The sequence below is a fragment of the Apteryx mantelli genome, chromosome 2 (assembly GCF_036417845.1).
Source record: "Apteryx mantelli isolate bAptMan1 chromosome 2, bAptMan1.hap1, whole genome shotgun sequence".
NCBI lineage: Eukaryota > Metazoa > Chordata > Aves > Apterygiformes > Apterygidae > Apteryx > Apteryx mantelli.
The window spans coordinates 53726303-53783575 of record NC_089979.1 but is presented as its reverse complement, the minus strand read 5'-3'; the positions used below and the strand labels follow the sequence as shown (position 1 = coordinate 53783575).

General features: G+C 37.2%; 1 protein-coding gene across 5 annotated transcripts; it reads left to right on the top strand.

Annotated features, from left to right (window-relative positions):
• Window positions 1–457: 457 nt before the first annotated feature.
• LPIN2 (lipin 2) lies at window positions 458–49096 on the top strand. Of its 5 annotated transcripts, none has more exons than XR_001292604.2 (21): window positions 9964–10229; window positions 16517–16717; window positions 19293–19388; window positions 23177–23475; window positions 26387–26494; window positions 31793–31916; window positions 32566–32887; window positions 33128–33227; window positions 34499–34686; window positions 35946–36039; window positions 36401–36470; window positions 36584–36673; window positions 37444–37526; window positions 38684–38828; window positions 39678–39826; window positions 40308–40394; window positions 42241–42393; window positions 43348–43462; window positions 44184–44287; window positions 44612–44855; window positions 45728–49096. XR_001292604.2 is itself a non-coding variant. In XM_067290680.1 (20 exons), exons 2-20 carry the CDS (start codon window positions 16526–16528, stop codon window positions 44754–44756), a joined length of 2664 nt encoding a protein of 887 aa, XP_067146781.1. In that variant the 5' UTR covers window positions 458–526; window positions 16517–16525; the 3' UTR covers window positions 44757–49096. The 5 variants fall into 5 exon arrangements, 3 of the variants coding, with proteins under 3 accessions (XP_067146781.1, XP_013798319.1, XP_067146782.1); XR_001292603.2 differs by having other exon boundaries at window positions 44972–49096; XM_067290680.1 differs by lacking the exon at window positions 9964–10229 and adding an exon at window positions 458–526 and having other exon boundaries at window positions 44612–49096.
• Window positions 49097–57273: the final 8177 nt, after the last annotated feature.

Sequence of the window (57273 nt, the reverse complement as noted above, 5' to 3'; positions counted from 1 at the left end):
CCCCCCCGGGCACAACTCGGAATGCGGCGGCGGCTGCTGCTTCTGCTGCTGCTGCGGGCCCCTCGGGGCGAGCGCTGCCGCCGCCGCGGAACGCAAGGCAGCCGCTCCCGCCCAACGGCCGCGCACGCGCGCCGCCGCCCCGCCCCGACCACGCGCGCCCGCCCCACCCCTTCCAGCGATCACGTGGCGCGGGGGGGGGCGGGAGCGAGGCCACTCGGCGGAGCTCGGCGCGCGCCCACGCCCGCCGCCCCGGCCCCGCCGCCGGCCGCAGCGCGCTCGCGGGCCGGCGTGCACGCGCCGCTGCGCGTGCGAGCGAGCTGCACCAACCATCGCCGCTTGGCGCAGTTCGCATCCACCCGGGCGCTGCTTCCCCTTCTCCTCCTTCCCCGTCCTCTCCCCAGTCCTCCCCCCCGCCCTTTTCTTTTCCCTGTCTCCATCCATCCATCCACCCACCCATCCATCCACCCATCCATCCATCCATCCATCCTCCCTCTCCTGGCGCCGGCCCTGCCTGGCCTCGCTCGAGGTAAGCGAGAAGGGCCGCTGCCGCCGAGTCGGCTTGGGGAGGGGGCGCGCGCGGCGGGTGTGTGTGTAGGTGCGAAGCGGGGGGCAGTGAGCAAGCCCGTGGGGCTGCCCCCAGTCCTTCCCCCCCCCCCCCGGCCGGGTGTGGGGCTGGCTCCGCTCCCTCGCTCCGCGCCAGCCCCACAGGGGGCTCCGGTGGTGGGCGCCCGCGCGCGCCCCGAGCAACGGCCGCTGCGCCCCCGCCCTTAACGGCCGCTCGGAAGCGGGTGGCCGTGCAGCGCCGGCGGTTGTGGTGGCTCTGCCGCCCTCGGCCCTGCGCTCCCCGCAGCCCCGGCCGGGCGCGGAGGCGGCCGCCGGGCACGTAGGAGCTGGGCTGCCCTCGGCACTTGCCGCTGTGCGCGTTTGGAGGGAAGGGGGAAGTCGTCCTCCCTTCTCCGCGCTGCCGGAGGCGTTAGACGGGTCTGGCACAGCGGGGAGGACTCTGCCCGCCCTGCTGGCGGGGGCCGGGTGACCTCTGGAAGCGCCTTCCAGCCCTGTGGTGACATGAGGGCAGTGTACCGTTTTGAAGCGTCAATTTTATTGGCTCTGCTTAATGTTGCAACTCTCAATTTTAAAAGCCGTGATACATGCCTCGCTGCCCTGGCTCCTTCCATTTCACGGATATGAATTTCTTAGGTTGCTTCTGTTAACTTGCTTAGCTGCAGGGCATTCCTGGGTTTGCGCTTGTTTTGTCTGTTTATCCGTCCTAGGAGAGGGAGTATGAAGTGTTAATCACGCGAAGTACACTGTCTGCGTTCTTTGTGTGTGCATTTGAGTTTTTGCCAAGTGCCCGTCTAAGTTATTTTGTGTGAACTGCATTTTTCCTCTCGTTAAGTGGTTACTGAATGCATGTTGGAGACATCAATGGTTTGTAACAGAGCTAGGCAATATGCTGTTTAAATGTGCATTTTCATCCAGCAAAATGATGCGATAAATTTACCTGTGCTTTGCCTGCACTTAATGTTTTCTCACAGATGCAGTTGGGCTAGTTGTACAAAAGGTGATCTACACACTGTCTGACTCTTGCAAACAAAAATTCATTGCTCTTATGAAAATGCATTTATTAGCCATATCCCGTAACAGGTACTATTTTAGGATCCATTCTGAGGGGAAGAAGATAAAAGATAATTCTACAGAACTCAGTAATTTTTTAAGACATAACAGTGTTTCTCAGGACAGTTTTGAATACTGTATTTTTAATGTTTACAAAATACACTGGAAGAGATAAAATGTGTTGTTTTACACATTTTAAGAATGTACAGGTGCTCATTAGTCAAAATGAAAAATCAGAAGCCCCCATATGCTTTCACTTTGTATTACACAAAGTGTGGGCATGGCAATCAGTCATGTTACTCTGTATATATGCATACATAATCATAGTTTATATGTACACTAGGAAGAACATACATGAATGTAAACAATTACCCCACTTCCTACAAAAAAAAAAATCAAGGAAGAGGAACTCTTTTGGGTGGAGTGAAGGAATGATCTTTGAGGTGCTCTTTAAAAATGTATTACTACTAGACAGTAGAATATTAGAACTGGTAAGCTGTTTCTAAATGATCATGATCACTCAGGATGTCAGGGAGTTTGAGTAAAATGCTACATTATCTGTTATTCTTCACTGAACGGTGCTGAAAGGCTGTGGTAAGCAATTGCAGTATAAATTATTAAGCTTATAGCATAGATTTTTGGTTAAATGTATTAAAATATGTTTTTTACTGGCCCCCAAAACATTGGTGTATGAACTTGGGTCTTTCTTATTTATAGTACTTAATGTTTCAGATTGTTGCAAAGTTAAGTTCTTTGTTTTCATAAACTAGAACAAAGTACATTTGAAACATTCTAGTATCACAGTGTAGAGAACTTTTTGTCCTCTCTTTCTACCTCCAGCATTTTTTTTTCATTCCTGTGAAGTCATGATCAAGTATGGTGATCTATAAACTGCACTTATTGCACTTGACATCCCATTATTTATCTTAAGAGCCAGAGACACCAAACAGTGGCCCTTCTTTGTATTACATGATTTTTGACTCTGTCTCTACCCCAGAGAACTTGCAATCTAATTAGATCAGATCAAGTTGCTGGTAGTGGAAGTAAGTATTTTGTTCAAAGCCACACAGGGAACATCTGTTAAAGCTAGAAATTAAATTAGTTGAATTTCTTCCTCTTTTCCTGAAAGATGCTTGCATGGTTAATACTTCAGATTGGAATTTTCTTCTTTTTTCCATCTTCTTTTTTTTAAGTGCAGGATCACAACATGTGGGGAAAATGGAGAGAACAGCTCTTGAAGGTCTCTGTCTGTGATCACAGAATATCTGTGCTGAGTTAGAACATTTATATTCCCCCCCCTTTTTTTTTGTTAAAAAAGCTTTGGCTTATAAACAATGATTAAAAGTTATTTTTATATATCATGAATTGCAAATACATTATACATAACAGTCTGAAAGGCATAATAGGACAGCTTCTGGTGTCTCATTTAGTATTGCGTAGTAAGGGCATCTACATTGAAAAGCTGTTGAATTTATACAAAATAGTGGGTGATACGTTTATGATCAGATGCTAGTCTAAACCATATGTGTTAGATGTGTTCATACAGTATTGGGCAAATTCTCAGAATGTATTCATTCTCAAAATGTATTCATACTCAAAAGTACTGCATGTAACATGCTGTATCCCAAAGATTCTTACATCTGGCGGTGCTAGTCAGGAGTACTTACTCTATGAACCTTTGATCTGATTTAAGCTGTATTTTAAGATTCTACAACAGTACAAAGATCACCTCCGTAAATATCTCAGTTGAGTAGGTATACAGAGAATTGAAAAAATGTAACTAGAATTATCCACTTCAAGCATAGTAACAATGTATCTGCCATTGCAAAGATTGTTTCATTTAAAAATGAGAGGATAGCTAGGCAAAATAAAAACTCATCTTGGTTGTTACAAACATTCTTGTACTTAGTAACATTAGTGCTTACATTTCTGTTTGTGCATCCAGGCTGTTTTGATCTGAAACTGTCATGTTAAGTCAGAATATCTCAGTATTTGAGGACTGAGCTCAAGTACCCCTTTTTTGTGGGGGGGGATGGGGGGAGAATGAATGTTTCTTTAAAAAAAAATCTTAAAGGGAAGCACAGAAATTTAATGTTTTCTTGTGCTTGTACTTCAAGGGAATTTTGAAGTAAACGTCAAGCTTCTCCTTCCTGGTAAAATATTTTATTGTTATCAGTTTTTCAGCTTTGCAGTAATGTCAGTTGACAACCTGCAGTAACCACCAGAAGTTGTCTGGAGTCATTCAGTGCTTTCCCCAAAACTAAGGGAGACTTCCTTATTGCTGTCATCTGTACTGAGTGAAGGGATAAGAATTTTAACCAAAAAATTAGTCCCTTTCTTTATCCAAAATTCTTAAGTTCAAGACCAGAGATTTAAAATATTGTAAGTAATATGGTGCACTGGAGACTTTTCTATTATTAGTCTGTGTGGCTAAAGTCAGCACATGCTAAGCCAATCTTAGGCTGTGTCTTTAGACTTACTAGTCTTTTCAGACTGCATAACTGTTCTCAGGAAACGTACTTGTTCTGGGTTGATGGTTATCAAAGGCCTTTTGAAGGAAATATGTAAAGGACTCTTTGCAAGGTTCTTGCAAAGAAACTTTTCAAATAATGAATCATAGCTGGGATTCCATTATAAATGAAATAAATTCTCTCTCACTTGACTAATGATAGAATTTAGTTTGATATGAGAACTGAAGCATAGTGATCTTTAAAAAATATCTTGGTGGTGACTTCGTGCCTTTCGTTCCCCAGATAAAAAGTGCGCATGTTAGCAGAAATAAGGAATCTGTGAGGCTGCTTTTGACAGGTTTGTGGTGTCCCATATAGATGGTGCAGACATGCTACCATATGCTAAGGGTGAGCAGGCATATCTTTCAGCAGACATGACTTTGCATTCATTAAAACTTGATCAGTAATATAAATAGCTTTTGTTTTGTGAATGAGTGAGCATACGCTACTTTGCTCAGCTATATCTAATCTTCCTCATTCCAATATCTCAATGTTATCAATACCTTTGTGGGGGAATTCTGGATGCCTAGCATTTTTACTTAATTTTCTAATAAAATAGCAGTCTTATATGCAGATTAAATTCATGGATTTTTTTCTATTTGGTACATGTGCAGCAATTCAAATAACAATGATGAGAGTCTACCAAATAAAGAAGGTTTCTTGTTTATATACACTATATTAAAATTAAGGATGTAGAACTTTTAGGGTATGCCTTATATCTGTTTCTCAGAATAAATATATTTCTGGGGAGTTTCTTGTCAACTTGAAGATATGTCCTAGTCTCATATCTTATCTTATATTCAGGTATCCATACTGAAGGTAATCACATTATTCACTGCTAAGAATTCAGGATTTTTTTCATGCTTAAATATGCATGGATGCTTGTTTGTTTGTTTTTAAATGCTGGAAGGTTGGAAGAAAGGATAAATTGACCTGAGGTCCATGGCAAGAAACTTTAGTCTTATGGAAAATGCGCATAGGTAAGGGATTGCCATTAGGGAGGTGTTTAGTGCTTTTTAGAAATATACAAGTAAAGCTTCATCTGCTTCTTCCAGCTCGTGTAAAAATGAGACAGATGGAATTTATATTTGGAAAATTTGGTTTCTGTTATATGTTTCTGGAAGGAAGTTCAACCAAGGATGATGTAGCTGTAGAAGAGTCTGTGCTGCTGGAAATAAATATCTGTCAAAGTATGGTGGAAGACTTCTGAGGGATATGCACATGCAGGTTCTGAAGGCGTTCAGTCTTGAGGTAGCCAGTTACTTCTTCTCAGTAACTTGAAGGACGTTAAGGTTTACATCTGTGTAAGAACTTTGTGTGTGCATGTAAATTAAGGGTTTTTTTGATTGAACAGATCAATTCATCAATAAACTCATTGTTTTGACTCTTACTAAAGTATTGTTTGTTCTCACTGCAGTTCCTTTATAGACAAAAAAAAAAAAGTAACTTAAAAAGACTGAAGAAAATACTCATGTTAAAACAAGCAAGGGTGCGCTAATACTGAAATCAGAGGATTCAGAGTAGATCATACAGATGTATCTGGTGAGACATTACAAAAGTGACAAGCCCAAGTAAACTGTGTATTTTCTTTTCTTGCTATTATATTTTTTTTTCTTAGTGATATAAAAATTTTCAGTTGAACTGAAGAATAGTCTTAGCTGAATGCCTCTTGATTTTATTTGATGGGAGATCATGCAGGGATTGAATTTACCATCTTGCTGTGCAGATGGAAAACTAGACATCTGATTTTATTCTGTTTTAATCACACCAGTTCAGAGGGCAGTGCATTGCTTTTGTATCAGCAGTGTTTCTCCAATATCTGTTAACTGCTTGGATTCTTGTACCATGCTATAGTTACTTGTGATAGGGTTTTTTCTTTATTTTTATATATATTTTTTGAACATCTGATAATGATAATGGAAGCAGGTAACACTGCCTATTCATTTTGTTCACCATTTTTGAGTAGAACTTGATTTTTAGTAGCATGTAACTTTGATAAAATGGAAAATTTCATCACACATAATTATATATTGGGCATCTTCAGCTTTATGTGGAGAATTTTAGCAAATATATTCGGGGTTTTTTTATAAGAGGTGAAACTCGATGATATGTTTTCTATGTACTAGAGGAAAAACTCTAGCTGTTTTCTCTTAGAAAAGTCCTGGTATTCCCCTCCATAGGGATCTGAGACAGATGGTCTTTATTCAGGATATCTTCTGTTATTCATATGTAAATTTATTTGAATACAGCAAAGTGATTAGCCTTTGAAATAGGCTTAGAAGTCCGTGATCGGTATGGATAGACCTTTGCAGCTAACTGTAACAAAGATGCTGTACTGAATGTGTTTTACCCCCGGATGGACAGACCAGAGGTTCGTTTCCAGTTTCAGTAGGCAGGTGCTTCAGGCCAGGGCTAGCATCAAGAACTTGGATACAGGAATTTATTTATTTTCATGCACTAGTCACATTTGTCTCTAGGGTGCAAACAAAGTGGTAAAGTGCCCGATTCTTCTTTGTATATTTTGAAAATCAGACTGTGACTGAAAACAAGTGTGATGGAATTTAGGGTTCAGAATTGGGGCTTGGGGAGAAAAGTCCTTTTCCAGTGAAAGCATGAGGTGTGGGACTGAACTGTGGTGCTTAAGAGTCAGTTGATGTGGAAAGGAAAAGGGTTTTGGGGTAGGATGGAGTGAAGAAGACAAATGGGATATAGAGCCTGTCAAAATGAACTAGGATCTTCTGAGCAAGGAAGCCTGGCATTGAGGGGTAAAATGAGACAAGGAGCCAAGGGTAAAGAGGAGACAGGCTGTTGTCATCAAGCTTGAGGAATAAGTACAATGGAAGGGATGGTATGTGTGCTCGTTCCCCTGTCTATAATGAATCTTGGTGTCCTGAGATTCTCACTTGCTCCTTTTGCTAGCAGAAATCAGGTATTTGCTGAATGTCTCTGATCTGTGTGGAGAATAAAAGTCTGTGCCAGTTGTCTGTTTTAACTCACATGATAGGGGTCATTGCGGTGCACCCAAAGATTCCAGGCCTCTTGAAGATGTAGGCAGTATCGAAATAATTATCTTCTCTGAGAAAACTCCTAGGCTTCAAAGGGGGGAAAATCCCCACTTTGCTAAAACATTCATTTAGTGAAAAGTTGGATGAAGGATGTCCCATGCTTGTTTATGTATTATGATTTGTTAATTACAGAATGGTAGATTTATCTCATTCATAGCAAATTTACCTCAATCTGTGAGTGAACTGTGATTGTGTACTGATAGAAGCTGATGTCTATAGGATTCCTGCTTCCTTCCTACCAGAACTTAGAAGGACATACAGAGATGAAAGCTGGGCAAAGAAGTCCTGTAGCTGTGTTTTAGCCACGCTTCTTCTGCAGTTCCTATACAGTACAATCAAATCACTTAAATGAAATTTTCACAGGCAATCAGATTTTTTTTTTTTCTTTTTTGGTAGTGATCAACTAGGGTATGTAAATCTGATTTGCAGCTACAAATAAATCCTATGGAAGCAATGTTTTGAATATATCAAGAGGTAAAGAATGCAAGGAAACTCTCTAAGGTCAAGTTTTAACTGTGCTAAAATAAAATATGTATTTTTAATTCTTAGTCTCTTGGCTAGAGTTCTCCATTGTGTGGGTGAAAAAAATAGTACCGCATTTCTCTGGGATGCTGTAAAAAGAAATGAATGCACTCCAGTATATTATGAAGGTTACCATAGAAAAATACCATTTAAAAATGAAACTATACTTTGTATCAGGGTTTTTGATTAATGTGCAATGAGATAAGATGTGTAGCCCCACACAGAGCAGTGAAGAGACTATAGGACATTGACTGATCTCTGTCAGCAGTATTCCCTTCCATGAGGCTAATGAAGAAACTCATATGTGCTTTCTGGGGCTAAACCACAGTAAATTCCGCTCACACCAAAGAGCTGGACCAAGGCTGCATGGAAGACGTTACTTCTAATACTTCCTAAATTTGGGGTATTTGCTTTTGAAAACTGAAGCTAATTTTCCTGTGTAACTTGTAAGTAAATAACATAGTACTTAAAAACAAACTTACTCAGAGGGGGATTACATTTTATTTAGCTTATTAATGTTGAGAAATAAAAGCCAAGGAGGCTTATTTAGTGTGCAAAACTTACTACCTGTCTAAATCTTATCTTACTGCTGGTGCTGAGAAATTAATGCTGTTACTGCAATTTTGCCTGTGTTCCAGAAAGACTGTCTTCAAAAACATTTTTATAAACTGAAGAAATTGTCAATCTGAAATACTGAACAATTTTAAAATATAATTGATATGACAGAAAACTGTACACAAAAAATAACATAAAGCTAAGTCAAAAGTGTTTGAAAAGAATCAGTGTCTTACAAAGCTGATTTTCACTCTACTTGTGAACTTCCCTTCTTCCCATATTTTAATGGAACACACATGATACAGACAAGAATGGTGAACAAGCAGAGGAAAATTGAGTGTCATAGTTATTATTCTTAATATCTTATGAATAACTGTCACATCTGTGCTAATGAACCTGGTGATTTTTCCTGTGAAGAGCCACATTAAATGTAAACTTGTTCAGTATGTAAAGAAAGCTCCCGGTAATAGTAGCAGTTTATTGTAACCTTACTGCAGATGTAGCAATTCCAACACTCAGTTTAGGAGTTTGTCATCAAGATTGATTTAATTTTGGCCTTGGGTGTAGTGCTTGTATTATTTTAGAAATCCAGAAACCATTTGGTTGCATCCAATAAGTGATTCATTGTCCCTGCATTAGAGTTTAAAGTATCAGTTAAGAAAACTTCTTAGAGGAGGACGGAGTGAAAGTGGTAGCAGAATCCTAGACTATTTTCATTTCTAATTCAAGAAGTAGACCTGCACAGTCTTCTATAGCAGACACAAAGTAACATGGGGGGGAAGATGCATGTGTTTAAGCTAATGAAAGAACTGTGAAAGAACCTGTCTATGTTGAGGAAATATAATATTTTCTCAGAGAATGGTTCTCAGCAAATGTGTCTCCTATTTCTAGATTTCAAGGGTAGTACTATTTCTTTATAATACTGTGCTTCCTCAATTATTTCACATAGCCATGATATTATTTAGAAAATTAATGCTATTTTAAAATTCCTCAGATCAAAAATTAATTTTTATTCTCAGTCATGGAGCTAGGTATACAGTAAACTCATATGCATTGTCTGCACACCCAAATTATACTGCGTTAACAATTTGGTTTAAATAAAGCAGGAAAATTTCCACAGGAAAAAATTGTTATTTTGATGTACCTTATTTTCGTATGCTTTTAGTATAAACTTTGCACCAGAATAGTTATCACTTTCCCCTTTTAAAATAACATTGTAACAGTTTTTTAAAAAAAAGTAGCCCCAATTTTCACAAATACCAAACCTTGAACAGTCATCAGATTTGTCCTGTAAAATTCTCAAAGCTAGCTCAGTGAAACCATCAGCAGAGGCAGCAGGGAGCACAGAGTGGCAGGTGGCACTCTTTAATTCTGTGTGCTGCTGGCGGAACAAGAACTTCCAATGTTGCTACAAGTGGTGGAGTTGTAACAGTGGCGTGAAAAGTCTCTGAGTGAGCCAATGTAGGCATGGCTTAAGAATCATTAACTAAATCCCTGTTTCTTTCCATGGAAGCTTCACCCAAAGTCATGTGACTTAGCGTATGTACAAGATCATTACCTATCAGTGCAAACACATGGTAAAGTCTGTCCATGTTATTACTTATCTCGGAGAGTGCAAGGGGGCTGTGACATTTCAAGCAAAGCCTATTGGTGAGGGAGTTTCTATGTGAGTTTTCTTAAAGAAGCACTTCCTTTTTAATCATAACCCTGTGTGGGAAAGCATACCAAACATTTCTCTCTAAGAGACTACAGCCCAGAAGATTTACATAATTCTTCTGCTTCTATGAAAACAGAGAAATGCTGATACAAGATTATGTTATGACTGTAAGCTGTGTATTTACCTGTACTATGGAAAGTTAGTTTGCTGGAGTTTGAGATGCATTTCTCAGAGAAGTATGATTTTGAAGACGACTTCAGTGGAATTGTTGTTGCTGCCCATGAAAGGGTTCCTTCTGGAATCTTGGTGAGTTTGATGTATTTATTGCTAAGTATGGGTACATCATTCCCTATAGCATAATTAACATATCTAACAATCTACTGCCTGTGCTTAATACTACATGGAAAACTTTAATTAGGTGTTTAGCAGACTTGCTCAATTTCCCATTTTTGTTCTGTAACTGCTGTGTGCAGTGCTAGGAGCAACCCTAAACCACACTTAAAATCTTTACTTAAGAGCAAAGATGTCTTTGGTTTTTTTTGTTCTTTGGGTTTTTTTTTTTTTGACAAGTAGATCTGGTGCTACAGTGGTCCTGTTTTATACATTATTTTTTTTCCTCCAGTACTTTTAGGATACAAAGCAAAAATTAGTAAAATGCTTGACACAAAATCTTCTGGTTAAGCAAAGCTCTTTCCTCATAAATACATATACACGCAAATATAGGCAAGAAAAGATAAATTGAGGAAAATCAAGGCTATACTTGATTTTTGTTTTGCCTTTCTACCTGATCTCTTAAAACAAATGCAACTTCACTGTTTACATCATGTGGTGTTAGACTACCTTTTAATCCTCTAAATGTAAGTCAAAATAAATTCGATATATTAATACTCTGTTGTAAGCTAAGATTTACATTTAAGTAACTTTTTTACAGTGACAGTTGAAATTCATGCCCACTAAAACTATCTTGCTGTGGAGCAAAAATATCTGATAGCTTGCCTCTGAGTAACATGCGCTACTTTTTTAATGTTGTTGAGCCAGGCATTTGTAATGGTCAGTACAAGGCACTGCAGTCAATTATTGGAAACTGGATTAAGTTAGAAGGTACACCTGTATCAAGCATGTTGGCTTTCAGAATGACAAAAAGAAAATGGTTTGCCTTTGCTAAAGCAGTGCTCCAAATGCACAGAAAATGCAAGTTTGTGGACAGCCTTTTGACTGTTGTGTGCTTGCATATGGGTATTCCCAAAGAATGTAAAAAATTATTCAGGAAAACACATTGGTTTTGTAGTAGCCAAAAGTAATGTCTTTGCTTAATATTACATGGATAAAATCTCTTCACAAAACCTCCATCTCAAGTTATACAAACATGAGCATTTCCTGGTGATTGGTTTTGAAAGTTTAATTTGGATATCTGTTGTGTAGAATATGTTAGACACTTAATCTGAGCTGTAGTACTGTTTAATCATTGTTTCTGAGAGCTAGTCTGTTCCTCATCTCATGGCATGAGGAATCAACCAACATGTGCAGGGTTAATTTTAGTTAGACTGATCTGAGTATTTTACAGATGGAGACACACAATTTTATTTTTTGCTTTTGAACTTCTAAAGTAAACATTTTCTTTCCTTATTTTGTATTTACTTTTATGTTCTCAAGAAAAAAAAAGTTTCAGTTTTGTCTTTTGCTGTGTAATGACTTCTTGCCAGAAAAAAATCTTTCTTTATGATATAATATAATGTCTTTTAGAGATGTCTTTTCCTCTTTCCCACTTACAGTTGCACTTATTGTAGTCATATTAATATTTTCATCTTGTAAACTGGGAAGTATTGCTTAAACATTCAAAAATCAATCTCTCTGGTGCCCTAAAAGTCACAAAAACTGGTTTTTTTGCTGTGGGTTCTTAGTTATTGCTTGGCTTTTTGATTTGCTATCGAAGAAGAGTAAGCAGTACTGAGCTAACTCAATTTTAGCTTTTATCCAGAGTTTTGGAACTTGGCTGCATCAGGTAATGTGTATACTCTGGATATCAAAATAAATAAAATTTAAAAGCCAAATAGCATTGGCTTAACTTATCTTTTCCATCAGACTTCTATCTTGAATTGCAGAACTGGAAATTGGCATGCTTTTTAGTTTCTTGTAGCAGATTATGAAGGTAAATTGCTGTCAGCTTCTCTCTGCTTTCAGAACAATGACATTTTTAACAAATGTTTTTTAAGCCTGAAAAAGCTAAGGGAGTGTTATCTAGTAAATTCTTTGCCTTGCCTCTTAATCTGTGATACTTCTATCACGTTTGCAAGAATTAACACAGATATGTTACATTGCTGCTATCTTTAGTCAAATTCAGCACTGCTCACTTCAAGCTTCCAAAAAATATGCAATAAAACTTAAAGCAAAAACCTAAACTTTAAAATCTCCTAGCTGTTTTCTCTTGACATTTGAGCTAAATGTAACATCTTATCTTTCTCAAGTATGTATTGATATTTTATTTCTAATCGAACATTTGCTTGCAACAGTTTGGACCTTCTTAAGCAGCAAATATTTTATCACACAAACTGAACCATTACATTAGGAGTTGAATTTTTAATATGTGGTCGTGTTCTTTCAGTTTGTTGTTGTTGTTGAATAGGAAAATGTGCATCAATAAAGGTGGATAAAACCTTTTAAGTTCTGATATAGCCTTTTTTTTTTTTTTTTCCCCCTGCATGACTCTGCCTTTGCAAGTAGCGCTTTTCAATTATAACTGCTCTGTGGCTAGATGTTGTTGTTTTGTAGGGCTAGCAAGCTACTTATTTCTGGAAGATGCTTTGTAAGCCTTATGTTACACAAAGCTACTAAAGTACCACCACTTCTGATGTATGCAGCACATATTTGGTCCTTTTTTCCTGCACCTTTTTTCTGCTGGTGCCTTCACTATAGAAAAGTGGGAACTCCTTCTGACTGTGGTGATAATATCTAAATCCTTCTTTATGAATTAATATTACAACAAAAAATAAAACTACAACCTGATAGGCAATAGTATAAATTAGTGTCTGATTTAGAATTTTATTTACTGACAATGTACAAGACAACATTTGCTGTAAAACTTAGGTCATAAGGAGCTCTGTTCTTTATAAATCTTGTTTTTAATACTTAATAAGTTCAAAGGTTCGTAACTTTTTCATGCACAGAGGTTGTATTATTTACGTATGATCATAAAAGTGGTTTTGCTGTGAGCTAGACAAATGTAACCGAGATCTGTTAAAGAAATAACTTTCCTTACTGTAAAAGGAGAGTATATATGCACCAGGCGAATGTTTTCAGTCCTGTGAGTTTTATGGGTGGTTTGCTGCGGTCAGGTAAGGTCAGTTACCATGTCTGTGAGGAAATCTAGGGTATTTATCAACTGAACTCAGTTCTTAGCTGCTGGTGTGATATTCTGATCCTTTAAATACTTGCTACTCAAATGATAGAAAATGTCTTGCTAATGTTCACTTTAAGTCCTTTTCACTGAAATAAAATATAAAGAATGGAGATTCTGTTAAGAACTCCTGTTCCTGATTGTGCCAAACATTTCTTTTAACAATTTCAGCCTTCTTGGCATTTTGAAATCAACTTTTCTATGTAAACCAATACAATAAGAGTCTCACCGGAAGTGGCCAAAGTGTAGCCATGAGTCACAATAGACTGTGCACCAGCGAATTTTCCCCTTAACTTAGAATATGGTTTCGCTGTCAGTGTATAGGAGGAATAATTGTTTAAACAGTAAAACAGTGATATTGCTGCTTTTCTGTCTTGGGTTACAATTCCGTGTGCTGCAGAACATAATAGCTCACTTGTCAAAAGGAAGATGTTCAGTTCCCTGCTGCAGTCTTTTTTTCCAGCTCTCTGGTGCTGCAGCGTGCCTCAGAACTGTCTGGTGTTCGACATGCTCATCTCTGTGAGCTGATCTAATTTATTAACCCAGTGAAAGAAAAACATGGGTAGTCTTCTGCCAGCTGTGTCAGTGAGGTAAAATCAGTTCATTAAAAGGGTGTGATGAGGAAGGGATGAAGTGGGACCTCCCCTTTTTGGCAAGAGTGAGCTACTAGTTCAACTCAAAACATCTCTGTTAGCAAGCAGTCAACTTTGTAGTTGTATATGAAACTGCTTAGAGATTAAACTGAATTTTGTTACTTACCAATCAATGTTGATAGGGAGTCCATTCAGCTAATCTCATTTGTCACACTCTGATAGCCTGTTCTTTTTGTCTTCACCAACCAGTAGAAAAGCTACTGCAGAAAAATTCTCTAGCATGTTAACTAGCCTAGTGATTCTGCGGATAATTTCAAAAGAGTTTTAAATCTGGATAGGCAAGCCCTCATCTTCTCTTTAAAATCTTGTGGAGAGGTAGGAATTTTTTTTCAAAATCTAAATATGATTAGGTAATATATGTTAGGCTTGAGAAGCCTGAGGCGGGGCAAAAATACTTCTAGAGCTAACCCAAATCTATGAAAACTACTTTCAATCTCCTGCGTATTTACAATTATATTGGCACCATTAGATGCTACAAAAACCCAAACTCCTTCTGAATGAATGCAGTAATCTCTGTGCTACTGTAAGGAAGACTTTGAAGGTTCAGAACTGAAAAAAATGTGTAATTACCTAGATAATGAAAATGGTATCAGGAGGAAGAACTCTTGTAGTGCAATATACAGTCGTCTTTAGAGCCACTAAGAAAAATCCTAATCCCAGTCTTGAATCGAGTTTGAAACCCTGTTCAGAGTCTAATAGAAATAAACTAGTATATAGACAAAGAAACCCACTCTAAGCTTATTTGCAGAAATACTATATTAAAATTAAATTTTTACAATTTAAGCCCAGTTATATGTTCAGTGTTATGTGTTTTGCTTGTCTGCAGTGGCTCGTTGTTCTTCCAAATAATGCCCTTAACTTCAGAGTCATGTAGTTGCTTGAATGTATTGGAAATGAGGTTGTAGCAGTCTTTCGGCGGGAGGATAGAATGAGGAAGGGTTGCACTTGCATCCTCCCTGGGTACTTCCCCTTAGAACACCTTCACTGTTTTCCTTCCTCTTTCTTTCAAAGCTCAGGTGTTCTGAGAAATCTTTGGTCTTCATTTCTTCTTGGCAGTCACAGTTCACACTGTATTCTTAGTCTGAAATGACTAAGTCATTCAAAATGACGCTTGTGTGTTTTAATGGATTAGACAGTATTCAGTAAGTGACTGCATGTGTTCTTTGTCTTTGCATTTCTCTTTTCTTTCCAGTGTTTGATTATAGCATAATCTTTCTTTGTGTATCTTCCTTCTCTTGAATTCTCTACTAAATTCTTCACTCTCATCTAATATGGACTTCTTCACCTCATCTACATGTTGTTCTTGTTAATTCTTCTGCTGCCAGAGAGTATGAACAACAGCGGAAACTGTAAAAATTTGTTTTCACTTGACTGAAACTGTGAAACCTGTGGAAAGTAGCTAGTGGATAAGATAACTCTGTACATTTAAAGTAATGTAGCACATGAGTGAGTAAACTTGACTAGGACTTGCTTTTCACATATGAAAATGTGATACTTAGAACTTGGTGCTTATTTTTTAGACATAATTTCTGTAGAAATAGTGGTGGTTGTTAGCTACTAGGCCACAGTTCAGGACACGGTCCTGAACTGCTAGGTTCTGCGAGGTCCTGATACTGCTAGGTTCACAGTGTTTTCTCTGAGCAAGCTGTACTTCAACAGCTGTTTGAAGTATATGTACAAGCTTCTTGAAGTTGTATACATTGTAACTATAGATGATACCTATTGTAATTTTACTTTAATCTGAAGCTAATAGAAGAGTCTCAGTAACTTTGATTGTCTGGCATCTTCTACTGCAGGTAGAAGTCTTGCTTGTCTCAGTTTTAACTACTGAAGATGGGTGGCAGTGCTTTTCAAGAAGGCTTTGACAAGTTCATAATTTTGTGTTGCAAGAGGTTTTCAGTACTTGTTTGTTGATGAAATACATTCACTGGTGGTTTACTTTACTTGCATAGGAAAAAAAATTGATTTTTTCCATCTGTTTTTTCTTCACATTCTCTCTCTCACTCTTCTGGGCAGCTTCTGTCTCCTGTTAAATCTTTTGATATTTTTTTTTAAGGTGACTTAGCTGTTTTGAAAACACAAAGCTGTAAAGGAAGAGTTATATATAAAGGAATTCTACAGAAACATTTCCTGATGCTTAGATTTTTTTTCATACTGATGCACAGGTACCTTCATTTTCAACAGAAGATCAATTGTACTAAATAATAGGCAGTGTTCAGAAAATGAATTGGTCTTTTCTGCTTACCTGAGGAATTAAGCATCATTTGAATCTAGGCCTTTGGGATTTAAAAATTGCATACTTTACATACTTTAAGATTTACTTTAAAATATTGAAATAATAATAACTTATTATGATTAAGAACATTTTATAACTCTGAAGTTTGTTAGTAATATGAGAACTGGCTCAAAATGCTTTTAACTTTTGAAGATGTTTGTGTTAAACCTGTTAAAGTAAGTGACTCACTGATAAATGATGATATACGTCTATTTTGATTAAAAAAAAAAATGCATTTTTTTTCTTTTTTTTTTTTCTTCCTCTCCCATAGTCTCAGACTATGAACTACGTGGGACAACTTGCAGGTCAAGTCCTGGTTACTGTGAAGGAGCTGTACAAAGGCATCAATCAGGCTACTCTTTCAGGATGCATTGATGTCATTGTGGTCCGGCAGCAGGATGGGACATACCAGTGTTCTCCTTTTCATGTCCGTTTTGGGAAGCTTGGGGTCTTGCGCTCTAAGGAAAAAGTGGTAAGTTCAGAAAGTGGGCTGAAACAAAGCTTCGAATATCAGTGCATTCCTTTTTTTTCTTCCCCTCCTCCCGCCCCTTCTCCACTTCCCACGTATCCAGTTAGCAGACTGATTAAGTACAGAGCACTTTCTCATATAAGCTGTCAAGAGTGATAATTTTGGAGTCCAAAACAGAACTTCCTGTGGTAATTTAAGGGCTCTGCAAAAAAGTACTGCAAAAGAAAAGCTTTGGTAGCTCTTGAGCTATGAAAAGAAGAGTAATACAAGTATATAGACTCCACAGTCTTAAAATATCTACATGATTATTTATTTATTTTACCTAGTTCAAATATGCTGGGAAGGAAATGCTTTATGCCATGTGACTGACCCCTGATATTGCAAGCAACTATTTTTGGCATGTTTGGGGGACAAATAGAGCATATCTTAAGAGCTGGTGACCTATCATAAGTATTACTCCTTATTAACTCTGTTTAATGCTGATATGCACTAGAAAATGCAGTTGTTAATATCCATGAGCAAAAAAAAACCCTTGGATTACACTTCATTCACTTCTAGTTGATTTTTTTGTTTTGTTTTTGTTTTCCAGACCAGTTCTGCAACAGATTACATTAGTAGTTTTTCAGGGAGGTACATGAGAAGTAGTATAGTGCTTTGAACGTCTAATGCTTACGTAACAAGCAAGATACACACAGAACAGGAGTGATCTGAAACTTGAGATAGATAAATGTCTTCAGTAATCTGATTATCCTTCTGAGAAGCTGAATCAAATATGAGAGGACTTCAGTCTCTGGATACCTCTAAAATGTTGTTGAATAGTGGAAACATCTACTCTTCGTACCTGATGTTATTGGCATAGTTCTCAGCTTTTTCTTGAATGTAAAGTCCTTGTCCCCTTCCTCCTTGGATTTGCCATTCTGCATTCAAGTATTCTCTCAATAGTCAAGTGAATGTTTAATACTGTGTTCTATACTCATTTTTCTCTGGCGTGTGAAGAGGCTAGGGTTAATTGGCAGTCTCAGGATGCATGGGAAAGCAAAATATACATATTTGTTTCAACTCTGTATTTAAGACATATACTGAAGTCTCCAGAAATCAATGTGTATAGCTGCTAAAATTAGGGATTTTTGTCTGTCTAAATTGGTATAAAGTAAAGGTTGAAGAAAGAAACACTGAAGTAATATTTTTTTTTTTTTGAAAACTCATGTTACTCAACTGGAAATATAAGAAAATATTTTAAGAATAAACTGTGTTTGGTAGTGCAATGAGTATGAAATTCAGATCAATTCCATTAGTTCAGCGTTTGGGAGGAAAAAAAAAGGTTGTCTTAAGGATTTGGGTATTGTCCACATCCATGTTTGGATATCTATCTGTAATTTATCACCTCCTCTGACTGGGTTTCCTTGGCTAATGGTTTTATTCTTATCAGAGTGAATGAGACTATGTAGGCAATGTCTTTCTCTAGCGTTCTGGCATTTTCGTTTCTTGGCAGTCCATATGCTAATCTTAAAATTAGTCCTCTTTCCTTTTTTGACTGACCATTTCATATCATAATACTAACTGGTGAGCATTCCAAATATTAATCTCTAGGGCTTGGGGTGTAATTCTTTCTTTTGCATTGGCAGGGAACTACAACTTGAGAAATATACATATCAGATAACTCATAGCAATTACAGCCTGAATGCCACATACATTCAAAATTTCACTTCGTCTCCTTTTGACAAAAGTGTCTAAACTGTACATAACCTGCCAATAGTTTTAATTTGGTATTAGAAATATCTTTGGTTTTGTTTTATTTCATTCATGTGGGGAATGATCTCTCCCTCCTGTGCAGTTATTTTAAAGTGAAGTACCTTTTTATGAGACTAAAAACATTTTTTCTTCTAGAAAAACCACAATGGTTGTAGAAGGGTTGTGGTCTTGTTTCATACCCTGATAAACTCATGAGCAGGAAAATCTGAAACAACATTAACTGAAATGCAGAAATAACCATGGCTAATCTCTATCCCATTGAAGCCATAGAGTTAAGGTTGCTTTTTGTGTGTGTGTGTGTGTGTGTGTATATATATATAAAATATGCATAAATACATATGTAGAGACAGACAGAGAGAGACACAAAACCAGCCTTCAAGAAGCTTCCAGTTTGTCATCTTGAACTTTTAGTATTTCAGGCTCAAATTTGTACGAGGCCCCAATTCAGGCTGAGCTTTAAGGACGTGAACATGGACGGTCTCATTCATTCAGCTTTCTTCCAAAGAAAGAGACTCAATCAGTGATTATTATTTAGGCTTTTAGCTCACCAAAGTAGTTGAGCAAGATTCAGTCTTCAGCTGTTTTAAAATTTTCCTTCAATTTTTCTTATAGGTGTGTTAGGCCCAGAATCTCTCCTGAAAGTCTGACTTGTTTGGGGGGTAACAAAATAAAGACTGTTATAACAGACTTCTTTCAAAAAGCAGAGGGAGAAGAAGGAGTGATGATCATACAGTGGAATAAAGTTTATTGTGAGACATAACTGGGGCTCACACTCAGTACTTTCCCCTAAGTTGAGTTATTTACATTATATTGTCTCTTTCTGCAGATCGATATAGAAATTAATGGTGATGCTGTTGATCTTCATATGAAACTGGGTGACAATGGAGAAGCTTTCTTTGTACAAGAAACTGAGGAGGAAAATGTAAGGATTTTGTGCTTCATAACTACAATGCTATGTTAACAGAGCAATGTGTTAAAAATACTTAATAGAATGTTGTCAATATTATAACTGTTTTGAAAGCTAGATTTTCTGTGACAGAATCCTACATTGCTTTCATATGCTGCCAAGGTGCTTGGTATTCTGTAGAATTTTATTATTAGTGATAATAAAGTACCTGATTAGAAATTATTTGAAAGACTTGCTGAATTTTTATTTACTTTGTTTTAGTATACTCATTCTTGTTGACTGCAGTTATACATATCGCAGTGCTTTATGATAATTTTTTATCATAAGTTCTTACAACTGGTGTTACTGACCCATATAATAATAAAGTCTGTTTAATTTGACACAATTTTTATATATATATATAATTTTTGGCACAGTTTTTCACTATTTATCAATGAAACTTTCACCAGTTAACAATAGCTTCTCAAACTTGAGAATTCTTGTAATACCAAAATTAATTTCCCAAGACATTCTGTGACTGGAAGCTAATGAGACTCAGAAAGAGGGGAATACTGATTCCTTTTTAGTCTGGTTTCTTAAGTATATAGGACCTGCGTAATTGCAATATCTGTCAGTCCTGAGCTTTTTTTTTTTTTTGATAACTTTTGAATCTGTTGGCATTTTTCAGCAAGATAGAAGTAAAGAAGGTTTAAACAGAAAGTTCCAAAAGGTTCAATGAAAATAGTTAGAGGAGAGGTAAAATATCTTGTCTCAGTGAGGGAAAGAATGCAGCGTGAATTCACTCCTGCTAGTAGGAACCAGAGTCTTCCGTTACAGGAAATCAGCTTAATCGACTTTTTTTGGTTATGGCACCACTTGTTTGCTGTGGGAGAAGGGAGGAAGCACTCATTTTATAAGCAGTTAAGTTATCATTTAAACTGGAAGGAAAAAAAAGCTTTAAGACTTGTACTGTAAATGATAATGATCTTGGGGAAAGAAATCATAATACTTAAGAGAAAGAAAACTTGGGTTCTGTTTTAGCATACACCATGAGTAAAATCAAAACTGAAAGCAATTCTTTATTGATGCAGGCCCTGTCAGTCACTGATGAGATCTGATCAGTCTTAAGATTATGGTTTGGTCTTTTTTTATTATTGTTATTTTGCTTTTTAGAAAGTATAGGTGTTAACCATTACCTTTGTCCCTGGTACAAAGTTTTTAAAGAGGCTATTGCACTTGCTTTATATATTTTAATTTCTAACAAGAATGCCTTATCTGTGTATAATGTGTTCTAGAAAGCTGATAGTTCATGCTGAAAGTATTGAATGAATTAGCTACAGATCTGAAGACTGAGTTGGTATTTAGTCCCCACTAGAGATTTTCACTGTGTATTTCTGCTGATGATCACATATGTCCTTGTGGTCAGTTCTTGAAATTATGCTTAAATTATAGTGTATATATATATAGACTAAAGCTGTCATCATAGCCCTGAGTTGTTCAGAAAGCTTCTTCCGAGTGGTCTCTTTGCTGTTTTCAGGTCTTGACATCCAGAATACCCACACACTTCAGTTATGCAAATCAGAGACTAGTAGCAAGAAGCTTTCCTTTTTGGTGTGATATGTTGTGCTGAAGAGTGTATATGAAGCTTTTTTGTATATTTTCATCTCATACGGATACTTTGCATTATACTTTCAGGACTATTATAATGTGACTTTCAGGCATCATTTTTCAGTAAACTTTCTTTAACTTTTCTTTTGGTTTTGCTTCTGTTTTTTGAATTTTGTCTTATTATTCTAGATTATTTATCACTAATTGTATAGAATGTCCACTTTGTAGGAATTTATATGCTATCATTTTATTTGAAGATTTTTCACTGTGCAAAATCTGTGCTGTATAAGGCTGTATTTTGCTCTCCTTTCTCCAATTTTCTCCACCTCCTAGACAGTGAAGCAAAATTTGGTCTGTAACTGTTAACTTCATTGAAAAACTGAATTTAATATTAAATTAATAGCAATCCAGGATTTGAACACATCAAAAGTAGTATTAATGTTCTGGCCGTTCCTGATCACTGTGTCATTCCAGACTGCAGCAATAACTAATCCTCCTGATAATAGTGCCTGCAAAGTAAGAGGCATCCTGTATTTACTTCTTATCTTGAAATAGAGCCCCTAACTCTTCTTCCTTCCTTTCTTTTCCCCCATGCAAATTTCATTCTCTACTCATTTTGTTCCACTTTGTCTTACTCCTTTGCTCTTTGACATAGTGTTTTTCTTTCAGTCCAAGTGTCAATACTATTTAATTTCTTGTATGATGTAAAAGTGTTTTATGAACATTTGGTGACTTAGAAGTACAGATACCATGGGAGGATAGACAATGTTCTTGACTATACTTCCTCTAATGTGAAAATAGTGTTATAAACACAGGCTGCTGATCAGTAGAGCTCTTCCTTGTTCTTGATCACTGCTTCAAAGGGCAGTGAATTGAACTTAATCGAAGGGGCTTTTTTCTTTTTTAACCTGAATAAATTAGAATTAGGTCAAGTTTTTCTTTTTGAAAGATACTTTACTTAAGTGGTGTCTGACATGGATGACAAGACTGAGTGCACCCTCACCAAGTTTGCAATTAACATGAAACTGGGAGGACTGGGAGGAGAGGAAGATAGGCCAGAAGAAAGAGCCACCATACAGAGACAGCTCAGCAGACTGGAAGATTGGGCCACCTAGAATTGCATGAGGTTTAACCAAAATAAATGTGAAGTCCTGCACCTGGGATGGAATAATCCCACGCATCTGTACAGGCTGGGGTCTGACTGCAGGAACTGCACCTCTGTGGAAAAGGCCCTGAGGGTCCTAGTGCACAGCAAGCTAAACATGAGCCAGCAGTGTGCCCTTGCAGCAATGCAGGCAAACGTGTCCTGAGCTGTATCAGCAGGAGTAGAGCCAGCAGACAGAGGGATGTGATTATCCCAGTCTACCCAGCGCTTGTTAGGCCAAACCTGGAACCCTGTACCCAGTTCTGGTCCCCACAGTTCGAGAGACATGGAAAACTGGAGGGAGTTCAGTGGAGGGCCACCAAGATGATCAGAGTGTTGGAGAAGTCGACATAAGAAGAAAGGTTGCTGGAACTGGGTTTGTTCAGAGAAGAGAAGTCTCAGGGTGATCTAACCGCAATCTTGCAATACTTAAAAGGTAGTTATAGAGAAGACAGAGGCAGTCTCTTCACGAGGGTGCTCCACAACAGGGCAAGAGGCAATGGGCGCAAGGAGAAAATTCTGTCTGGTTTTAAGAAAAAACTTTCACCACGAGAACAATTAAACACTGGAATAGGTTGCTCAGAGAAGTGGTAGAATCTCCCTCACTGTAACAATTCAAGACTCAGCTTGACAGGGCCCTGGGTAATGTAATCTAAGGCCCTGCTTTCAACAGAAGGTTGGACTAGATGATCTCCAGATGTCCCTTTCAACTTAGACTTTTCTGTGAGTCTGTGTTTCAAAATAAATACAAAGCAATGGATTTAATTAGCCTGGTGTGCTCAAGGACAAATAATTTCAAAACCATTCCACTGGATGGGTATTTAAGATTTGCTGCCACGATCAATTGTGTAAGTCTCCTTGAAACTGTATTAATATAAACACATTAATTTCTCTGGACTTTTTCTGTTCCCGCTGTTGGACTTGGTTCCTTTCTAGATATCAGTCTTTTATAGGACGTGGCCATGGTACAGTCTCGTATCAAAATATAGATGAAAGATTAATCTGTAGGCCACCCTGTATATGCATAATGAATTAAGTTTAGTCTATTTTTATTTGCTTGTTTTTTGTTTAGGAAAAAGTTCCTGCATATTTGGCAACTTCTCCAATACCCACTGAAGACCAGTTCTTTAAAGAGACTGACAATCATTTGAAATCAGGTGAAAATGAGAGGATGTGTCCAAACTCAGAAGTTCCACACTCTATGGAAGCAGAGACTGTATTCACCCCAGGTTCTGTGAAAAAGAAAAAAAGAAGAAGAAAGAAATGCAAACAAGATAGTAGGAAGGAAGATCAAATCTCTTCTGCTGGGACAGAAGAGATTTTTGAAATGGAAATAAGCTCAGATGATGAGAAAGGTGTTCAGCCACTGAGGTAAACTATTAAATATTTGCTGACTGCTTTCACTGGTGTCATTGAACCTTTAAAGAGTAACTTGTACCTCTCCTCTATAATGAATACATTCATTATCTGGTCTTGGAATTTAAAGACTAATTTGATAGAAGAGAATAAAGTGTAACTTAAAAGAATTTTTGGTCCCTCAATATAGGTCTTCAAAGAAGTCTCAAATTTACTAAAAAATACCAGTCAAAAAGGTGAGTGCAACAAAAAAAAAGAATCTGAGAATTATCATGCCTATGACCAAGAGAAACTGCAAAAAACAATATCTGGGTTTTAAAATATTTTTTAGAATATCTGTGGCTTTACCAGGCCTCCTTCATTCGTCTTTTTTTTTTTTTTCAGTCTTGTGCAATGTCGAAGAATTGTCATTTTGATATTGAGTATTCTGTCTATCTAAATCTAAGAATTGGTATTTTATTTAGTGTAAGATATTTTTCCCCTTTTCCATTTTAAGATAAGCATTACCTTTGTTCAGTCTTCAGTACAAAAACATTAAGACAACAAATAACTTGTGAATAACTTGTTATAGTGAAGCTAACAAAATTTCCATCAAATACAGGCAGAAAGGAGATACGACCTGTGAATAGTTTTCATATTCTTTATTAAATAAATTATTACAACTGTACAAACACTCCAGAAGTGTTGTGCCGATAATGACTGTTTTCATCCAATGATTACAATTCAGACTGGTCTTCAAGCATCTATCTTAATTTTAGTAGTGATGAATAAAAATGTGTAGGTTTGATTGAAATATCTGGTTTAATCATAGCTGAGCAGGCCGTAGGGTTTCCATAAAGGCTACCCTGGTTTTATTGTTTGTACACTTTAGAATAAAAAGTTGAAAAGACTTTTTCTTTGTGAACCAGAATATTCTTGTAAACAGAAACTGCAGTATAAATGCATTCTCATTTGAAGAGAAAAGTAGAGTGTTATGATGCAAAGGGAAGATTTCATAAGACACTGATATATACACATACACACACACACAGAGGCTTACCTGTTATTAGACATAGCTTCAGATTTCAGAGTGTAACTGAGAAAGGAAAAGGAAGATTAATGTTCCATTTGGGAAGGTCAAAATTTCAGCCACAGGCACAAGCATGTATTGTCTTATCTAGTTCTATTCTTATAAAGTGGGAAACAGGCTATTTCCTGTTCCTTGGAAAAATCCATTTCCAAATATTAATGTAACTTATTTTTTTAATGTCTTTTATAGCTATACAAATCTTGTATATGTATTTAGAGTGTGTATAAAATGGATAAGCATGGGAAGAAGTGATAGCAGTGTTTATAAATGTGGCAAAATAGGTAGTTTTGAATTAATAGTGGAAGTAGAAGTTATGATTTGATGCACAGTGATCTAGTATTAATCTTCCCCTCTTATTTTCAGTGGTCTTTAACTGCATCTGTATTTGTAACCTTAGAGATCAGATTTCCCCACTGAGGGATGAAACTTGGTTATTTCATTCTTCGTGTGAACAAAGTTGATGGCTAATTCCCAGTGAATAAAATCCATTTAGTGCCACATATTTGTCATCTTGCCCCCTCCCAAGTCAGAATATTGAGGACCTGTTTCTAATCATCTTCTAGTTTGCTTACTTAATTGTTTGATAACACCATTTGCCTCTTTTTGAGATGCTTAGCACTGGACACAGCCAAAAATGGTATGAAACTTATTTTTATTGCTGTTAGTTTGGCTTATGAATACACAGAATGTAAAGTCTCTGCTGCTGTCATCTAAGCAAATTTTCATAAGAATAATGATACTGAATAAGAAGTGGAATATGTATGTTCCATTTTTAAGATTCAATACTTAACATATAATAATAACTGTCTTCCAAGTGAAAGATATGTACAAATGATTGCTGTAACCAATGCTTAGGATCTGAAGAGCTGTATTGCTAAGTGTGGAAACTGAATATTTATGCATTTTAATAGGTAATGTTAAAATATATAATTTCTCTTATGGATGGAGAAAAGAAGCTTTAATATTCCAAAAGAAGAGGTCCAGTGCAACCAATCTGTTGAGGAGGAAAAAAATTTTTTTTTCTTTCACAACAGTATGTTTTAATAATTTGTATTGCTTTTTGCACTCATATTTCATGCTTGTCTTCCTTGTCTTGTATGCACTGTGGTAGCTATAATGCTCTTGATCGCAAGTCAAAACTGAGAATATTCCTGAGAATAGTTATTTAATTAACTTCATAAAGCTACAAAAAGATATGAAGTATTTATGATGCAAACGTTTAAAAAGGACTTCTGCAAAAAATACAATGCATGCATACTCAATGGTCTTACTGTTTGGTTGGTTGGTTTTTTTTTTTAGTTACGAATATTGAGTAGAGTCCCCAGACCAAACTAACCTCTGTTCCAAAAATTACAGTACTTTTAGCTACTCATCATAGTTTATGTTAATTTGTAAATTTCTGAGTGAATTGTGTGGCTTGTTGCTACCCCTGTTTTCCCACCATTTTTAATTTGTGAATAATGTATATTTGTAACATGCATTGTCAAAACTATTTTTTCTATTTCACTTTTTTGTAAGTTCTAAAGTTTACATCATGTGCAAATTTTTATGTTCAGCTCAGTATTAACTGTCTGCAGAGGATGATATCATTTATGCTAGTGTGATTTCTTAGTTCAATATTAACTTACTATGCGTCAGAGTAGTAGATTTGTAAGCTCTTGTGATATTTTAAATATTAACAGTAGTTTTATTGCACATTTTAAGTTGTATAAAGATGCATTACAAGCAATGAATTCTTTATACACTTTTTTCTTTTGATCTTGGATTTTTAATAACATATAAGTGATTTTTCTAACTGAATGAGCAATGCAGACATTCTTATAGCTGACTGATTTAATGTCTCATGTATCTCCACAGAGGATCCTCAAATTCATCACCAAAGGATGAAGAACAGAAAGAAACTTTGATTTATCACTCGAAGGATCATTACCCCTTATCTGATGGAGACTGGTCCCCTCTGGAGAAGTAAGTCACTTTGTAATGACATTGTGCATGCAAAGATGAAGAATTATAATAAAACTGATGTGCATTTTTGTTCAATTTTTCTTCCTGATCTGTAAAACTATCAGACGTGCCTAACTTTTTGTCATATCAATTGCTGCATTCACTACTTATTCGTAACTTCATGAACTTTCTACTCTGTTTATACTGTATGTATTAAACAAAATCTGTGTCTTTTTTATCAGATGAACAAAACTTTTCTTACTCAAATTCACTATCAAAGAAACAAAATACAGTTGATAAGATTTGCTTAGGCTGAGAAAGGTATGGGAAAGCAGATACACTCCCTATGATTCAGCCTAGCATAAACAATGTGTGGCATGCTATAAAGCAAAAGTGTTGAGTATGTAAGTTAGGATTTGCCAGGTGAAATAACTTCAAATTACTCTAGATAAGGCTAGGCCCTGAACTTGAGTCATATTCCAGTTCAGAACAGAGGATTTGCTAGTTACCAGAATACCAACCCAGATACCAGCAGAGATGCCAACGAAAGCAGCAGTTAATTGCAGATTCTTACAAATTGCAAAATACAGTCCCCCAATCAATTTTTGGTTACAGTGACTGGGGCACTTCTGTTTATACACTCAAGCTCTTCAGTTTATGCTCTTCAAGCTCCTATATTCTACTTGCACTCCCTTTCTAGGTTTTTCAAGACTTGCCCTTCAGGAGTTTGGCTTTCACCACTCTAGCATCAATCCCTGTCTGCACAAGAAAGTGTTCTGTCCATGTGACCTACTACTTGAGCCTTTGCACTATCTTTGGAAAGCTATAGCTAGATTTCATACTATGTGCTTCCCTATGCCCTGTGTATAATATAAGTACATAGCATGAAGCATGCTGAGCGGCATCTTGGCTCATCTTAACTCTGGAGGTTGTCTAGTTTTGCTGCTTTTCAGTTTGTCTGGGGGCTCTACCTCACAGCAAATGCATTCACAGTGTCACTGAGGATTACTGATCAGCCTGGTGTGATATCCAGTTGTTGCATTTTACCTGCTGTATGCATAGGTGCCCGTTCTTCTTGTGTCAGTAGTAGTTAAGCAGAAGAGAAGACATTAAGCTTCAGAACATACTTTCTGAAGTGCATATAATCTCTCTGGTTCTGGTGTTTCTGGGGCCACGGCCTCAGTAGTAGTCTGAAGGTACCATGCTGTCCTTGGTGCCTGCTAATTCCCCCAGTACCTACTTCATTAATGACCACTCTCAGGAACAGCTGGACAGGAAATCCCGTTGTCATTCCTTTCTGTGTTTTGGGCTGACAAGCACATCCTCAGCTGTACTCAATGAGATGTAGTCTTCAAGTGTTCTCAGAAGATTTATGATTAAAAAGCATCAGTGTTTGATCCTGAGGATTGACAGGGTGTCATATGGACTATGTCACCTAGCCAATTGTAGCATAGAGCCCTTTGTCAAGGCAGGCTGATATTTCTTCTCAGTTTATCAAATTGTAACTAACATGGACAAGCAGGTTATATCTAGGAGACATGATTCATCCCTTACTCACTTTTGCAGTTGCAAAGCTGTCCTGAGAAATCCAACCACATATTGCCTCTTCTTCCCAAATACAACAGTGTGTGTTGTGTTTTGTTCCTTACAGAATAGTATATCCAGCTGCACCCACCCGAACATTTAGACACCATCTGAGAGAAATTCACCTGAGTCCCAAAGCAAATCTGCTTTTCCCCCTCCCTGAGCCCTAACAATGAGATTTCCTGTAATAATCTCAGTGCAAGAAGGGTTTTTTATCTTTGGGGGGGTCTTTTTTTTTTTTTTCTTTCTTCAGGGAGGAGGAAGGGGAAATGACCAGCCAGAGAACTTATTTCTCTCTGGTACCTGATAGCTGCCAATTCCAAGCAACTGTCCTTGGAAAGACCCTTAAAGTGAACAGTGGGCTTTATCAAAACTTTAGGGACCAACAAAGTAGAGTTCACTTCATTCATCAGATAAACTTCATCAGAATTTATCTGACTTGGCAGAAAAATGTTTCTGTTGCTCATATTTGTAAAGCTACTTACCTGGAACTCCATCCAACCCTTCACAAAGGGGTGTCCAGAGTTAATGTGGTCTTGCTTCGAGTGGCCAAGGAACAGTTCAGTGGCATTCTTATGCCTAGTGGTTCTGTGATCTCCGACTCTATGACTGTACCTTAAAACAAGAGGTTGCTACTTTTGAGTTATGCCCAACCACTAACCAGAATTCTTTAAGATATGAAGCTCACATTTTCTTTGCTTGCAGTTCTCCTTCCTCTCTTTCCATCTGAATCTTTCACAACCACAGAATCAAAACCTCAATGCATCAAATATCTGCAAATAAGTGACTTTAAGTCTCTGTATCCCTGTTTGAGCTAAAAGCCTGAAAAGTGGCAGGACATGAATGGGTCCTCTGCAAAAGCAAAATTTCTCCATCTCCAAATGATAGGGCATTTAAAGTTTTGTCCGAATGTATCCTTGACTGTATATGTTGAAGAACTTTGACTAGTAATAAGTAACCATTCCACACTGTAGAAGAAAATTCTATGGTGGAAGAAGAAAATTAAGTGATTTAAGTAGCACAGGAAATCTAGGGGAAAGGTTTGGAGCAAGTCATCTGTATCTTTAGCTGTAAGATTTCTTTCCTAATTCCAGAAGGCTTTCTACACAGTTTAGAGAGAGCAATTTTTTGATAAAAGCTTAATATGTTTGCTTGCCCTTGGGGACAGAGAAGGAATATTAATTTTTGCACTTCTGAAAGGCTTAAAATAGCAATATAGGTAAGGTGAATGAGCTTCCAGCTGCTTGTAGTCTAATGAATTGTAATGTGAACTCAGTATATAGGGGCATTTCTTCCTTCATTGCACCTGCTAGGTGTTTACTGTTTTTAAGGAGCATTATTAAACTCTTAACAAGCTTTGTGTTCTTACCCATTCAAGAAAATAGAGGTTGTCATTAAGAAAGTGGTGGGTTATATTTGGAACTACTTTGTATCTTTGAATTGATACTTTCTTCATTGTGGTAACATCCACAGATTTACTATCTGTCTTACAGTTTAGGAGTAGGGCCAAGTATGTCTAGGAGCAGAGGAATGCCTTACCTAGGATGTATTCATCAGTTTAATTTTCTCCATAAAGGCAAGCATAAGGAATGATAGGTTCAATGAAGAAAAAGCAGAAGGCAGCCACAGGTGTCTTGGCTCACTGATCTCCCATCTACCTTAACCACCACCCCTAATAAAGGGATAGAAGATTCCTCCGTGCATGTATACTAGCCCACGTTCAAATCCACATCTCTTCCAAAGCTTCAATCTTAACCATTGTGGGAGATAGTCATGACTTGCTCAAAATGGGAAATTGTGCTGGGTGAGGGGAGGAGGGGATGTTTTGATCTTGGTTTTTTGGTTTTGTTTTTTACACTTGAGGTTGGTCATCTCGCTATTCAGGACCCCTGCAGGGAGCCAAGCAAAGATAGTAACCTAAGTCTCTTCCATGAGGACAGTTCTGTTTGTTTCAAAACACTGCCCTACTCACTAGAATAAAACCAAAAGAATGACTGTTAACCATTTGTTATCTGATACCATCAATGTTCTTCCTGTTCTAATAAGCAATGTTAGCATGACTAGATCAGTATTGCAAGTATGGGCCTTTTGACTTAAAACTTCTCCTTGAAAATGTTAATGGAAAACCGTTCCATTTCCTTGAACATATAGGACCTTGGTTCTTAAAGCTCTGAGTTATTCAGTCCTTTGCAGGTACAGCTGATTATTAAGAATTAGGTTTAGACACGGGTTAATATGTCTCCATGGCTTCCAGTTGACTTGTGATTTAGGCAGAACACATTGTTTTGCACATAGGAAAAGTAAGTTCATATTCTTCCTGAAAATAAATCTGCAAATGTATTTTAATTGACATGTTACTATAAATAAGCTCTTCTAACTATATAGAAAATGCAATTTCTGTAGAAAATTTTTAAAGGAGAAATGGGAAAAATTTCCTAAATGGTTTCCTTTTGTATCCCCAAACAATGAAAGCTGGAACTCAGCAGTAAGATGGCAAATTACATCTTCTAGATCTGTTTGAATTTCCTGCTATCTTGGATTTTCTGGTATCTCTCAGGTTCATATGAAAAATAGACTAGTGTTGCCTTTACTGTTCTATTCTTACTGTCTTTTGGCTGGAAAAGCTGTAGCTCTGGAATCTGATCAATCTACTCTTGTATGATTGGATTTGCCTACTTCAGAGATCTGTTTCTAGTTGCAAAACTGTGGCCCTAGAAACCTCCAGCGAGGTTCAGATATGATACTGCATTAAATAACTTTTTTTCTTTCAGGAATTTTGAAAGGAAACAAAAATCCACAGAAGAATTAATTCTAGGGGTTACTGTAAGATTTTTAGTATTATGTGGTGTTTATATATAAATGCACTATGAATGTTAAAGTACAAAAAGGACAGTATTTCTATAATATGAAATATAAATGCCCTGTTCAAGAAAGGATAGACTGGGACCTTTCCCAACACTAAACGTTACTTCCAAGCAATGACCTTTTGTGTTCCCTTTAACTCCCTAAGATTGTAAGAGCAGAACTATTTCAAAATAACACCTTTCTAGCATTACGTAGAGTGAATTCTTCTGGCTTAAGAGTCATCCTGGCTGAAGCAGGTTTTGGACATCCCTCTGATTTGTGGATACAATATAATCCATAATTACCTTGGAAAGAAAACTAGGATGGAACCTTAAAAGGTCCTGTAGTGCAAACACGTCTGAAGGAAGTTTTCAAGTAAAGTAATCTCTCTTGCCTCTTCTAACATATCTTGTTAATGTCATTTTCCCCTGCCTGTAGACCAGGAATTGGTGTTGTTTCATACATTTGTAAGTTAGGTTTGCAAGACTTCTGTTACTGGAGTCTTGGCGTAGCAAGCTAAAGTGCCATATCTTGTAGTGAGAAAAGGAATTTAAAGCTAGTTTCTCTCTTAATTTTTGATAGTAGCTAAACTTTTATTGTTTTGCTTTTTTTTTTTTTTTTTGAAAAATGAAAGGTGAAGTGAGGGGAGAGAGTTATACCTACGCCGCAGATACAGCGGAGAAAACTGTATAGGGTGATCAGTATGTAAGTCCCTTAATGTGATTTTAGTTTTAACCTAATTTCTCACTGTCTGAAAACCCAGCTGGGCATCTTGCCCTGTTGCTGAATAATTGAAGCTCTGTTAAGCCAGAGAAAACTCTACCAACACTAGCTGCACAACAAATGCATTTTAAACACTGTAGCTTTCTTTTTTTGTTTTTGTTTTGCTAGCCCTTTCTCTGAGCCAGTCTGCCCTAAAAGTGATTCAGAACTAGAAGTTAAACCTGCTGAGAGCTTGCTTAGATCTGAATCTCACATGGAATGGACATGGGGAGGATTCCCAGAATCAACCAAGGTAAAGTTATTTATTGCCTGGAACTCTGTGAACTGAATTTTCACTTATCTAAAACTGTGACCTAAAGGGTATAGGAAATCTACTGCTGTTATTCAGAACAGTTCAACTGAAATAGGAAAGGAGCACCCCCTTGTGGCTGACTGATAGTCAGCTTTGTTGATTTCAAAAGCTAGTCAGCAAAGTTGTTCCAGAAAACCTAGCAGTGAAAATCTGTAATTTTTGAAATTTTAGTTAGATACTAAAGAAAGCAACTGTAGAAATTAATTCCCTTTATTTCTTTTAAGCAAAGTTGTGGTTCATTCCAGAGAAACAGGAGCCTTGATTGAGTAAACTTAGTATCTAACAGGACAACTGAGGGCATAAGCCTCTGGTACATTCATATTTATGCCTTTTCTTGCCCTAGTTTGGTGAAGTCAAAATTTTCCTAGTCCGGTTTCCTAGTATGTAGCTTCTGTTGCAGGAAACTGCTAATTAGATGAGCTATATTTTATGTTGCTAAAATATATTTTTAAGTGCTTATCCAGTTTATTCCTGACCAGGATTCCAAGCTTACTGACAAAATTACCATAAGTACAAGTTTACTGTTTAGACCAGAATAAAATAAATGATATGTGAAATTGAAAGGATTGACTAGAATTTTATTTTTCAGATAAGCAAGAAAGAAAAACTGGAACATCCCAGAACAGCTACCATTACGCCATCAGAGAACACTCATTTTAGGGTCATTCTCAGCTCTGATGAAGTTGAAGATGATGATGTGGTGAAAGATTCAGTCTGTACAGTACTGAAACCTGAGCCAAGAACTCATCCTCTGCTTAAGCAGATGGATGTTAAAGATTCTCTTGCTTCTGCAGTCGTAGAACCACAAGATTCATTACCATTAGATGCTGATCATCATTCCAGACTGTTGGTGGATCCATCATCAGAAACAAAGCCACCAGCAAAAATTGACTCGCCTTCGAAAAAGAAAGGTATGTAATAAAACTGTTCATCTGTTCCTCTGATGTGATCTGCCAAATTTGAAGCAATGCTATAAAAAGTAGAAATGTGGCTTTTCAATTTTTCCTATTTAAAGTATTACCTGACTAAAACTGTAATTAAACTCTGAAATTTATAAATGTTATGAGTAAATCTGAATTTTCCACAATTATGTTTCTATTTAATGCATTTGGATAGGTTCTTCCCAGTAATCTTAATTGTAAATTTAACAGGGGTGCACAAGCGAAGTCATCATCAGGGGCCTGATGATATCTACTTGGATGATCTAAAGGCTTTGGAACCTGAAGTTGCAGCACTCTACTTTCCCAAAAGGTAATTCAGAATTAAGGTTCTATGGATTTAGACTTGTATTGCTGTTGAACTACATGCATTATTACATGTATGATTTAGGTGTTCAGGAGTCACTATAGATGACTCGTGTAGTATTGGACTCCAAGTTCCTGTGCTTTTGTGGAATAATCAGTGTTGATCTTGTTGTGGAAAGCTGTTTCTGATTTGGCAAGAAATATACTAAAATATCACATGGAAGGTCATTACTGAGAGATTTCTGTCTTTGTAGAACTCATATGCTCTGGAAATACAGAGGGGAAAGTTTAAATTATATAATCCTTCTTTTTTGCCATATTGCTAGCTCTAGATGAGCACGCATCAGTTTATTTTTTGCATGCCCTGTACATCACTTCCAACTCATTGGTTTTTTAACATCAAAACAGGCAAACAAAAAAGTCCTCAAGATCTTCATGCAAGGCAACCAAGTCTCAGATTTCACTTCTGTTTTATTTTTTATGAAATTAAAGCATTTTATACTCTGAAAGTACTCCCCAGAATAACAACTGTCTAGGAAGATCTTTGTAAAAATACAGTTTAATAAAAAGGAAGTGTCTAAATTCTATTGGCTTAGTTAAAACTAAAATTGTAAACTTTTCAGTATATGTGGGTTGGAGGGGGAACTGATAGCAACAGGAGAAATTAAATATAAAAAAAAATTATTTTGTTCTCTTACTGAGTTTAATGCTATAAATTGATGATATTTATTGACTAAAGTAACAAATTTCTTTCTAATTACATTATTCAGGATCAAATAAATAATTGTAATCTTAAATAAAAATACCATGTTGTCATCTAAAAGGCCACCTATCTTTTGCATTGTACTTTTTCCAAATACACTGTGTTCTAAAAACATCAAGCAACGTCGTCATTCCTGCATTCTCGTTGTACAATTTTCTGATTAAGATTGAGGAGCATGGTATTGTTCTGTGACAATAGAATGTAGAGGGTCTTTCCTCCATTTAAATCCAGTTTTGTTGCAGGCAAGAGTAGTGTAATTATTTCCTAATTTAGATGAAAGTTAGGAAAAGGAGAACTGGAAACTTTCAGTCTTCCAATATTATGAAAGTTTTGGACTTTTTATTTATTTATTTTTCTTTTTTTTTAAGTCATAAAATCATACAATACTTGAAAGAAATCCAGTAGCAAGATGATTTTTTGAGTAATTCATTGTACACTGTGTTCTATAACATAAAATGTATACATTTGTTCACAAGTGAAATACATATGGCAAATGTGGATCTTTTTTTCTTTAGTGATTCTGACCCAGGCTTCAGGCAGTGGACAGAGTCAGATACCCTTTCTGGTTCCCAGTCACCACAATCCGTAGGAAGTGCTGCTGCTGACAGTGGCACAGAGTGCATGTCTGATTCTGCTATGGACTTGCCTGATGTCACACTGTCACTCTGTGGAGGTCTCAATGAAAATGGAGAGATTTCTAAAGGTATGTAAAAGACTAAGCAAAAATGGTAATAAAGCTCAGACAAATGAGGTGACTTAAATACCCTTGAGTTCCACCTAATGAAGATTTGGCTTATAATTATGCTCCTGGTGAGAAAACAGAATCAGGAAACTGATTTTTCTGTGTCTGCCAGGTAGAATAGAATTGCTTACAGTGTAAAATTCACAAGTATTTACAAAGCAGAGTGATTGTGGAATTTAGCTTCAAAATGGTCAAGAGAACTAAAGTCTTAAAGCTTTTCATCTCCTTTTTTGCACTGCTTATTATGTATCTGACCAATCACACTTGTTTCTGGCTGCTATTGCTTCCTTTGCCCTATATAAATCTTTATAAATGATATTTATCCCACTGCTTAATAAATTTTCTTCTTCTTTTTATTGTTTTAAGCAATTAGAAGAGTAAGAAATACCATTGTCTTAGACTGTCTTATCTCCTGCTCTTCTTCTCCCATCCCAAATATTTGTTAACCCACAGCTTTCTTACCAGTTGACTCTTCTTTCTTAATGCTCCTGTTTATTTTAATATGGAAGTTAATTCTATGCATCTTTAAAGCAGCTTCTGGGAGCGTATAATTTTCTTGAACATGTACTGCAACACTTTTAGTACTATTTTTCATCTAGTCTCTAATTCATCAAATGAAATGTAAATGCTTTTATTAATGAAGGCCCAAAGCAGGTCTCTTGATAACGTGGTAGTTAGGTGATTGGATGATTGGACTTGATTAAAAAAAAATAAAAAATAAAAAAATACATGGGACTTGTACTAAATCATGATTTTTTGCAAATCTGTATAGTCACTAATCATGAAAATGCTATTAGTAATAGGTGCTTAGAAACAAACAACCCCACCTCCCCAAACTAACAACATCCCCTGGTCCACCCCTTAATTTTAGTGTAGTGTGTAGACCCCTTACTTGCCGTAATAATTTTTAAAGAAAACTTGCTTCGACAAGCATGGCTCTCTTTGTGCAGCCTGGGCACTAAATTAATTCCCACCTCCTCCTAATTCCTTATGTCTCATTACTGTGATTGTTGAAGTGAATAAGTGGTATGAGGCACTCCTTGTTACAGAGGAGGCAATCATGAGATAACAGGTAGGCCATATTAGCATATCCTGACTAACATTGCAAGATCAGCAAAGACTCTGAAATGCCAGAAGATGTTTTCCTTGATACGAACTAATCAGACTACTTCGCAGTGGTTATTGTTATTTTTAATTAATAAAAAGTACTTCTATTGCAGAAAAATTCATGGAGCATATTATTACTTATCATGAATTTGCTGAAAATCCAGGACTCATAGACAATCCTAATCTGGTAATAAGGATTTATAACAGGTAAATTCTTTACATAATGCAATTATTTTACGGATTTCCTTTAAAATCTGCTCTTTAAAGAGAATGCATTTCTTAGGTCTCGTCATGATTTGTGGTTTTCATGGGTCAGCTTTTTGGTCTTATAGAGAATGATTCTTGAACTGAAGATTTACATTAAATTTAGCTTTGACTGAAGCAAGATTTTGCAGCAATTACCACTGATGTTGAATAGTGCATATTAAAATAACTGCTTGCAGCAAACTTTAATATTAGTTGTTGGTGTCAAATAGACATGCTTTCATCAAGAAAGGGCATTTTGCACACTGCTTATTTACATTATTCAAATTTTGTAATATCTTATCAATAACATGTTTTAAAACAGGTATTATAACTGGGCATTGGCTGCTCCAATGATTCTGAGTTTGCAGGTGTTTCAGAAAAGTTTGCCCAAGGTAAGCAGACATATGTATACTTTTTTGAACATTTTGCATGTAATAACACGTGATTCTGTCTTTATTTTCCACACAAATTAAAAACACACCTAAATTAAACTAAATGTTTTCAGGCTACAGTCGAGTCTTGGGTCAAAGAAAAAATGCCAAAGAAATCTGGAAGGTGGTGGTTCTGGCGCAAGAGAGAAAGCATGACTAAACAGGTAATTGAAAGCTACTTTGATTTTGGTTCACTTGGCCATTAAAAGATGAAGAAAAAATTAATTTGAGTCTGAAGTGCCTTATAATGCTTCTCAAATAGCTTTCTGTCACTTCTTGCCAGCTGAAAGTTATTCAGTGTTGTAGTTAGCTACTTCTGTATATTTAAAGTCTCAAATACCACTCTTTATTCACTAATATCACTAGATGCTTCAACAAAATTTATTCTGTTTAGCTGTTGCACAATATTCTTAAAATCCTTTTTTACTCATAAGTGTTGTCAGAGCTACTCTTCAATCACTGCAGTATGTTTTAGGAATGTATACAAAAATTGAAAAGTAGGTGCTATGCAGTATAATAGATGTTATGCTGAGATGCCCCATTTTAGATTGAACTAAATCTAAAGCTTGAGTATACATCTATGAATTTTACTAAAAACTAAACAACCCTGTGTAGAACATGACAGCTAAAATTTGTAAGGTTAGAGGTGTTAGGTTGACAGCCCCCTTAATGCCTGTTTCATCATCTTAAACTAGCCGTTCTTAACATCTGGCCTGCAGAGTTCTGTTTCCTGGAAAAATGAAAAGCTTTAATGGATCATTTCTTCCTAAGGATGCTTTTATTAAATAATTTACTGAATAAGCAATTCTGAGCACTTAATACAGTTTATGTACTACACTAATAGCTATTTGCTTGTATGTGAACTATGAATTTTCTCAGATCAGTTCAAGATTCTTAAAATGGCAATATGTTCTTTATTATCATGTTGTTTTAGATACCAGAGGCAAAGGAGGGGAAATCTGAGACACAAAGAGCAAATGAGCTGCCAGCAACTATAAAAGAGCAAGTTAATAGTAGGTGTGTTCCTGTCTGAAGACTATTTTGTGGACTGAATACTGTCTCTCTTTTTTTTTTTTTTTTTTTTTTTTCCTTTTTTAATGAAGAATCAAGTAGAAATTTACTGTGGGAAGAAACATTTTTCTCTGAGCTATTGAACAGAAACCAGATGTCTTTGACAAACAAATTGGCAAAAAAAGTGGCAGTAAACAGTGCAGGAACTACAAGTACACTACAATTATTTCCTAAATCCTATTGTGTTTACTTCTTAAATCTTAACTGACAGAGTAATAGAGGCATTTATGGTAACCTTTAGCAATGAACCACTACTCTGTAATTTATTAAACATAGTGGGACTGTTTCTGAGCTATTATTTGTCATTCTCTTTTTTTGTAAAATCCTAATATTGTTTGAATAACTTGAACCATCTGCCATTTTTTTGTAACATGAAATAATTGAAGCAATAAAATAGCATTAATTACAGTGCATGAGTTGCCCAAGATTGTAGCTGAAAACTAGAAGTATCTGGCACAAAACTGTCTTAATCTAAATAATTCACTGTGCATATTCATATTCTCCCATGATTTTGCAAAGATATTTGTGAGTGTTGTCAATGCCTGAAAGATTTAAGAAATTGAATATATTGTGACTGATTACTTGAGAGAAATTAAATGCTGCTTTTAATCATGAAATCTCTAATTAGCAGAGAAATAAGTCTTTGATAACCTTGAAAGGTGAGCTACTGCACTAACTTATCAGCCCACAGTTCAAATTATGTAGTAACTGTGGCAGCTTTTTTTAAAAGCAAAGCATTATTGCTTGTTCTGTATCCCGCTTCATCTGCAGTATACCTAATTCAGCAACACAGTATTTGTGACCACTTGACGTTATGTCTCTACTAAACCCATCATGCGTGGATACAGCTAGAGTACGCATAGTAATATCTAGAGCTCCACCGATAGTAGTATGCATCACAAGTCGTATTTGCTCATTGGCATATACTAGCTTTATCTGGGCCTTCACTAGACCATGGACTTCATTTATGTGTACCATCAGGCTAATGTTGAATCCTTTACATACATAAGCAGAAATTAATCTTGCGTAAGAATATATGAATCTTAAACCATTAAAGAAGGGTTTTATACAGCTCACATTTATTCTGATTGATGTCATGTTAGACCTACAGAAGATGATTCTTCTAGTGATGAAGCGTCACAGGAATTGAAAGAATCCCTGAAAATAGATTCTGTCCCAGTGGAGCATCCAACCCATGGGAACATTCCATCTTATAAGAAGTCACTCAGACTATCTTCAGACCAAATAGTAAGTGGCACACCTTCCTTGTATGTAGAATGCTTCATAATACTACTCTTTGTTTAATCCTAAAAGTTAGATTTTTTTCTTCTTTTTAGGCTAAGCATAAACACATTTTATAAAGTCAAAAATGATTTAGCAGTTACATTTTTTTGGCATTGGAATAAATGAATGAGGTGTACTTAAAGCATTCTCATTTTCTGGTGCTAGTGTGGGCAGTTGCGGGGAAGTTTTGTTTTTTTCTGTTCTTGCTTTTAAGAATCATAATACTATGTTTGGATAAAAAATAATAATTTCTTACAAATTTCTATAATTAAACTTCTATATTAAAATGATGTCAAAAAGTGACATTGTAGCCTTCTATAATTTGGATATCCTAATAATGTACATCTGAATTGCTGTGCGGTTTATTCATTTCAGTCTAACTTGCAAATTAGTTCTGTGACAGCCTAAATACATTATCTTCTTCATCAAGGAAGAATTTTGAGAAACCACCCACCAAGCAGAAAATACTATTGCATGCTTGGTTTGTGTACACACTGACTGAATGGAACTCCCACTTTGCTAATACTCTAAGACTGCTTTAATAGTAAGAGTTAAAGTAGCAGAGTCAAGCATCTTTTATTACTACCTTACTCTAAGCAGACATAGGAGTTAGGGAAAAATATATGTACCCAGACTACAAAACAGATCTTACTACCAAAGCTGTGCTAGTGTTAAACCATGGTTCACTTTTTGACCAGTTAATCAAGGTAGATGAGGAACAACATTTGAGCCATTTTCTGTAGCTCTTCTGTGATTCAAAAATTCTATAGTGAAGGCAATTTATATTTTTATTTTTTTTGATTTATTCTAAAGGCAAAGTTGAAGCTCAGAGATGGCCCTAATGATGTTGTATTTAGTATTACTACTCAGTATCAAGGGACTTGTCGGTGTGCAGGAACAATATATCTCTGGAACTGGAATGACAAAATCATCATATCAGACATTGATGGAACGATAACCAAGTAAGTATCATTGTGGGTTTTTTTTCCTTTGTATTTGATATTTTATCTTGCTTTATTGATATTATTCCTCTTTTTGAAAGAGAGTAAAGAAGCTTGATTTAAGAAAAATACTAAAGAATATTTATTAAAAGTTCTGAAAAACACTTGCTGCTTTGATTTCAATTTGTACTTGTATTTACAGCAAACTAGAAAGAGTGTTTTAAAAGAATAATGTAAGATATTAATGTTTACTGTACAACTATTTGCCTTTTGATGAGACTTCTCTAGGTTTAGCGGCTATAGGTTAACTTGGAAAATGACTCGTGCTATATGGCCCTGCTAATCGCTCGGTCTGGACTAGTTACTAATTCTCTGTCAAAACACCTAGGACCTTCGGCAATAATATTTCTGTAAATATTCATTGTAAACTGTATGTTCATTAATAGCTGTCATTAACCAAACTTTTATACTTCATTTCAGCTATCTCTGATTTTGCTTTTAGGTCTGATGCTTTAGGGCAGATCCTCCCACAGCTTGGCAAGGACTGGACTCATCAGGGCATTGCAAAACTCTATCATTCTATAAATGAGTATGTATCTAACCTATGAAGCAGCTAGCGTTTTTTTGGAATTTGGGAATTAATGGGTGGGTAATTGGATTGTTGTTAATTATTATTCAGTGTATTACAGTTCATTAGTCTAAATGATGGAAAGCTACTTCTGTCATTCATAAACAAAGCTGTTTCCTCAGAGATATGCTTTTACAGAAATGGAAGCCACCACTTTTAATAGTCCCCTTCTCAGACATTTCATTCTGCACTGAGTTCTTAAAAATTGTGTGTAATACTGTTGTGATTGCAAAAGAGAACTATAATAAGAGTTTTTGAAACCACCATGGATATGTTTATTGCCAACAATTCAGGTTGATCATAAAGCCTTTTAGAAATATGGTACAATCTATATTCAGACCCAAACGGTGTCTTCCCACTACATAAATATTTTGTGTTTCAATGTGTTTGCTACCAAACTCAAGCAAATGCTTCTTAGGATATGATTTCATGTTCTGAAACAAGCCTAATTAATGACTTGCCACTGCCACAACGGGAAGGTTGGTGGCCTGGCTCCAGCTTTCTGTTACTTACTTTGTGCCAGTTCTGGCATGATAAGATGATACAATTCAGTAAAACAGTAGAAAAGTAATCCAGCAAAATAGCAGTTTCCCCAGTCTGACTTAGTCAACTGAACATGCTCACCGTGATCTGCTAAGTGAAGAACCAGCAGCAGGCCATGTAGACTAGAAGAGGGGAGGAAGGAGAGGAAAAAGACTTTCCCATTTCAGCAGTGGTGAACTGCATGTTTGGTTTAAAAGTGTTGTGAACCGTACCCTTATAAATATTCTGCTCATCTAAGAGGTATCTAGCCTTATAAAATTAATGCATTGGTAATTTAGTGCAAAATAAATGTACATTTTTTTTCCTCACCTTCAGATTTGGTCCTTTGTTTAGCAGGCTTTCTTTTTTGAAAACATGTTGATGCCAGAAATAGTGCTTGTTGCTGAGGACAACAAGGTGATCAACTGTTTAAATATTTAGTGATCCACTTAAAATAATGACATTTTATTTTTCATTTGATGTTTAGAAGCATTTCTTTCCTGAAAAATATTTGGGGTCGTGGAATTTTTTGTTAACTTTAGCTCTGATATAGAGAGCTCAGTTCTGGTCTGTGGCCCTTTGCAGTCAATGGGAACTTTGTTCTGTATTTGGTGCATAAAAAGGTAGTCTTGAAATTATTTGCCAAATTGAATCTCGTCTTTGAAAATGCACATAAACTTTCAAACCCTTTGTGTACATATAAGCTGTGTACAACCCTGTATAACAGATGAACCTACAAAGTCTTCAGGAGTATTTTTAGGGACTCGATGAATGGTCATTGTTTTGCTTCCTTCAGTATGAGCTGCAAATTCTGACAGTAACCTGAAAATCAGCAGTCAGGACTGGAGATCTGGCATCCAATATTGTGTGTGATGAATATAATTAAAAAATTGCTCTCATCTACAGTTGGGCTGAAAGAAGCTGGATAAAACCATTGTGGCATTTATTCAAAACCCCCCAAAATGGGATAAATACCTGCCTTTCAAGTCATTTAGAATCACTGGTTTTGCACAATATGGTCCATCAAACCGTAATCTTAGTACTATCATCCTTGTTCTTTTTTCTTCTTCCTGCTTATTGTTCCTCAGACTTCATTCCAACTCATGTATTTAAACTATATGCCTTTCAGATTGGGAATAGTCGTCTTTTTCTATATGTTTGTGCAGTTCACCACAATGAGTCATTATCTAAATGGGTGCATCTGGACATTGCTAGAACAGAATATTTTTCTTGGCAAAGAATATCTTGAGCAGGAATATGAACTAAGTTGAACATTCTTTTCTAGAAATGGCTACAAGTTTCTGTACTGCTCTGCTCGTGCCATTGGAATGGCAGATATGACCAGAGGGTACCTGCACTGGGTGAATGACAAAGGAACGATTCTCCCCAGGGGCCCTCTCATGTTGTCCCCCAGCAGTTTGTTTTCTGCCTTTCATAGGTAAGCATGTGGGATTTCTTATTTCCAAGACGGGGACGGAACAAAAAAAGAAGCAGTTTACAATTTTTTTGAAATGCTGTAACCAAACACTCTGCTCTGTGCTAGATTTACTACTGAGACTTGATGTCCATCTGGGAATCATTTATAAGCTATTGTTTCTTCTGGGTTTCACGTGTAGTATGCTTTTGTTTATATAGGCATGTTAAAAGTGGCTACAAAATAGAAGTCATAGGGTAGCTCTTTGCCTATTTTCATCATTTTCTCCAAACCCTGACTAGTTACTTTTAGACTCTTTTAGACTTTTCTTTTAAAGTATAGCTGCAAGGATTTGTAGTGCAATGCTACTACACAAAATGGTGGGGGAGGGAAGTTGAGGAATACTGAATGATCTTGAAATTTTGGGAGTGCTCCATACATATATTAACATTACAGAGCAATATGGAGTTTAGTTATGATTTGACACAATTGATCTTTTGAACCAGCAACAATCTGCCTGTTCTTGATGGGAAGAGCTAATAGTGTAAAAGTCTGTCTGTTTTGGGGGGGTTGTTCATTTGTTTTTAATAAAATAAAAACCTACTGATCGATGGCTAGTGATGACATCAGCTTCCATTAAGGTCATTAATAATCCTTCCGCAGGCTTTTGGCTGAGGCGGAGTTGTGGCAAGCTTATGTGTACTCCATTCAGTCTTTTACTTTTGATTCAGACGGTCATCTACAATAAAGCAGCTCACAAACTACATTCATGAAGTTGGAATTTAGTTAGCCAATTTATTCACCTATTTTTTACTACAGATGTTGGAGAACAGAAAACATTTCATTGGCTCTTGTCTATATAACTAGCAACTCTACTAACTGGAAACAATGAGAATACAAATACCAGATAAACAGGGGAAGGAGGATGCCCTGTATCAAATTGTGATTTAGAATGTGATTGTTCAAATTTTATTTTAGGGAAGTAATAGAAAAGAAGCCTGAAAAGTTCAAAATCGAATGTTTGAATGATATCAAGAATTTGTTTGCTCCCAGTAAACAACCTTTCTATGCTGCTTTTGGAAACAGGCCCAATGTAAGTCTGTTCCTTTCTAATTGAAGGGTTAAAATGCATGAAATACTTGGGAAGCAAAAGAAATAGAATTTTCTTTTTGTGTCTGTTTAAATTTGAATACAGAAATGGGACATAGGTGCTTTTATGGGTTTGGTCATGAAAGCTTACATGCGGATACCCAAAGTAAAAGCTAATGCAACTGCTTACGTGAGAAAGGTTACAAAGATGTATTAGCATTCTCAGGATTTTATTCAATATGTGACACCTTTCCATCTTCTTTTTCAGCCTGTTTGACAGCATTATAACCTAATGTTATTGATTCAATGTTCCTGAATCATTTTTTGTATCATACAGTTCCTGTAGTTTCTTTGCAGCTCACTGCTATTGTAATTGAGCTAGTGAGAAGGGATATTCCTAAGAGGAGTATTGTCACAAGGAATAGTATTGTGTGGTATAGATTTTGTGCGTGTTTATGGTACCAAGCTTGGGAACAAGACTCAAGGGATTTGATGGGGGCAGGGGAGGGAAGGAGAGAAGAGAAAGAAGGGGTGGGGGAAGAAATGTTTTTGTTTTTTAAGGGACAGTTTTGCTGTATACTTTTGGGTCAGCTTTTATATCAATTTTCTCATTCCTTCAAAAAATTGTTATACCACGTTCAACAAGGAAATGTCAAAGCAGAGTAATGATTTTCTTCTGCGCTTTTGTTCATTTTCTTCTGTGCTTTTGCCCATGCTTTTTGCAGGATGTGTATGCCTATATGCAGGTGGGAGTTCCAGACTGTAGAATATTTACTGTGAACCCAAAGGGTGAACTGATCCAGGAAAGGACTAAGGGAAACAAATCCTCGTAAGATCATTTTTATTATTTTGGTTAGAAAAAGTATTTAGGAGTGAGATTAGAAAATAATTGTGACTGTGACCATGATGATTCCTTATGATCTCCTATTACAGCATTTGAATACTTTATTTGCCAGAGACTTTCAGCTTTGGATACTTAAATATAGCTTTTCAAAAGAAAAATAAACTGGCAAAATAAAATTGAAAATTGCTTTTGCAGTAACACTGCCTTATTGACTATAGACTTCTGGACAAGACTTCTAAAGCTTTTTCTGGCTACAGTTGAACAGTGACTAGACTGTGGAATAATGGTCTTTCTTCTTTTTTAATATAGGTATTTCAGACTAAGTGAGCTTGTGGAACATGTGTTCCCATTGCTTAATAAAGAACAGAGTTCTGCCTTTCCATGCCCAGAATTCAGCTCCTTCTGCTACTGGAGAGAGCCTCTTCCTGACTTGAACATGGAAGACCTAGTCTGAAAAGCACTTCTCACCTAGAAATGGAATTTCATATTCAGCTACTCAACTTCAGTTTAAATGTGAAGAACTTCCTTAATGAAGATGTTAATTTATATACTGGTACCATAAGTCTTACTAAAGAAATCACTTTAACTGTGTCAGTTTGAGACAAAGAAAATGCAAAGCTGCTGTCTAATTTTTTTTATGTGTTTTTGTGTTGTTTTTTTTTCCTGCAGTGCTTGTCTTTGCTTAACTGTTCTGAGGCACTTGAGATTGGCCTGTCAATAATGCTAATGGTACTCAAGTGTTTCATGACAATTAAATGCTGAGGTAAACTATGACTTTGCATTTTCATCAATACAGACTTTATTGTAAGCATAGACTTTGTATTAGTCTTAATAGTATATTTTTTAAAAAGAAGCCAAAAAGAGTATAGAAACTGCCAAATATGATGTCAGACCTATTAATAAAAACCCCGGTCTAATGTTCAGATGGATAAGTAGGCCATTTCTCAAAGGAGCCAGAACCGAAGAACAGTGTGCTCTTTCTCAAATAAAATACAGAAAATGTGTAAACATTAACAGCCTGATAGACTCTGAAGACACAAATTTCCTCTTTAAATGTAAATATGCCTTTTTCACATGTACAAAACTGTGCTTGTATAGTTCATGCTCAGATGAACTCTGCTTACTTTTTTAAACATGCTGTGCTTAGACCACTTTCTGAGCTTGTTAAAATGAAAGTTGTCTTCAGATACTTGTATGGCTTTTGTTGTTTCCAGGCTGCATTGTTTTATGTTAAATTTCAATCAAGAGAAATCTTGAAGAGTTCTTTAAGAGTCGGGGAGCTGGCATTTTTATTTCACTTTTCAGCACAGAGATGCGTAGGTGTGTGTATGCTGTGTAGGCCAGTAAAAAGTATGTACAGATTATATTCAGGGAACTGTAGTACTAAGAAAATAACGTATTTAACTTTTTAATTATCTACTGCAGGTCTTTCCAGAATACTGTGTTGCAGGTTTTCAGTAGCTGGAAGGAAGTGCAGCACAGTAGTGAGATTCCAGGTATGAGAATGGTTTAAATGCTGCAGAGCAGAATAAAACTTTTTTTTTCCTTTTGAGTAATTCATAAGTGTCATGCTGGTCATTCTTCAGGTTCAGATCAGAGCCTGTAAACAAACTGCATTCCAAGTCTAGTATTTATCAGCTGTAAAAGCAGCTAATATTTCTCTCTTCAAAAGTACTTGAAGGCAAAAGTAGTTCTGCTTTTTAAGTTGAGTTAGTGCATTTAACCTCCTTAGGACAAATCTGTGATGAGAATCTGTGTTTCCAGCCCAGAGAGTTTAAGGATTATGGTCCCTTAAACCTTTCAGTCCTGGGCTTCCTATGGCCCACAACCTTCCTTGTCACTCTTTAATCAAGTTCCTGAGGCCGTCCATTCGGGGCAATGCCCAAAATTTCCAGTGGGCTGCAGGGGAAGCTCTTGCCACTACACGGCTTCCAGTGGTTGCACACTCCTGTGTCAAGAAGCGTGAGCAATGCTGAGAAGGCAACTACACAGCGGCCCGCTGTGGTGCCTGCAGCAGGGCTTCTCTTGGTCAGAAACAGCACTTGGGGGTGCTCTTCTGCTCCAGCCTTATGCTGAGTAGAGGAAAGGAGGAGTTCACGATCTCCTTTTTTCACTACCTGCAAAACAGTGCGTTTAAAGGACTTCCGCCACCCACAGGAATATTTTCTTTGTAAGGCTGAATAGTCTTACTGTAAGGTTCTGATGTACCATTAGCTAGCCCTAAGTCAATTGGTGAACTGCTTGGGAGACAACTTTTGGATCATTATATAAATTAAGCTACTTTTTAATTCTTCCATTTTAAAGCTTCAGTGTATTGCTGGGTCCACAAAATATTAAGTAAGGAGTGGGGGCGAGGGGAATCAACTTAGAGTCTCTCTTTCAAAGCAGGAGAGAGAGACTGGGAAAGGAAATGTACCTGTCTGTTACTGTGTGCCATATATGTAAGTGAGTTGAAAGGCTTCCTCATTCTTGTACTGTGAAAACTATACTTTCAGTGACTGTTTACCAAACTCTTGGTTATGTCACCAATCTACTCAGTGTTTCAGTGGATTTCACAGGATTCAATTCAAAGCATATTTTGCCCTACTGCACAGATTCTTTGCACTGGCAGAAGCTTACAAACGTCATTCCATGTATTTTTTTTCCTTTCTTAACTTTTGTTCCATATTCTTATGACCCATATTCTTATATGGGTTCTTAACTTTTGTTCCATATTCTTATTAGAAGAAACTGAAATTTTCATGATCACTAAGAGCTTTGAAAACCAATGAGATTTGGGCTTTTAAGTGGCTTAAATACTTTAAAAAAAAAATTCCAACGTAATAAAATATTTTATTTAACAAGATTAAAGATCCTATCTAAAGATTCTGTTCTACGTGAAGGGAGTGAAGCTGCTTCTCTTAACAGTCCTTTGGGGAAGTCAAAATTTTCTTTATCATGTTTAATTGATTCTTGATGGCCTTGGTATTAGGCAGGTTTTCTAAAAATAAATAAATAATAATAAATAAAATAAAAGCTCTTCATGAAAAATATAAATTATCTGGGATAGCATTCCAGATTGGACAGATTATTACTAAGTTTTGGCTGTATCTTTCTTTCTTGATTTTTTTTTTTTTTGTTGGTTAATTTTTTTCTTCATTTGAATTCTGTTTATCCTTTCAGATTGTCATAGATAAACTGTGGATTTTACAGTGGGGACTTGGGTATATGAACAGTGTGAAAGCTAATATCACATGTATCTCCAAATGCATATAATTTAAGCTGGTGTGAATTACAAGATTGTGTGGTTGTAGAGAGCTCCTCATTCTGCTAACCTATTATTTTGCATTATAGGGATCTCCAAAAAGCTGCTTAGTTAAAAATTTTGCTTTTCCAATCTCTCTGTAACAGCTATAACTTTGATATTTGGTTTTTGATAAAATGTAAAAGTGTTCTTGAGTATTTCTGATACACGTATGGTGGGGGGTTTTGCCTTTTTTTAATTTGGAAACATCTTTTATTTGAAGCTTTGTTCAGATTTTTTAACCCTGTTTAGGGACAGAATTTGGGGGGCACTGTTCCTGTCATTGCATACCTACTTAATTTGGATTACTGGGCACTTTATTGACTCTGGAAAAGACATCTCATTACTATAAAACTGTAGGCTTGTGCTGCAATATTAATATGAAGTGGGGTAGATAAGAAATATGCATTAGCTTGTTCTTTGTTACCTTAGTCAAGAGAGGTGGCCTGAAACTAATGTTTAAAAACAAGTTGTGCTATACTTATTTAGAATTAGCACAAGCTAAATCATTCTTTCTATGAAAGAGGAACTTCTAAGTGTATATGTCTGTGGGCACATGCACATCCCTGTTAAGACTGTGTTGTTGAAGATGCAGATCCTCTTAGCGTTGGAACCGTGTCAAAAGTTGAGTCAGCGATATGTATCTAGGGACAGATAAGGAACATTGCAATTCAGGTCTCGTTAGTTACTGAGACATTGCCCATTTCTGTAATTAAGGATTAGTAATTTAATCATTTGTATAAAGTGGTAAACATTCCTGGATTTTTTTTTTTCTTTTCTACTCTACCACGCTTATACTTGTACTTCAAAAAAGGTTGGGCTTTCGTCCTTAACAGTACACAGTTGCATGTGGAATCTTGGCTCATGTATCTTCAGCTTCCTGTCATCAGAATCCTCCTTTTAAAACTTTCTTTTTTTCAACTGGAAAAGTTTTAACGCTTGTATCAACTCAGTTATGGAACTTCTGAAGCAAACTCTGAATCAGCTTATGGTAAAGCCAAAAGGGATGAAAAGAGATCTCATGTTAATATTTCATACAAGTCTTGTAGAAAATGCCCTCAGATGAATGAGAGTTGTTTAAATGACAGTAGTGCAAATTCATAATGAAAACATCAGAAATGCATAGTGAAGTTGAGATGCCTTTAAAGTGTCACTTTTACTTAAAGAAGTCTTAGTTTCCAAAGTTAAACCCTGCTGAATAGAATAGATTTTTTTTTTTTTACAGTGTTAATTATTTCCAAATGAAAGTTACATTTTGAGTTTCTTTGAGGGTGGGAAAACTCTCTTCAATAGTTTCTATTTCAATTTTATGTTGAACATGTGGAATATTTGATTGTTAGACAACCCAATCACTAATAAGATAGTGTGTTTAAAATTGTCAAATCTGTGACCATACCAATACAGTCGTTTCTGTTGATACTGGACTATCCTGGGTGCAGTAACCCACACTTTGGTGCAATGTTTATTGATGTTCAGAACAATGTTACCACAATAAACAAACTTAAACTAAATATTTTCTTCAGTTTGTACTTAGGAGTTCTTATATTACTAATGTAGTAAATATGGATTTATTTAAATTGTATTCTTCTTTTTACATGGAATTCAAGTTGCTCCACCAAGGACTATTGACACATTTGCTTCCTCCCACACTCAATTGATTTCTTCTGGACTATTTATACAACTGATAAATAATTGTTGTTATCAGACTTGCATTGTATGCCAATAGCAATATTGTGTTCAAACTATACAAAAAAGCAAACTTACATTATAATATAGAATATCAGCTAACAGATGCACTGTGGTCATAGATGCATGTATCAAGAATAAATAAGCTCCCTTGAAGAAAACCTTGCAACCACTTAGTATGAGCACTTGTAAATTTGCCCTAATTTGGAATTTTATCCTAATTACATCCAAATTAACTTTTTCCTTTCAAGGCAAAGTAGTGTCCTCCAAGACAGTGTTAATTTGCTTGAGGCAATTATTGTGAAAGCATCATGGAAAAGCATATATAACATAGTGTGTAGCCATACTATGCTTGTATGCCTACAGCCTTAATTTTCAGTACAAACTTATTCTTTCTAGTCTCTTGCTGTTATTCGTAAATATATCTATCAGTCTATCTTAGAAAATCCAGTTACTTCTGTGACACTTAAATGTGGCAGTATGTTAAGATCTGCATGAAAGTATAAACCATGTTGTGCCTTTTGATCCTTCCACAATGTATATTATTTGTATTGCTGTCCCCAGCATGCATTAGCTCTCCTTGTGCCCAGGTACAGAGCTCAGTGTTAGTGTTTTATTATTTATTACTGCAGTAGCAAAATCTCTGTTTCTCTTTATCCTTCCATGTGGTTCTGCTTACTCACCGTCACCTTCTCCTGTACCCTTCTCACTCTCCTGCAGGTGACACGTGGTGTAGGTGGCAACTTAATATGGCTGTGAAGTAGCTGTATGCATATGATTGCCCACAATCTTTACTGGAATCTTGCTATACTGTATTTTTTTTTAAGAGAAAATGACTTTCTAGCTCAGATGATCTTGAAGTGATTTTTGATAAAATTTCACTCTTGACGTGCTTGACCTCAGAATTTTCTCTCTATCAGTGCCTATTCTAAGAGTAAGTGTGTGTGTACATATGTGCATGCGCATCCTTTTACAGCACACAGAAATGTGGTTTGGCCCAAATGTATCTTAATTCCCTCTTGTCATTCCTAACTAGAAGTTTTCTGACAAAATGGGATTTTGTGGAAAAAAATTATCAAAAACATGAAGAGCAATAAACAGAGATGGTATTCTTATGGATTTGTTACCGGTGTCTTTAAGCATATGTCCATCTTGTCTCTGATTAGCATGAGAAAGCGACTTGGGAGCAACTGGTGTGGACTGACGCATACCTATTGGCACTTTTTGCAGTAGTCCAGCTGAATAGCATTTCACCAGTGTTCATATCTGTTCCCCAAATCCTTGCCCCTCTCTCACACGCAGGCCTCACTAGTTGTTTTTTGTGCAGTGAGTGACTGTGCAAGTGCAAGCAACAGAAGGGTGATACGTCCTGCGAATGCCAACTGTTCAGGTTTGTTGCAAAAACATGTTCTGAGCTCCTGCTGTTTCTCCTGCATCCATCTTGTCTAATAGTAAACCTATTCATGGTGTATGGATTGTTCTGTCTTGGAGCAACTAGTCTTAGATGTGTAGAGGACAGGGGCCTCTACTAATTCTCTGTCAAAAGCTCCTTCAGAAACTTCTGGATGACTGGTCAGCCTTTTGGGGGCTCTGGTTGCTAGCAAGGAACCTCATCCACAGCCTGCCAAATTCTCAACTCCCTTCTCGAGAGAGGGGTTGCCTTGCCTGTGAAGTCTGCTAAACCCAAACTCCATCCAGTTCTTGGGCTATGAGTTCAGGAAGATAGTGAGAAGAGGGGAAGTTCACCATAGGTTTGTGTGTCCTGGAAATCCCATTACTCCACTCCCACATATTTCATGCTGATTACATCCCCCCAAGAGGATCCCATGGTGTTATATACACAGTCTACCCTGTTCTCTTTGCCCACACAGACACACATACACAAAAATAAAGAGGAGAGGTGCATTGAAAGAGTGTCTCAGGGAGAAGTGGTATGGCCTGTAAACCACATTGTAGCCAGCTGTGGCCATGTTTCCCAGAAAGGGCACTTTCTCTTGTGGAAGGAGCACTTTTCTTGCATGTAGGGCATCGTTTTTTAAGTGTCATGTCAATCAATCTGTACCAGGAGGGCAATGGCAGGCTACGTGTGCAGCTTTGTGCTGCTGGTAGGGAAGCACCCCTGCCTGTTGTATGCCAAGCTCTCAGGCCAGCGGTGAGTGAAGCTGTGATGTGGCTGGCTGTTCAGAAGTGTTTTCTGGGCAGTGCCAGGTTACCTGTGCAGATTTCCTGTATGCTGCATGGGTGAAAAGCGTAGGATGCAGAGCTTCTGGAAGTTTCTCTGTGGGGCACAGCAAGGACATATTGTTATCTTCTGCATGGCAGGGGCTGCCACTTTCATGGGGCATGTTTTCAAAGCTTTCGTACGGCATGTTTTCCAAATAGAATGCCGTCTGCTGCTTCTCCTCCCTTGCCATAGTCAAATTAACCAAAAAACCTGGTGATATTCCTGTCTCATACTGAGGATGCCCAAGGCCCCTCTAATCACTCGGGAGGCAGTGGCTGTAGCGAAGAATAGGGGCAAAGCCCTGGAGAATAACCTTTTGCTGTAAATCTTCCTAAGGGCCAAAGGTGGCTGGGGCATGGTCTGAACTGTCCCCCGCCCCACACACACACTTGTGTGTGATGTGAGGACCTCCCTGCCAAACAGCTGGGGCAGCTTGGCTTGGTGGGAGCTCAGATGTTGAGCTACATGAGAGCAGGGACTTGGGTTAATGGCTTCCATGTAAAGTGCTTTGAACTGAGTACAGCTGTGCATTGAGACAATCACAGGCAATGCTGAGCCACCTCATGAGTGCTGCAAAAGTCTTCTTCTTGCAAGGAAATGTGCCAGAAAGATAGTTTTGCCCAAGCTTTCACCTTGTACTGCTGAGTTCTGCTTTAAAGAGTAAACAGGAGGAAATACGGGGTGCTTAGTTCTGAAATGAACTGGGGGACCTTCATCCTGTTCATAGGAAGTGGGGCCACATTGTCACTGGACTGATGATTTCAGGCACAAAAATGACTGCACACAGGGGTAGCATCTCCCACTCATAAAAATCAGTATTGTACACAGTGCTGTGACTGGGTGGCCAGGGGTCTCACTTATCCCAGCACTGAGAGCCTGTGCTCTTTATGGCTTCTTTGTAATCTTTTCTTCTCTTCCATTCCTTCTCTGCCTCTTCTTTCTCTTTCCTCCATCTCTGCTCACTTGCCCAATCTTTTGTCCCCCACTTCTGCTGTGGGGATATTCTTCTACAAGTATTTTGGAGGAAATAGGCAACATAGCCCAGAGTCAGCTAGAACAGTCTGAGGCACTGGAAGAGCAACTAAAACTGGTAAGAACTGAATCGGCAGTATTTCTATCCTGTGTATCACAAAGCCTATATAACAGTGCTTGACACTAAATAAGTAAACACTTAAAATACACATGCAAGCTTGACTGGGAAGCCAGAAATTGATGTTTCTAAAGGTGGGGAAAGGAAAAATATCAGCTTACGGTGCTACTGTGTTCACTGGAAAGCAAGGGAGCATCAAGACATCACAAGTAGGCTTTATTTATTAATATTTGCAGTTGTTTTCCATCAAACAGTTTTCCTCACATTTCTGGATATTACTGTCTGTCTGTCTGTGGAGGTGTATGTATATATATATACACACACATTAAATATATATATATACACACACACACAAAAAGCATACTCTCAAATGCACTTGTCTGTGCTGAAAAATTATAGTAACATTTCTTTTTTTCCACAGTCAAAATAGCTAGCTAGCTAGATTGGTAAATGCCACAACCTGCTTATGTATTAACATGTTATAGGATGCTCTTTGAAATCTCTCATATAACAAAGAGTTGGCAGAGCTGTTCTTTTGCCTCTTGTATTATGTCTGCAGGGTACATTGCAGGAGGTTTGATTCTGGCTTGAGTGCAAGTCTTTCTTGTGATGACAGCATATAGCCTTAGATAATCCTGATAACTTGATGACTTGAACTTTACGCCAGTATCTGGGAACAAAGAGCAGCCAAAGCATACCTGCTGATCAAGTGTCAGTGGGGTGCATGTTCCCCCAGTCTCCCTGTTGATAACGGGGAGTGGGCTGGTGAGATATATGCCTATCCACTACTATGCCATAAAGTATGGACTTACTTTTTCAACAAATATAACTTGCTTTCAAATGCATGATGTATCTAGAGGAAACAATTCAAGAGAGATTTGAATCTCCTGGTTGCAGCTGGGGAGCTCTTTATCTTGTATTCTCAGCCTTTGTAAGCTGTAGTAGTGGTGTGGTTATACATACTATTGCATTGTTTCAAACCGCCTTCCTACACCTTCCACTTACAGCTTGCTGTACTTCCTTGACTACTTGTAACTTTCTTGAATGGCTGGTTGGCTTCACCAAGTTTGCTAGAGTCTGTCTCAGCTAAATTGCATGAAGGTACTGCAAGTAACCTGGGGTATATTGAAAGGATGTATGGTGGAATACCAGATGAAATCCTGATTGCTTTGGGTAATGTCTCCACTATCTATCTCTTAAGTTTAAATAGTAATTTTGAATAATGAGGTAGTTCATATGTTTTGCAGTAAAAATTTACATTGCTGCTTTGTTCCAAGCTTTCCTGGGGATATTGTAGATTTTGTGTCTCTCTGCTGCCTGATTTGCCTTTCCCCTTATCTGCTCTAGGATACCTTATTCATGTTTGGCTGGAGCAGTGTCTCTCTGGCTTTCTACATGTGGGCTTGTCTTCAGAAGCTCTGCAGCTAATGATCTGGGTATTAGATTTACCTGCTTTACAAATGATGCTGTTTTGGGGACTCTGCTGCTGTTAAGAGCTGTACTGTCCCTGAGAGACCACCTCGCCTTGTGCCTGCCTAAAGCCTGTCGGACACAGATGCCTGTAGAGCTTCATCTGGTGTGGTTTGGCTTTCTTCCTGTTTTGACTTGAAATAGGAGCACCTGAGATGACTGATACTGTCCGTTTTGCACACTTGATTTGGCCAAGAATCTTGCAATCCTCATACTGCATTGCAAAACTACGTTGTTTAAGAAGTCAGGCAAATAAATCTCAGTCTGTTTCCTACAAAGCATATCTATGAAACATGCAGTGTACCTGTTTTAGAGCTCCCACCTACAGGATTTTTTAAGGCATTCTTGGTTTACAGATACTTCCTCTTTAAAGTGGTGGATGTTCTTGGATGTGGTAGTCAAATTCATAAAGAAACTGTGAAATGTTCCCTTTAGTGTAGGTATTTCCTTGTTCTGCTGCTGTTTCTCACTAAGATACAGAGGCTCTGCCAGGCGGTTCAGGGTATTCTAGAGCAGGGCTCTCACTCCTTCCTTTGAAGCTGTTCTGTTTTGCATGGAACAAATATTCAGTGGGCCAGTGAGTGAGTCTGTGCGTGAGTCTGCGCGTGAGTCTGCTTCCAGCTGCTGCTTTAATGAATGTTTTATCCAAGCACTCATTGAAGCAGAGACTGGAACTCAGTTCCTACCTCCCTTTGGTATTCAGGAGGCTACAGAGTTGCAAACTTCCAGTAAAAAAAAAAAAAAAAAAAAAAACCACTTCACCAGGAGGAACTGAGCCACTTACTTACCCTGATTACAGCAATTGCCAAAGAAGTGGTAATTAAGGTTCAAGTCTCCCTCAGGAAAGGCAGGAATCTAGCACAGCACTTCCTTGTCAAAGCTTTAGCCACTGTGCTGCTAGAGAGGGGGGATGGGACACTATCCCTAAAAGCTCTAAAACATGCCCTCTAAATATGCCTCCTAGATTGGGTTTTGCTGTGGCATAGTTTAGGGAATGCTTTCTATCTGTGTATAAATGCCAGTTATGCTGCAGTATGAGGGCTCAAACAATCTTAACATCTTCTGCAGCAGATCCTGGGTATAAGGAGAAACTTTCTGGTAGAAGAAGTGGCCCTGTCTGATTAGTGGAACTGGGCATGTGAATCTATGGGCTGGATTTAGAAGTCTACAGGGGTAGTTAGGTAAGAATGAATGATATAACTTTTGTTAACTCTAGCACTAAACTTTTCACCACTGATTCTTAAAATGTCTCATTTGGAGCGGAAAAAAAAAATCATTTTTGTCAGCTAGGTCTCCCTAAGCACTCATCTCACTTTGTTTGTTTCCATGAGTCATTTTTGGAACAGGCAACGATAACGTAACAACACGAGTCATACAAAGTCTGGAGCCAACTTCTTAGAGCACAGAGCTTTCTTGAGGAGAGTAAAAAATATCCCAAAATAGCCTCTCAGACTTCTGTACATAACAAGAAATTATGTTTAAAAATATGGTTGATATAGCTGCCTTCCAAAAAAACCCAGAAAAAAGTCTATCCTGTTCTCTTAATTTTGAGATCTATAAAGGTAGTGGGCTGGGGCTGAATAGAGGATGAAAGAAAACTGAGAGCCTCTGAATAAGAGGGTCTACATGCAAATGCATGCTAGTCCCTCAAGCTGCAGCACAGACCAAGACAAATCTGCAGGGAAACGAAATGGGGGAGTCTCCTTTTACAGGTTGTAAAGTGCAAGTTTACTGTATGCCTCATGCTAGTGGCTAACAGCAACTCCTATAGGAACAGCTTTCCTGCTACAAAATACATGCAGTCCTAGCTTCTGCTGATCAGTAATACCGAGTTTTCTGAAGATCAGGTGCAAAGAGATCTTCCTGAAACATGTGCTTTAAAAATCCCCTCCCAAGGAAGGGAACATCCTGTGCTCCCTACCCCAGTGCAATCCTAGCTGCCACAGGACTGACTCAGAGTTCCTCTATGGAGAGAAAGCTTTTTCTGTCTGCTTTTCTCAAAAGGAGCTCAGCTTTCAGGATGTGATAGTTTGTTGTGGGAAGGCCCCATCTCATTGCCTGGAAACAAAGCTATTAGGGAGTATCAATTCCAAACTATGCAACAGAGGCATAAGTATTTATTTGACCTCCTCAGATGGGAAAGGCTTCAGCTAAATGTATTATGCTGCTTATAGCATGGGGAGCTCTTCCTTCACCTAAAGGGATTGCTTGTTCTGAGGCTATAACCATCTGTTCTGGATTTCTAAGAAGGAAAATATACTACAAACCTCTAAGATAAATACAACTCTATGCAGCACAGATAGACTATAAAAATCATCAGTTTTATATAAGAATATATAGATGATAGTGGAACAGTCCTCAGTGAAGCACTGTTGGACCTTTTCAGCCATGAAAGAGACTGCTAGCAGTCTTAATGCACCACAAAGAAATGCTAGCAGATCTAGAGAGCCAAAATGTCTTTTTTATTACTAGCCACTTTTTAATGGTGGAATGAGAAACATTTGGTGGGACATTATCTAAGACATCTGTTTGAGACAAAAGTTGCTCCATGCATGTAAATGGATAGTGAATGTTAAAACAAGCCTCACTTAAAAGCAATGATGCAGGAGGCTGGTAACAATGACTAAGCACAGATGGGTGTTTTGTGCATTTGACAGTATTGGCTAAAAAGACAGTTTTCCTACATCACCAATATTTCCTCTGGTTTGTCTTCTGTGATGCAACAGAGGAAGTTCCCTTTTAATGTGAATACTATAAAAGTTCCAGAAACTAGAATTGTAGAATTTTTTTAAAAAGCTTTTTAAAAATATATATTTTAAGTTGCAGGTGCTTTTCCTAGCTAAGCACAGACAATTCATATTTTTCAGAACTGTCTTATCCTAGAACTCTGAATTTAATTTCTAACACCAAGCCTGAATATCAAGGGCAACATACTTAGCTGATTGTCTTTCTACTCTATGATCAATTGAAAATAACCATTCCAAATCTTTCAGTAGTAGCAACTGTACCTTACACTCACATCTGTCCAGTGCAAACCTTTCAATTGACCGAAACGAGCCAGTCATCTTGTCCCATAACATGGCATTTGACCCTCAAGGGAAAAAAGAAAAATGTGGAGGAATATCATTTCACCTTGCACTGCCATGGGTAGCAGTTGTCTCAAATGAATTGCTTATGTGAATGTATTTGACCCAACACACTAAATGACACAAGGACTA

Excerpts from the sequence above, each read along its gene's own strand:
- LPIN2 (XM_013942865.2), top strand. The coding sequence starts at position 10,143 with ATGCATTTCTCAGAGAAGTATGATTTTGAAGACGACTTCAGTGGAATT. Across the intron at positions 34,687-35,945 it reads AAATGGAGAGATTTCTAAAG|AAAAATTCATGGAGCATATT; the intron begins GTATGTAAAAGA and ends CTTCTATTGCAG. Across the intron at positions 42,394-43,347 it reads TTGTTTTCTGCCTTTCATAG|GGAAGTAATAGAAAAGAAGC; the intron begins GTAAGCATGTGG and ends ATTTTATTTTAG.